The following is a 62955-nucleotide window of genomic DNA, read 5'->3' as shown; positions in this document are numbered from 1 at the left end:
TATAATCTGACCTAATGCTTCATCTCAGATCTAAATATTTCAAGTTTTCCTCCGAAATGTAAAGAAATAAATGTAAAAAATGTAAATGTTATACAGTAATACCTCGCTATATCGCGCTTCGACTTTCGCAGCGTCACTCTATCGCAGATTTTATATGTAAGCATATCTAAATATATATCACGGATTTTTCGCTGGTATGCAGATTTCTGCGGACAGTGGATCTTTTTATTTCTGGTACATGCTTCCTCAGTTGGTTTGCCCAGTTGATTTCATACAAGGGACGCTATTGGCGGATGGCTGAGAAGCTACCCAAACAGAGCACGTGGTTAAGTTCCTGGGTGCTGATTGGCTCAGCAACGGAGAGCAGCATTCGATTCTGCTTTGCGTTAGCCAGCATCTCGTCTCGCTCATTCAGCATCAATGTGTTTCGCTGTTGGTGAGTACCCATAACTAATTTTCTACATACTTAGTACATGTATGTACGTTTAGTGTAACTGTACACACATTTTATACAATTTTTCTTGCATTGTACGTATTTATTGCTGGTGACCTGTCTATCGTAATGGCTGTAGCATATGTGATATCGGAGATGCTTGATATCTAATATAACTGGGTAAGTAAAACGAGTGCATTACTGTATATATAGTAAATATAAAATTATTTTTGTTAAAATATGTATTACAATGTGTTTTAAACTGTATTATGTATTAAATAAAATGATATACGATACATATGTTTGTGCGTAGTATATAAACAGTGTGTTTACATACATAATTTCAACTAATCTTACCTAATATCTAAGAGAATATAAAGGGTTTATGCTGTATAACTGTGTGGGAAATGTTTATAAGAGTGTGGGAGAGTTTATAAGGGCTTAAAATATATCAAAATAACCATATAAACATATGGTTTTTACTTTGCGGATTTTCACCTTTCGCGAGGGGTTCTGGAACGCAACCCCCGCGATCGAGGAGGGATCACTGTATATCTTTATATGGAATTTGTAAGACAGTGATTTGGTTTTGATTATAATAACTGTGAATTTTGTAATAATATTGAAACAACCAATCATTTATTTTTCTTTTCTACTTACTCCAACAGTTCTGGTATGATTTGCATAAATGATTATACGAGGGGGAATCAAGCTAAAGTTAGAAAATGGAGCAACCCTTCACAAAACTGACAATGTCATTTCTCAACGTCATCTCCACCCTTCTCAATGCACTTGTACCACTTGCCTGGATTCCAGCAGAATAAAAGGTTTTGTCTCGTCCTCTCCGCCACTCGTGCACCCGAGTTTTTGTCGAACACTATATGCCGAGGGGTACTACACTCACTAGTGCAAGTTACTGGGACTTGCTGGAGACCAGTGTGAAGCCTGCTATTCGATCCAAGCAGCGGGAACTGCTGTCTGAAGGAGTTGCTGCCAGACGATGTCCGCCTGCCCACACACCCCCCGCTAAGAACACCGAGACTTGTCTGGAGAAACTGAAAGCTTGAGGTATTGCCACAACCTCTTTATTCGCCAGAATTATTCCACCTTTTTGGACCGCTAAAAAAACATCTGGGTGGTCGTCGATCCAAGATGAAGATGAAGAAAGTGGTGCACAAGTGGTGGTGAGGACGAGATAAAACCTTTTATTCTGCTGGAATCGGGGCACTTACAGGCAGTTGGCGTGAGTGCATTGAGAAGGGTGAAGACAACATTGAGAAATGACATCATCAGTTTTGTGAAGGTTCATTCCATTTTCTAATAAATCCCATTTTCTAACTTTAGCTTGACTCCCCCTCGTACCAAAAATTTTGTACCATGACAGTTTCTCTGGAGAGTATTTTCCTTTTGGTTTTATGTTAACCAAAAAAACCTGATGACCTTTCATTACTGTTCTTATTATATCACGCACTAAGGCAGGTTGCTGTTGTACAGCAGACTACACCTCTGTTGTTAGTCATTATCACTAAAACAAGTAACACGATAGTTAGAATTTGTTACTAACCTTCACCTATTCTGTTTCTCTTCTTGGTACTCAAATGTGGCACTTGGTGCCACGGCCCACCTGCCAAGTTGTTTTGCCTGCCTAAGGTAAAGTCATCCCTGATGGACGATCACAGGAATCATTGGGTAGAGGGGTCCCTTCATCGGATTGGCTGTCTCAGCTGTGGAATGGCCAATTGGGGGAGACAGCTTGATGGCTGAGGTCTCCAGGACTCTAAACAAATCCAAATCCTATTATGGGATATCAACTACTGTTAAATTCTGCTCCATAATTGTAATATTTTTATTTTTATACTGTATTGAGTATTACTTGTGTTTTGTTCTGTGTATTTATTGTATTGTATTGACCCCCTTTCTTTTTGACACCCACTGCACACCCAGTCTACCTGGAAAGGGGTCTCTCTTTGAACTGCCTTTCCTAAGGTTTCTTCCATTTTTTCCTTACAAGGGTTTTTTTTTGGGGAGTTTGTCTTCTTAGAGTCAGGCCGTCAAGAGGCAGGGCCTGTTAAAGCCCATTGCGGCACTTCCTGCGTGATTTTGGGCTATACAAAAATAAATTGTATTGTATTGTATGAATAAAAGAAAAACAACCAAGCAAATGAAGAAAGAGAAATAAATGAGTTTCTAATTATAGTTAAAACAATTACTTAAAAGAAATAAATTATACATACTTATGTCTAGCGCTGAAGGAATACATTTTCCAATATTAGGCATTGTATCATACAAAAAAATCAATACAGTTATATTATAAAGAAACTGAATTATGAGGCGAAATGAACATTTGTGTAACACCAAAGTTTAAAATCCTAAAATAATGGCTGAAGATGAGGAGGGAATTAATTCCCTGAAATGTGTAGGCTTTGTACCCATTGCCTTCACCCCTTTTATCTTTTGATTAATAATACATTTGCAAACCTTTCTGAAAATATGTTTTCACATTGTGGATTATTGAGTACATAGTAGCTTGATAGGCAAAAATGACAAATTTATCCATTTGAAATGAAATCTACAATACAATAAAGTGTGCAGAAAGTGAAGGGGTCTGAATACTTTTTGAATTCACTCTTGTGAAATATGGCCGCAATAACCCCAAGCCGCCAGGTGGAGCTCTCCCTGCAGCGTGGAGGTGCCCCGAAGGCCAGCAGGGAATCCTGGACAATGGGGTTTTTATCCACAGCCCTGCTGGATACCATGGGGGCCGCTAGAGGACGTTGCAGGGAGGCCCAAGGATTATTACGCGCCCTACGCCCCGGAAGTATGTCTTAGTCACAGCGACAGGAGGAATGACGTGCTTCCGGGATGAAGAAGAAGAGAACTTTTTATCTGACCCGGAAGTGATGGAAAGTCACATGGACTGGGGGGTTGTAAACACTTCCGGGTCATGGACTATAAAAGGACCATGGGAAATCCCAGACGGCGAGCTGAGTTGGGAGGCAGGGTGGCTAAGCGTCTGGGAGTGGAGGATTGTTTATTTGATTATTGATATATTGGAGTATAGTGGAGTGGAGGGTGCTTTGTGCACATTTATTATAATAAATAACATTTTGGATTTTTATCTGGTGTCTGACATTTGGTCTGAGGGTTCAAGGGGTCATGGGGACCCTTAAACTGTCACACTCTATATGTTAATGCACATGAAGAGTGTCTAAAGATCACAGTGAGAATCCATAAGACCTGGGGATGCTTGCTTACCGGTGTATAATCTGAGTTTTTCTCGTGTAACAGGTCATTTTATTTTTAAAACGTGCAATGTGTTCTCTGCACACGTGACACACATTTAAATGATGTCACACACGCGCACATGGGAGGCAGCTAAAGGGCCTAAATGAGAATAATTCCATGCCAGACCAGGGGGTGGCGGAGTGCACCGACTCTTTTTCTCACTTTCCTGCAGAATGTTCATGGGAAATTCCGCCTGGCACCCATGACGTCACTTCTGGTTCCAGGCCCTTGGATGGTGTCACTTCCGGTTCCAGCCACAATGACTTCACTTCTGGTTCTGGCCCCTAGGATAACGTCACATCCGGTATAGAATCCATGGAAGAAGAGCCTTCAGGTTTCGGCCCTTTTGATGACGTCATGTCTGGGTCCAAGCCCATGGAAGAGGACCCTTCTGCTTCCGGCTTTGATGACTTCATTTCCCTTTCTGGCCTTTAAAGCCGCCATGTTCAGACTAACTTAGCAGTTCGATCTTGGACTCTGATCTGTGCACATCAGTGCTATCTATTTGCCCATTTGCAGCCAGAGATATTATATGGGTGGCTGTCCCAAACCTCTTTATGACTTTTGTCTCTGATTTTTGTGACAATGTCTCCATCCATCCATCCATCCATCCTCTTCCGCTTATCCGAGATCGGGTTGTGGGGGCAGCAGTTTGAGCAGAGACACCCAGACTTCCCTCTCCCTGGCCACTTCTACTAGCTCATCCGGGGGATTCCCGTGGCGTTCCCAGGCCAGCCGAGAAACATAATCCCTCCAGTGTATCCTGGGTCTTCCCCGGGGCCTCCTCCCGGTTAGACGTGCCCAGAACACCTCACCAGGGAGGCGTCCAGGAGGCATCCTGATCAGATGCCCGAGCCACCTCATCTGAATCCTCTCGATGCGGAGGAGCAGTGGCTCTACTCTGAGCTCCTCCTGGATGATTATGACAATGTCTAATAGGACTTTTTTTAGGGGATTGTCAAATGTAGACAGCTCATCGTAAACAGAAGATTTCTGTCTATCGGACCAAGTTAAGGAGAGCACTTACAGTATGATCGCTGCAGCTCAAAATTGCCTAATTTGAACGGCACCTTCATGAGACATTGGATTGGTTTAGAAATGTGAAATGTGACTTAGTCAGCCGTCTAATTGTTCCCACCCAGTTTTAAGCAAAATTCACTCATTGTTGTCTTCAGATGTATACATTATACAACAGGCTTCAGCGAGTAATGAACAAATGAATACATTAATTTAAAAAAAAAAAACAAATACATTATTAAAATAAACAAATCATGCTTCCCAATGTTCTTTGCAAATTGATTTCATCATGCATGTAACTGAAGTTATGATCATTTAAATCTGCACAAGGACTATCTATTGATCCTGTATTACTACGAAAAGGATCTGGTCCCAGAGTGTGAGGTCTCATTAAACAGACCGTACATCACTAATCCACACAAAATGCATCAGGACGCTGTAAACTAGGCCGCCATAAAGGCAATCACATGATCATTTCATGTAACACTTAGCAAAGCTGACAAAACAGGCAAAGGCATGCAGCTTATGTTGCAATTTCTTATTTCTTACGGCCTCAGGCCAACAAGGGATCTGGAGGTTACTAACAATTTTTTCTTGTTGCCATCTGACCCCCCCCCCCCGACTCCTCTACCGCCTTTCCAGGTTTCACGAATATGAAAAAAAAAAACAGGAATTCCTACAGGCTTTGCCTTTTCCAGAGAACTCCACATTTTATTTCAGGCCCAGACAGGTCCAAATTCACAGGAATGCCTGGGACAAGGAACAGCAAGCAATCAGAGGTTATTTGGCAAGTGGGCACATTGGTAAATTCCACCAGTTCCTCAAAACTGACACGTGCTAATGTGCAAAGAATACTTCCTTATTGTGTCATGGGGCAGTGACTCAGTATTTCTAAGACAGTGAGGAGAATGAGTCGCACAGTGATTCCACTCAATGTTCAGATGTTCCAACTGACATGGCTTTTAGGAAAGAGAAAAGCAGGATTTGTACTCATTATGATTTGGCTTATCGGCTGCTGAATCGTTTGTTGTGCGGATTGCCAGCACAGTGATTCTCGCTGCTGCCTTATCTTTATATATACAGGTGCTGGTCATAAAATTAGAATATCATGACAAAGTTGATTTATTTCAGTAATTCCATTCAAAAAGTGAAACTTGTATATTAGATTCATTCATTACACACACACAGACTGATGTATTTCAAATGTTTATTTCTGTTAATGTTGATGATTATAACTGACAACTAATGAAAGTCCCAAATTCAGTATCTCGGAAAATTAGAATATCAATTAAGACCAATGCAAAGAAAGGATTTTTAGAAATGTTGGCTAACTGAAAGGTACGAACATGAAAAGTATGAGCATGTACAGCACTCAATATTTAGTTGGGGCTCCTTTGGCCTGGATTACTGCAGCAATGTGGCGTGGCATGGAGTCGATCAGTCTGTGGCATTGCTCAGGTGTTATGAGAGCCCATGTTGCTCTGATAGTGGCCTTCAGCTCTTCTGAATTGTTGGGTCTGGAGTATTGCATCTTCCTCTTCACAATACCCCATAGATTTTCTATGGGGTTAAGGTCAGGCGAGTTTGCTGGCCAATCAACAACAGGGATACCATGGTCCTTAAACCAGGTACTGGTAGCTTTGGCACTATGTGCAGGTGCCAGGTCCTGTTGGAAAATGAAATCTGCATCTCCATGAAGTTCGTCAGCAGCAGGAAGCATGAAGTGCTCTACAACTTCCTGGTAGACGGCTGCGTTGACCTTGGACCTCAGAAAACACAATGGACCAACACCAGCAGATGACATGTCACCCCAAACCATCACTGACTGTGGAAACTTTACACTGGACCTCACGCAACGTGGATTCTGTGCCTCTCCTCTCTTCCTCCAGACTCTGGGACCTTGATTTCCAAAGGAAATGCAAAATTTACTTTCATCAGAGAACATAACTTTGGACCACTCAGCAGCAGTCCAAAGGCGAGACGCTTCTGACGCTGTCTCTTGTTCAAGAGTGGCTTGACACAAGGAATGTGACAGCTGAAACCCATGTCTTGCATACGTCTGTGCCTGGTGGTTCTTGAAGCACTGACTCCAGCTGCAGTCCACTCTTTGTGAATCTCCCCCACATTTTTGAATGGGTTTTTGTTTCACAATCCTCTCCAGGGTGCGCTTATCCCTATTGCTTGTACACTTTTTTCTACCACATCTTGTCCTTCCCTTCACCTCTCTATTAATGTGCTTGGACACAGAGCTCTGTGAACAGCCAGCCTCTTTAGCAATGACCTTTTGTGTCTCGCCCTCCTTGTGCAAGGTGTCAATGGTCGTCTTTTGGACAACTGTCACGTCAGCAGTCTTCCCCATGATTGTGTAGCCTACAGAACTCGACTGAGAGACCATTTAAAGGCTTTTGCAGGTGTTTTGAGTTAATTAGCGGATTAGAGTGTGGCACCAGGTGTCTTCAATATTGAACCTTTTCACAATATTCTAATTTTCCAAGATACTGAATTTGGGACTTTCATTAGTTGTCAGTTATAATCCATCCATCCATCCATTTTCCAACCCGCTGAATCCGAACACAGGGTCACGGGGGTCTGCTGGAGCCAATCCCAGCCAACACAGGGCACAAGGCAGGGAACCAATCCAGGGCAGGGTGCCAACCCACCGCAGGACACACACAAACACACCCACACACCAAGCACACACTAGGGCCAATTTAGAATCATCAACATTAAAAGAAATAAACATTCTGTGTGTAATGAATGAATCTAATATACAAGTTTCACTTTTTGAATGGAATTACTGAAATAAATCAACTTTGTCATGATATTCTAATTTTATGACCAGCACCTGTAGTACGCCACCGTGGCTGTTTGTCTGTCCAGGATTTTAAGTCACTTGTAGCTTGCAAAACCGTTTGACCTATTGACCTGACATTTGGTACACATATACTACTTGACGTCTACTATCCACTTTCAGGGTGATGAGTGACCTCCAAGGTTATTCCTCTTTTTATTTTTATTTTATTTTATTGCAGAATAAACTCTCATCTGCGGCCAACATGGTGGCCGTGTGGTGCATGTGTACAGGCGCCATTCTCAATCCCTACCACCTTTGCCGTCACTTCCCCTACCTCATATCTTAAATCATTCTTGAGGCAGATTGAAGACTTAAGTGCCAGCTAGCTTCAGTGAAAAATTAAAGAAAATGTACTAAGTAATTGCAACACAAACACTGACTTAATCAGTTTTAATGTGAAAAGATGTCGACGAAAGAAGAGAAGAAGCGGGCTGCTAGGGTGGAGACCAGAAGAGCTGATCAGGAAGCAGCAGGCACATCAACCTCTGAGCAAACGAATGATAAACGTACAGAGAGAGGATGAAAACTAGGAATGTTCAAGTCAAGTGTATTCACTGCACGTTATCTTGTAGTGCGCCGTTACTGGTAGCTTATAATCCTTGCCCAGGCACTGTCTGCATAGAGTATTCATGAACGGGGAAATCAACAGTAAAGGTCTTGAGAGACACAAAATAAGTTTACAATCCGCAAACTCAGATACAAGATGGCCATCAAGATGACCTTTAAACCTCTCAACAACTTATGCCTCAAAGTGATGACCTTTGAATCGTCATGCCCCTGACGTCCGCATCACGATGACAGAATCCACAAAATGGTAACACCTAAGGAAAAGTAAAATGGTGTTGTGGCAAAATGCTAATAAATTATAAGTTTCTGAAAAATGCATTAAGTCTGAATTCAGACTCAGAATCCCTGAGCTTCAAAACCCCAAAAGAGACATATAATTAGCAAGAATCCATTCAGGACAAAGCATAAAAAAAAATAATGAAAAATACCAATCACTACAGAGGCAAGCACAGGTAAACAAAATGGCAATGGAATGATAAAAATAACAAATCTTTATATGTAAAACGCTACTGTGGCTGTTCATTTGTCTGTCCAGGATATTAAATCACCTGTAGCTTGGAAAACCGTTTGACCTATTGACCTGAAATTTGGTATACATATACCGTTTTTACTCGTGTACCACACGCCCTTGGGTAAGACACGCACCCTAATTTTTACAAAGAAAATCGTGAAAACCGTTTTGCCCCATGTACGACGCGCGTTGTGATTGTATAGAAAGCGTTTAGGGCACGTTTTCCGCGAAATGCCCTTCTGTTTTTGTTGCATGATGAAAGTTTTTCTTTCTTCTGTCACGCTCGTGAGCGAGAGAGAGAGTGCAAGCGAGCGAGCCCAAGCAGAAGAAGTAAACATTACAGAAAAAAATTTCCTCGTGTATGATGCGCACCCGATTTTCTAATGCTAATTTTCGGGAAAAAATGTGCGTGTAGTACACAGGTAAATACGGTACTACATGATGTCTACTATCCGCTTTCAGGGTGACGATTGACCTCCAAGGTTATTCCTCATTTTATTTTTATTTTATTGTAGAATCAACTCTCGGCAGCAGCCAGCAGGGCAACTGCATACCGACACCGTTCTCATCCCTACAACCTTCACCGTCACTTCCTCTACCTCTTCATATCTTAAATCATTCTTGAGGCAGATTGAAGACTTAAGTGCCAGCTTAAGTGAAAAATGAAAGAAAATGTACTGAGTTCATTGCTACACAAACACCGACTTAATCAGTTTTAACGCGAAAAGATGGTGACAAAAGAAGAGAAGAAGCGGGCCGCTAGATTGGAGAAAAGAAGAGCTGCTCTGGAAATAGCAAGCGCATCAACCTCTGAGCAAACGAATGCTAAACGTACAGAGAAAGAGAATGAAAACTAGGAATTCTCAAGTCAAGTGTATTCACTGCACATTATCTTGCAGTGCGTCGTTACTGGTATACAAATAATTGCAGCAGTGACAACCCAAAAACAGCATCTACTTATATAAAATTCTGTCTGTCACATTACTCAAGAACTACGGATACGTTCTGCCAATGCAACAAATTTGAAGTAGCAGCAATCTCATCAAAATGACTTGTGCTCATGGGCTTCTTAGGGTAAAGTACTAGGCAAATGAACTGACATGGTAGAAAGAAAAATGTGATGAAGAACACCACAATAGAAAGAAAAAGAAGAGAGAAAAGAGCAGTGCCATCTGCTCAGCATTAAGCAAATCTCAAAGGCTAATGACGTAATGAAGGACCATATTAGGGAGAAGAACAAGAATGAAACATTCCCCATGGTTGTCCCCTGTACAAATGGGGAACCTGTGCAAAATTTAGTAAAGATTGGTTAAATGGTGTGGATTTTCATACGGAACAAACACACACAGTGTCAAAGGAAGCCTATTTAGAGGCCTAGGTGGGGCTGACAGATATTGCCCCTCATTGTTTACAGCAGATTGACAGTATTATTAGTCTTTGCCAAAGGGGTGGGGGGGGTCCACCTCTGTGTGTCTGGAGTACACACCCATTCAAAAACACAAACAGACTGCTTTTGTTCAATACTTAAGACTATAAGAATTGCACGCTCCTTGGTGTACATAGCATGCTCAATTTTACTTTCATAAATGGCACTCATCAGAATATGATAACGGATTGGGTGCTGGAGGGGATACCACAGACATTATTGTCATAGTTCTACAACCCTGGGGGGGTATCCACCTGGTGTCCGGAGCATCCACACTTTAACTTTCATAAATTCTTCATACGGCAGAACTGGGAAATCAGAAGTCACAATTGCAACATGTGCAACCTCCGCGTGTTTGCAGTATTGATGGGCGATACCTATACCAGCCAATACTGATGATCTGTGTAAGAAAGGACAGAGCTGGTTATACTTCCTTAGAAGGCTGGCGTCCTTCAACATCTGCAATAAGATGCTGCAGATGTTCTATCAGACGGTTGTGGCGAGTGCCCTCTTCTACACGGTGGTGTGCTGGGATGGCAGCATAAAGAAGAAGGACGCCTCACACCTGGACAAACTGGTGAGGAAAGCAGGCTCTATTGTAGGCACGGAGCTGGACAGTTTGACATCTGTGGCAGAGCGACGGGCGCTGAGCAGACTCCTGTCAATCATGGAGAATCCACTGCATCCACTAAACAGGATCATCTCCAGACAGAGGAGCAGCTTCAGCGACAGACTGCTGTCACCGTCCTGCTCCACTGACAGACTGAGGAGATCGTTCTTCACCAAAACTATGCGACTCTTCAATTCCACCCGGGGGGGTAAACGTTAACATTATACAAAGTTATTGTCTGTTTTTACCTGCATTGTTATCAATCTTTAATTTAATATTGTTTTTTGTATGCATTGTTATCAATCTTTAATTTAATATTGTTTTTTGTATGCATTGTTATCAATCTTTAGTTTAATATTGTTTTTTGTATCAGTATGCTGCTGCTGGAGTATGTGAATTTCCCCTTGGGATTAATAAAGTATCTATCTATCTACCTGCTGATTCTCTTTTCAATCTAATACCAGGTGATACTGAGGCCAATATTGCTGATACCGATACCAATACTGATGCTGCCAAAGTGTCGTCTTGCAAGAATAGTTCTGTAAAAACTTACAGTATGTGTGGATATCAGATAATCCCATTTTAAAGACTTTGCGTTACTAGACTATTAAATATATTGACAAATATCTGACTACTTCGCTTGTTTGCTAACAGAAATTATGAAACATGTTCAGTTCTCACAAATGATCAGTGGAATGACAACAAATTAAATAATGGGAAGTGAAAGCTAACAAAGAAATTATTTTTTATTACAAATTGGACATACTAAATATAGAACGTTGTAAGCTTTGCTTGTTTATTAATAAACATTATTAAACATGTTTATTTCTTGCAAATGATCCATGGAACAACAACAAATTAAACTAATGGGATGCAAAGCTAATAGAGTTTTTTTTACAAAACGAACATAATAAATATAGAAAAAGTTTGATAATGTGTTATGTGTATGTTCATTCATCAAGCTATAAATGTAATACGTTCCTCCCTAAAAACAGACATTGATCATTTTCTATTCAAACAATTACAGTGACCTTATATCAGTTTACAGTACTAACGTTACCAGAGCACTGCCTGCCTTTCATGAAGGCTTCTTCAAAAGAGGAGACTGCTGCCCTTTGGCAACCGTGCCACGCTGTTTAGCCCGAGTGTCGGTGCTCTCTTCTGATCGATCGTCTCTGTTGTAACTCCTCGTGTTCAACAACGTGACTGACTTTCAGGTGTTATAACAGGTTTGAGGTGTTGCTACAATAACGTAGGTCTTCTGACACGTATCACATTTTTCTTCAATGGTGTTCAGCGGAGTAAAAGAACACCAAACAACGCTCCGCTTTCCTTGTGCCATTACCTCACGTACACAGTCACTCTGCTTTGGCTGGTGGACCGCAGCACTGCCAGTATGAAAGCAGGACGATGCAAAGCGCGGAAGGAAAAGCAGCCCCCGTTTTACAGAAAATGACACGTTTAATTGAATCATGTTCTCACCATCAAATGCTTTTTAAAAATAATGTCTACTAGACTTTAAAGATGTGTTGTATCGATATTTTTAATGTGAACATCGAATTCTAAAATAAAAAGTCAAAATCGGAAGCATCGGTACTTTAGTATTGATCCGCCCATCCCTAGTTCGCGCTCCCCAAATGGGCAAGTAATCATGGATGCCCATATGAAAGCTCATGATGGAAGAAGAATCCGGTGAGCAAAAAGGGTGCAATGTTGTCATGTCTAAAAACAATTTGTACGCTCATGGCAACGATAAAACTATTTCAGCTTGGAGGCTGCATTTTAAAAACTGCACAAAGAAACCCATGCGCGATGAATCGGTTAGTCAGCTACGATTCATCCTGGTAATGTTAACGTTTACCTTCTCGATATTCGCTATTATGGGTTGAGGTGATTCATTTAAAGTAAATTCTTCTAACAAGCCAATTAAACCGTTGAGGTGTTACTGCGCTTCCTGATCGATCAGACGAGCTCGTACTTGACACCAGGCCTGAGTTTAGGAGTGCGTTCGGGGCGGCGAGTTTTCTTTCTGTTTTGCAGAGGTTACGGGATCCGAGATTAATCATTTTTATATATATATATATATATATATATATATATATATATATATATATATATATATATATATATATATATATATATATATATATATATATATTCACGGCATTCGAAGTCTGTGTCACAATCTGATTGTATGGGTGGTTACCTACCAGGTAACACTTGTGGTTGGCCAGCGCCAGAGGCGATGCCCCTAACGTTACGCCACGGCGTGTGGTTCGTTTATTTGACAGCATGTAGACGTCCGAGGTTCGATTCCCGAGAGGGAGTGCAGTGGAGTTTGTACGCCTGATAATGAGGGCGAAACACGTGTCGCGTACTCTTTGCATTTATTTGACAGTAAACTATTTCAACATTCTATGATCTGCTCCTCACAAACTGAGGGCACCGTGGCAGATGTTAGCAGATTGCTGGCCAACCACAAGCGTTACCTGGTAGGTAACCAACCATACAATCAGATTGTGACACAGACTTCGAATGCCGTGAATGTAATTACCCCGATCTACATGCTGTCAAATAAACGAACCACACGCCGTGGCTCAACGTTAGGGGCATCGCCTCTGGCACTGACGTCCGAGGTTCGAATTCCGAGAGGGAATACGGTGGAGTTTGTACGCTTGATGAGCCCAGAATGAGGGCGAAACACGTGTCGCGTACTCTTTGCATTTATTTGACAATAAACTATTTCAACCATATAGATAATTCACAATGTGAATTAAAAATGTATATACATGTATTAGAAAAAGAGTTCCAAGTTTTAATATTTGATTGCAAATGCCCGTGCGTCCTTAGGGGGCGTGTCTCCCATCTGCGCGCACATGGATCACGGGGCGTGGTCATGTGATTTTTGGCGGCCTTATTATTCAAAAGGAAGCCTCAGCCACGCGCGCTTTGCAATTGGTTGTGAAGGTAAGACTTTTTTTTTGTTTGGTGGAGAAAACTGGCAACTTTATTATTTATTTTTTTTTAAGTCAGTGGCTTTAATTTTAATTATCTTGACTTACTCCAGTTAATTCAGATGCTTCACATCAGTCCTACACCAAACTGAGAAAGACAATGGCGGAGTCGCAGAGATACCGTGCAGGATGGAAATTCTGAATCTTAAAAGACAGATTGTTTGAAACAAAATGGGTAATCAACTTAATCCTAACGCCCCTAATCAAACTTCCCCACTCTTAAGAGAGAGTGGGGGACGCCATCAGACCGAAATACACCCAATTCCTAAAGTGGCAGCTGGGCTTGCGTTCTTCTCGCACGCGATGGCGACGACAGCGCACCCACAGTCACGTCACTCACTTCTGACGAGTCCTCAACGAACTTTCCAAGATGTGCACCCTCTCTTCCAATATTACATTACCGTTTTGTTACTCTCTGCTATTTCCATCCTCCCGTCTCTCGCAGGTGGTCCTTGCATACTGCCAGCTACCTGAAATAACACCCCCTCCCCGACAATCGTGGCGCTTCGATTTTTATTACGCACTGCTCTGGTAAACTCCTAATAGACGGGATTCCGTATAGAACAATAGTTTTCAAAGTGCAGCTTGGGGACACACCTGCCAGTCCTGGCTAGGTTGATGTTCTTTAAAAATACTAGGGGGCTCTGCCCCCTGCTCGCCTCGCTCGCCCGCCCCAGGGTTTGGTTAACCGGATATACAATTTTTAAAGAGATTCTTTTCATGGCAATTGTTACATATGCATTATTTTCACTTAAACTTTAAAACTTTAGTATAAACAATATTTCGAGTTAACTTTTCCCAACCTCGGTCCTAGGGACCCCCTGTGGCTACAGATGTTTGTTCCAACCAGCTTCTGTTTTTAATTGGACTCCTGGGCTAATTAAGTGATGCTGTTTGCCAAGTCCTGTGTTTTGGGAACAATATAGAAATTAGAAAAGTTTGGTTAATATATAATATACACAGTGCATCCAGAAAGTATTCACAGCACATCACTTTTTTCACATTTTGTTTTGTTGCAGCCTTATTCCAAAATGGATTAATTTTTTTCCCTCAGAACTCTACACACAACACCACATAAAGTTTACTTGAGGTTTTTGCAAATCTATTAAAAATAAAAAAAAATGAGAAAGCACATGTCCATAAGTATTCACAGCCTTTGCTCAATACTTTGTTGATGCACCTTTGGCAGTAATTACAGCCTCAAGTCTTGTTGAATATGATGCCACAAGCTTGGCACACCTATCCTTGGCCAGTTTGGCCCATTCCTCTTTGCAGCACCTCTCACACTCCATCAGGTTGGATTGGAAGCGTCGGTGCACAGCCATTTTAAGATCGGTCCAGAGATATTCAAGTCTGGGCTCTGACTGGGCCACTCAAGGACATTCACAGAGTTGTCCTGAAGCCACTCCTTTGATATCTTGGCTGTGTGCTTAGGGTCGTTGTCCTGCTGAAAGATGAACTGTCGCCCTAGTCTGAGGTCAAGAGTGCCCTGGAGCAGGTTTTCATCCAGGATGTCTCTGTACATTGCTGCAGTCATCTTTCCCTTTATCCTGACTAGTCCCCCAGTCCCTGCCGCTGAAAAACATCCCCACAGCATGATGCTGCCACCACCATGCTTCACTGTAGGGATGGTATTGGCCTGGTGATGAGCGGTGCCTGGTTTCCTCCAAACGTGACGCCTGGCATTCACACCAAAGAGTTCTATCTTTGTCTCATCAGACCAGAGAATTTTCTTTCTCAAGATCCGAGAGTCCTTCAGGTGCTGTTTGGCAAACTCCAGGCGGGCTAAGGAGTGGCTTCCGTCTGGCCACTCTACCATACAGGCCTGATTGGTGGATTGCTGCAGAGATGGTTGTCCTTCTGGAAGGTTCTCCTGTCTCCACAAAGGACCTCTGACAGAGTGACCATTGGGTTCTTGGTCACCTCCCTGACTAAGGCACTGCTCCCCGGATTGCTCAGTTTAGATGGCCGGCCAGCTCTAGGAAGAGTCCTGGTGGTTTTGAATTTCTTCCACTTACGGAAGATGGAGGCCACTGTGCTCATTGGGACCTTCAAAGCAGCAGAAATCTTTCTGTAACCTTCCCCAGATTTGTGCCTCAAGAAAATCCTGTCTCGGAGGTCTACAGACAATTCCTTTGACTTCATGGTTGGTTTGTACTCTGACATCAACTGTGGGACCTTATAGAGACAAGTGTGTGCCTTTCCAAATCATGTCCAATCAACTGAATTTACCACAGGTGGACTCCAATGAAGCTGCAGAAACATCTCAAGGATGACCAGGGGAAACAGGATGCACCTGAGCTCAATTTTGAGCTTCATGGCAAAGGCTGTGAATACTTATGTACATGTGCTTTCTCAATTTTTTTATTTTTAATAAATTTGCAAAAATCTCTAACTTTTTTCACGTTGTCATTATGGGGTGTTGTGTGTAGAATTCTGAGGAAAAAATGAATTTAATCCATTTTGGAATAAGGCTGTAACATAACAAAATGTGCAAAAAGTGATGCGCTGTGAATACTTTCTGGATACACTGTATATATATATGTATGTATGTATGTATCATTAATAAGATACCGCAAAGGGGAATAACTGCACAGAGAAAGGGCAAAATAGAATGAAATCAACAAAAGAGAGTTAAGTATTTTAAATCTATAGCACAAGCAGAAATTTCTAAATGTCTTATAAATGCCTTCTCCCAATATACTCAGCATCTCTTCTCTGCACATGTCCAAACAAGCATAATCTTGCTTTTCTGACTGTCTCCCAACCGTCCAACTTGAGCTGACCCTCTAATATACTCATTTCTAATCCTATCCATCCTCGTCACACCCATTGCAAATCTCAGCATCTTTAACTCTGCTACCTCCAGCTCTGTCTCCTGCTTTCTGGTCAGTCTCCACCGTCTCCAACCCATATAATGTAGCTGGTCTCACTACTGTCCTGTAGACCTTCCCTTTCACTCTTGCTGATACCCGTCTGTCACAAATCGCTCCTGACACTCTTCTCCACCCTGCCTGCACCCTCTTTTTCACTTCTCTTCCACAATCCCCATTACTCTGTGTTGTTGATCCCAAGTATTTAAACTCCTCCACCTTCGCCAGCTCTACTCCTCTCCTCCTCACCATTCCACTGACCTCCCTCTCATTTACACACATGTATTCTGTCTTGTTCCTACTGACCTTCACTCCTCTCCTCTCTAGAACATATCTCCACTTCTCCAGTGTCTCCTCAACCTGCTCCCTACTATCGCTACAGATCACGATGTCATCAGCAAACATCATAGTCCATGGAGACTCCTGTCTAATCTCGTCTGTCAACCTGTCCATCACCATTGCAAATAAGAAACGACTCAAGAGCTGATCCCTGATGTAATCCCACCTCCACCTTGAATGCATCTGTCAATCCTACTGCAGACTTTCCCACGGTCACACTTCCCTCGTGCATATCCTGTACAACTCTTACATACTTCTCTGCTGTACATACTGATTAGGAATCTGGTTTGAACAAAAACCTGCAGGCACGGGTGGGGGGGCACAGGGCCAAGGTTGGGAAACACTGGTCTAGAGCTAAAATAGCTGGCTGGAAAAATACCAAACTTGAAACATAAGCCTGTTTATGAGACGATGTGCTGATTAGTTTTTGAGCCAAATCGTGCAATAAAGAGAGGCACTCTAGAGGAACCCTCAGATATTGTGATTCTGCAATAAATTATGATCTCTTCTCGTCAATTGCTATTGTAATGACATACAGGGGGAGGATTCAAAAGTAATGAGCCTCATTTTGTTCTGACGCGAACGTACCTCGCCGCGCGCCCCACTTGCCAGTGACGGCGACGGTGGGTGTTGGCTTCACAACACAACGGAGCTCCTACCACTCCAAGCTTTTGGAGCGGTAGGATCGGCCTTGATGGGAACCCCTGTGCGGTAGTGTGTTACACGGTGGAATGGAAAGTTCGTTAGAGCAATGGTACACGTTGAAGACGAAGACCATGCTAATTGCCTTCTTCGGAGTGAAGGGGATCATCCACTACGAGTTTGTCCCGTAAGGACAGACCGTGAATGCTGCTTACTACTTGGAAGTCCTGAAAAGGCTGAAAAGAAGTGTCGCGCGCAAGCGAAGGGACATCAAGGACAGCTGGAAGCTTCACCACGATAACGCGCCCAGCCACACCGTCTTCATCGTGAGCGCCTACCTGGCCCGGGTGAACGTTCCGGTGGTCCCCCAGCCTCCCTACAGTCCGGACCTGTCGCTTTCTGACTTCTTCTTGTTTCCGCGCTTAAAATCAGCGCTGAAAGGAAAACGCTTCGACTCGATCGAGGACATCCAAGCAAATGTCAAGGCAGCCCTTGCAGCCATCCCGGAACAGGCCTACGTGGATGCCTTCGAGTCATGGAAAAGCCGCCTACAAAAGTGTATTGATGCAGAAGATGCTTATTTTGAAGACTATTAATTAGTTGTACCGATTTGCTCAATAAATTTGCCCCATTACTTTTGAATCCTACCCTGTATGTTATGATCAGAAAGATCAGCATCAGAGCGGTGAATAATTACTGAAATGTTCTAGAATAGTCCAGGTAACTTGGTTCCTTGGGCGCTTAGCCTACTGACACACATGTCCGAATTATTTTAATCAGAAGTTGTATGTAACTTGTTTTATATTCTTTTCCTTTGGACCTGGAATTTTATGTAACTTTATACTTTTTGTAAATGTAAAGGGCTGAAAGGCTTTTTTCATTTCATATCAAATATATGAATAAGAAAATACAGTTTTTACATTTAAAATTCATTAAATCATCTGGTGTATATAGTACATAGAATAATAAAAAAAGTGCAGTCTCTTCCCCCCATCTGTCAGTAATCCTTTGTTAAAAATGTTGAAAAGTAATATGAAGAAAGGAGGAAATTAAAGAAATATCACCTTTAGTTGTGCTTTGTACGAGTTCAGTACTTGCACATTTAAAACATTTCAATAGCAGGAGGTGTTACACCAAGGGAAAAAGTTGAGTACCCTGCCTGGAGCTATTATGTACTATTTGATGACACATACTGCTATACTTGAGCATTTGCTTTGAAAGGTGGGCCTGCTGTTAGCAGAAACCAAAATCTAAGATAATGCCTTGCTTCATAGCATTAGCTTTATATTAGCAGGGGGCCCTGACCTGGTGGTTTGACATTTTTGGGGGCCTTGGATTAAAAAAAACAGTCTATGTATAGTATATATTCAAGCATTATGGGCTCAGTTGCCATATCTGGTTTCTGTCTACTGCACGTTCTTTCTTCATTATTTTGTGAAAGGTGCTGTTCCACTTTCAACATCTTAGTGCTTGGATCCTAATGTAAGGAAGCATCCCCCCCCCCCACCCTTTTTTTTTTTTTTTTTCGATTGAATGTCAATAAATCACACCATGCAAACTTTCATAGTGAATTGCTGTTCGATCAAATGTATTTGTATTGCACCGTGCTGTTTCATGTATGGAACCAAAAAAAAAACCCTTAGCCCAACTTTGATCAATTGTCACTGTTCCACTCCACTGTTTCTCAGTATGCCAGTTTTCGACTTGCATGCCAATAAGTTGTCATTTATGTTGATTGGTCCCTGTGTGAATGGTGTACAGCATGTGTGTGCCCAGAGCTGTCAGGAAAGGCATTGCCCCCCAGCACTGGAAGAAGCTAGTATGCAAATGTATGTAAATACTTAGCGTATTCCAGAACAGAAGATGTGTGAACTGCAGTAAATAAACCCCAATCTACTGTACAAAATATCAGGTTTCTCTGTGTCTATTGGTAAACAAGTTGTTTTAAAGACTGGCATCATAAAATGTCTATTTACTGTAGAAATACAGAAAGTCTTAAAACTTAATTTTTTGTGTATTTTATTTAGTTGATATTGGTGTGAAACAGGTTTTTGTTCATATAGATAATATATTTAAAAAATTTTGGAGTATTATACTGTTACACTACTTTTACTTTATACTATTATTTGGTCATTTGAAGCTGTTTTATTACATACGCAAAATTAGAGCTGTTCGTTTTTGGGATGTGTAATTTAGGCACAAAAGTACTTTAAAAAACTGAGACTGTAATTAATATGAATAATTGTCCTTTTAATTGTTCTTTTTTTTTTAAGAACCAGATACACAAGGAAAGCACTATATATAGGATTGATAGATATGAAAGGGGGGCGGCACGGTGGCGCAGTGGGTAGCGCTGCTGCCTCGCAGTTGGGAGACCTGGGGACCCGGGTTCGATTCCCGGGTCCTCCCTGCGTGGAGTTTGCATGTTCTCCCCGTGTCTGCGTGGGTTTCCTCCGGGCGCTCCGGTTTCCTCCCACAGTCCAAAGACATGCAGGTCAGGTGGATTGGCGATTCTAAATTGGCCCTAGTGTGTGCTTGGTGTGTGGGTGTGTTTGTGTGTGTCCTGCGGTGGGTTGGCACCCTGCCTGGGATTGTTTCCTGCCTTGTGCCCTGTGTTGGCTGGGATTGGCTCCAGCAGACCCCCGTGACCCTGTGTTCGGATTCAGCGGGTTGGAAAATGGATGGATAGATATGAAAGGTACTATATAACAGAACTGGGCAGGCACTATATAATAGATGTAGAATGCACTTTATAATAGGTAGACGGAGTAGGTGATACATTGGATAGGGAAGGCACTATATCTGAGGTACTCGGTTACAGCCCTGGAGATGTGCAGTGGCTGCAGCTTTTCACTTTAACCAGTTTTCATAATTTGAACCCGTTTTACTAAATGCATTTTTTCCAGATTTTACAATTCAGAACCATTAACAGCATATTTTAGTTTTAAAATGCTGCATTTTGGTTTTCAGCGTTGCATGTTTTCCTTAACCAGCCATCCGTTAATAATGAGGTGCAAATTATCTGTTAGGCTTAGCTTCTAATCATGCAACAGGTTGGAATGAAAACCTGCAGCCACTTTGGACCACTGGGATCATGATTGTGTACTCCTGCACTATATTGATACATAGACAGATAGGGCACAGCATAATAGATGGACAGGGAAGGCATTGTGTAATAGATGGGTATAAAAACAAATGGGGGGGGGGGGCAGGAATGACACTGTATAATGCATGGTTATAAAAACAGAACAGGGAAGGCACTATATAATAGATAAATGTGGAAGGTACTTTTATAGATAGGTGGATATATTACTCCATTGGGCTCTTGGGCAAGGCCCTTAACCTGATTTCTGACCCCCGAAATCGAAAAAGGCAATTTCTCCTCTGGGATTAATAAACAATATCAAAAAACTAAATAAATTAACAGTATCAGTACTGTATTTTCGAGTGTGAATTAAAGAATTATGTATAAAATTCTTTAATTTGCATATATATATAATATTTTTTTTACCTTAGTTGTTTAAAAAAAAAAAAACAAAAAACGGTTTAGCCTATTTATTTTCCCCCCATAGAAGCTCTGCTCCATTGATGTCAGGCTGAGAGTGTGAAAGCCGCAGAACAGCGCCCTCTAAAAGAAGTGGCCAAAAATATATTACGTCGGTAGTGGTTTAGCACTGCGATAGAGATCGAAGTGAAAGCGAGTTCCATTCCCGGCCAATGCAATTAATGTTTTAAAACTGCGATCACTCGCCATCTCATAAATGTTGGGACCTTGCTTTTCACTCTTGACTGTTTGGATAGCCACTGCCGCCATAGCCCTCATTTACATCAGGAACAAATGCTTTGAGCAATCAGTTCGCGAAACAGAGATGAATGCAGTCTTTTCGTATGTTAAGTGGCAACTGAATAGTCGGTGATCAACTGATTACAATTACATAAATGATCACTTTGTGATTTATGTAAAGTAAATTGATAATCGCTGCGAAGTTTATGAATAGGATACCAGAGGCACATTAGAATCCGGAAAATAGCGCCCCCAAAGAAGAAGTGGTGGAAAATATATTGCATCGGTAGTGGTTTTGGGAATTCGTCTCGCATTGGTGGTTCAGTGGTAGAATTCTCGCCTGCCACGCGGGAGGCCCGGGTTCGATTCCCGGCCAATGCAGCCCTCATTTTAAAACTCATTTTTAAAACCTTCCCCCTTATGTCCGGACCTCGCCTTGCACACTATATACGGATTGGATACTTTGCGGTTGTAGCCCACTCTTGAATGAAGAACAAATATTACAGCCGTCCAATTTGCAAAGCATACATACCTGTAGTGTCTTGCAGCTTCGGTAGCTGTAACAGGGTTAAATTTATGCATTTATTTATATATATTGTTTCCCCAAAGTTGTTGTGTACCCCATTTTGTTCAATGTTTATTTAACATGGGTTGGAACTTTTATTGGGAGAGTGATTGTTTCCTGCTCAGGAGGCAATTATGTGGACTCCTCCCGTCCTCAGTAGGCAGGAATTTGGCTTGCTGGAGGAAAATTAGAAATAGGAGCACTCACTCCAGAAAGCGCGGAGGAGCCTCCGTTACATTTTATTTCTTTTTACTCTCCAAAATGCCAAGGGAAAAAAAAACGAAGTTCGAGGCAACTTTTTTTCGGTTACGTGACGCCAAAAAGGTTAGAGCAGCTTTCCGGAAGGTTGCACGGCTGCAAAGTCAACTTGTAATCAGCATACAGTATAACTTAAACCAGCGGCAACATACCTGCATAACACCTCAATGCTACTGGAGCTGCTAAGTCAGAAATTTCCTTTCCCTTTAGTCATTCTGCTGTATATATACTTTAGTTCTTTATTGTGCTAATATAAAAAGCCAAATTCCTTCTTGGGGAAGTTTATCTATTCTATCATATCGTGCTTTTAATTTATATCTTTCCAGATTTAGATATATAGCTATATGTCGATAGATAGTTGTGACAGGAGCTATATGCATAGAGAGAGACAGATCGATCTAACAGTATTATCTGTATGTTTCAGGATTGAGTTTGAACATGAATTATAACATTATGTATTTTAAACGTGTCGATTTACACAAAGAAACGAATATCTTTCCAGCCTGTTTATGGACCGAGACGCTGCAGACAGGCAGAGCAGCGAAAACCGCAGAACAGCGCCCCCCGAAACGGAAGTGGCAAAAAATTGATTGCATCGGTACTGGTTTAGCACTACCATAGAGAATGAATGAGAAACGGTTTAGAGAGTTTTAGCTAAAGAGTCCGCAACCACCGGGCGTGATATTCGAGTTCAATTCCCGGCCAGTGCAGCCGACATATTAAAATTTCGATGTATGAGCGTCTGTAACATGTACGGATCCCGCATCGCACTCAGTGCTGTTTGTATAGCCACTGCCGCCGTATAACTGCGCCGTAACTGCGGAAAGAAGTAAACCGTGAAAGCACCGACATCAATGGATAGTAGTACCATGGAGCTACTGAAAAATAAGTGGGCAGCAGATTACACATTCGTGGATCAGAATCCAACGCAGGTAAAATCGTGATGTTCATTCAGCTATCAAAATATAACTACGGCCACTGCGTTACAAACTTTATTGAGAATAGCATCCCAATACAGCCTGTGGTCAAAAAGTATATTGCATCGGTAGTGGTTTTGGGCATTTGTCTCGCATTGGTGGTTCAGTGGTAGAATTCTCGCCTGCCACGCGGGAGGCCCGGGTTCGATTCCCGGCCAATGCAGATCACATTTTAAAACTGACGTCCACTGCCTTCCCTTATATGTCCGGACCTCGCCTTGCACACCATATACGGATTGGATACTCTGCGGCCGTAGCCCACCCTTGAATGAAGAACAGATATTACTGCCGTCCAATCTGCAAAGCATACATACCTATAGTGTCTTGCAACTGCGGCAGCTGTAACAGGGTTAAATTGATGCATTTATTTATATATACTGTTTCCCCAAAGTTGTTGTGCCCCATTTTGTTCGTTTATTTAACATGGGTAGGAACTTTTATTGGGAGAGCGAGTGTTTCAGGCTCCTGCTCTGGACGCAATTATGTGGACTGCCCCGGTCCTCAGTAGGCTGGAATTTGGCTTGCTGGAGGAAAATTAGAAATAGGAGCACTCTCCAGAAAGCGCGCAGGAGCCTCCGTTACATTTTATTTATTTTTACTCTCCAAAATGCCAAGGAAAAAAAAAACGAAGTTCGAGGCAACGTTTTTTTTTTGTTTTGTTTTTTTTTTTTCGGTTACGTGACGCCAAAAAGGTTAGAGCAGCGTGCCGGAAAGTTGCACGGCTGCAGTAATCACTGCAAAGTCAACTTGTAATCAGCATACAGTATAACTTAAACCAGCGGCAATATACCTGCATAACACCTCAATGCTACTGGAGCTGCTAAGTCAGAAAGTTCCTTTCCCTTTAGTCATTCTGCTGTATATATACTTTAGTTCTTTATTGTGCTAATATAAAAAGCCAAATTCCTTCTTGGGGAAGTTTATCTATCATATAGTGCCTTTAATTTATATCTATCCAGATTTAGATATCTACCTCTATGTAGGTAGACAGATGTGAAAGGAGCTATATGCATAGAGAGAGAGATCGATCTAACAGTATTATCTGTGTGTTTCTGAATTAACTTTGAACATGAATTATAACTTCTATATTTTAAACATGTCGATTTACACAAAGAAACGAAAATCTCTCCAGCCTGTTTTATGGACCGAGACGCTGCAGGCCGGCAGAACAGCGCCCCCCGAAACAGAAGTGGCAAAAAATAGATTGCATCGGTACTGGTTTAGCACTACCATACAGAATGAATGAGAAACGGATTAGAGAGTTTTAGCTAAAGAGTCCGCAACGGCCGGACGTGATATCAGAGTTTGATTCCCGGCCAGTGCAGCCGACATATTAAAATTTCGATCTATGAGCGTCTCAAACATGTATGGACCCCGCCCCGCCTCGCACTCAGTGCTGTTTGGATAGCCACAGCCAATTAGCCACATGTGCTGTAAAAAGTCAACCGTGAAGCACCGACATCAATGGCTAGTAGTACCATGGAGCTACTGAAAAATAAGTGGGCAGCAGATCAGAATCCAACGCGGGTAAAATCGTGATATTCATTCCGCTAACAAAATATAACTGCGGCCACTGCGTTACAAACTACTGTATATTGAGAATAGCGCCCCAATTCAGCCTGTGGTTAAAAAGTATATTGCATCGGTAGTGGTTTAGGGTTTTCGTCTCGCATTGGTGGTTCAGTGGTAGAATTCTCGCCTGCCACGCGGGAGGCCCGGGTTCGATTCCCGGCCAATGCAGCCCACATTTTAAAACTGACGCTCATGGCTGTCCCTTATATCTCCGGACCTCGCCTTGCACTTCATATGTGGATTAGATAGGCTTCGTCTGTAGTCCACATTTGAATGAAGAACAAATATTACAACCATCCAATCCAAAAAAGCACATACTGTAAACCAATAGTGTCTCGAAATTGCTGCAGCTGTAATAAGTTTAAATCGATGCATTCTTATGTATATTTTATTTATATTTCCCCAAAATTTTGTGCCCCATTTTGTTCAATGTTAATGTAACATGGGTAGGAACTTGTATTGGGAGAGCAAGTGTTTCAGGCTCCTGCTCAGGATATAATTATGTGGACTCCTCCCGTCCTCAGTAGGCAAGAATTTGGCTTGCAAATAAAGTAAAAAGTAGCGTGCCGGAAGGTTGTACAGCTGCAATAATAACTGCAAAGTCAACTTGTAATCAGCATACAGTATAACTTAAACCAGTGGCAATACACCTGCATAACACTTCAATGCTACTGGAGCTGCTAAGTCAGAAATTTTGTTTCCCTTTAGTCATTCTCATGTATATATACTGTAGTTCTTTACTGTGCTAATGTAAAAAGCCAAATTCCCTCTGGGGAAATCTATCTGTCTACTAGCTGATTACCCACTGGCTTCGCTCACGGAGTGTATGGGGGGAAAAAAAACTAAAATGTAGTATTTATAAAATAAGTTTAATTACCAATGTTATTTTTGAACAAATAAAGAGCAGTCACAATAACATAGAAATTATAGAAATATTAATTAAGTAGTAAAACCTTTTGGTAAAAGAATTTGATGAAGATATAAGAAGCGTATAAATTATTAAACAGTCAAACATTAACATATAAAAAGTAAAGATACATTAAGTACTACTGTAGTGGTTTCAGGCAAAGTACCTGCTTGACAACCTTGCACTATGTGCCTGTGATTTAAGAGAAAAATTATTCTGAGAAATGTGGACGCTGCCTTTCCGTGCTTAACGGGCAGAAGGTCCAAACAATTCCCAAGTCCAATACTTAACATGAAGAGGTCGGTACATCTTTTTAGATGTAAACCTTCCATCTTATTAAAAGAATTAATTACAAAAGAAACCTTGAATGTTGCAGGGTTTTAGTGACCCGAATTCATCTTAAGGGACAGTAAGTAGCCGTACACCGCAATTTACCAAGAGAGTCCCACTTCGATAGCGCTAATTACACTTTTTCGCAAAGATTTCCACTATCCCAGGAGCCGACAGGGCACTTGAACTATGACAAACAGTGCGAGAAGAGAGGACGCTGCCCGAAACTGCGATGCTCTTGACCCGGAGGAAAAGCCCGATATTCCGCGCCTCCTAGCATCCACTTTGTTCTAACGACCCCTCGCCGCCAAAGGCGGTCTTGTCTTCACATAGTTCACAGCTCGGCGCAGTTAAAAAGTAGAAAGATGCAAAGCTGTTTTGTTCATCTCTTCTACTATCAAGTACTGCGAATTAAAAAAAAGTTACAATGTGGCAGTTTTCTCTGTGAGAACGTGCCTGGCGGCGGACGGCTCAGCGCTGGAGTCCAGAGAGGAGGGCTGGGAGAGGGCGACGCGGGGCGCACTTGTATGGGATAGATCAGCGTGTTTGTGTTTACCACTTTTACGTAATTTCCATATCGCGTGGTCATACGTCATTTCCGTTTCAAACGCGAGAAGAATTTTATATATATATATATATATATATATAGATTATATAGTGCCTTTAATATAAATCTATCTAGATTTAGATATCTAGGTGTATCTGTTAGATACATATGAAAGGGACTATATGCATAGAGAGAGATCGGTGTAACAGTCTTATCTGTATGTTTCAGGACTGAGTTTGAACATGAATTATAACATTCTATATTTTAAATGTGTCAATTTACACAAAGAAACGAAAATCTCTGCAGCCTGTTTATGGACCGAGACGCTGCAGGCAGACAGAGCAGTGAAAACCACAGAACAGCACACCCCGAAACAGAAGTGGCAAAAAATAAATAAATAGATAGATAGATAGATAGATAGATAGATACTTTATTAATCCCAAGGGGAAATTCACATACTCCAGCAGCACCTTACTGATACAAAAAACAATATTAAAGATTGATAATAATGCAGGTAAAAACAGACAATAACTTTATATAATGTTAACGTTTACCCCCCCGGGTGGAATTGAAGAGTCGCACAGTTTGGGGGAGGAAAGATCTTCTCAGTCTGTCAGTGGAGCAGGACAGTTTGCATCGGTACTGGTTTAGCACTACAGCTAATAGAGAATTAATGAGAAATGGTTAAGGGAGTTTTAGCTAAATAGTCCGCAACCTCCGGATGTGAGACCCGAGTTTGATTCCCGGCCAGTGCAGCCCACATTTTAAAACTGACGTCTACAGTCGTCCCCTACATCTCCGGACCTCGCCTTGCACTCCAATGTGGATTGGACACACTCTGTTGCCGTAGCCCACAAGTACCATCGTGTAAACATTGAATCTGCAAAACGCAGATGTGAATGATGTCTAATATTAGATGTGTATTCTCCTGTCAATATATGTTTAAAAATCAAGAAAAATAAAGGAGACAAATATTATTTGTGCAGTAAGTGCTTCATTGGCAATTGGTTTGTAACACAACTCTGCAGCAATTACGGCCTGCAAGAAACAACGTTGTCCAACACTGGTTTCCAGCATTTGTTCTTCATGCACGTGAGGGTTAAGATGACCAGGACTACACAGTCGGCAAGGCGGCGTCCTTGCATGTTGGGGACGCCCATGGATGTCAGTTTTAAAATGTGGGATGCGCTGGCCAGGTATCGAACCAATGCCTCCCCGTGCGGATTCTTCAGCGTAGAGCTAAACCGCTGCTGATGGGATCTCTTTTCCGTTTTGGGGACGCTGTTGTGTAGTTTTCGCTAATCCGCCTGCAGCGTCTAGTTGACGAGTAAACGATTTTCATTTATTTATTTATTTATTTAACATAAATAAATCTATCAGGACACTTAATGTTAAATAGTCTCAATTTTCAAAAATTATAATTTAATTTACGTTTGATTGGGAAAACAGAGAAAAAAATGTTTTGATGTTCCTGTTTTTTTCCCCTAATGTTCGATCAATTGAAATGGCATCTTGTCTCTATAATAGTCTGTAGCTTTGGATATTTATTATTTTAAGTCTGCTTGGCAACAGATGGTCAAATACTGAAAGTCTAAAATTTAAACTAATAATGAAATGCGATGCCTAGTAAAAAATTTCATCTGAAACTGGTCATGATATTGATATTTACTGCACAACTCAAAGTTTAAACAACAAGTTAAGTCAGGATATCGGCCTTCTATTCTTCTTGACTGGGATAAACACAGGAAGAAAACAGAAAACAGTCTTCTGTCCAGACACTTCCTTTGCCACCAGCTTCCACCGGGTCATCTGTCTTGTTCCAGTTACTTACATGAAACGGGAAGTGCCACTTTGCACAGATGCTGGAACCGTTCCAGAAACAGGTATTCATCACATAGACCATAAGAGACTGACTATACCTATTTGTGCAAGTTTATGAACATTAATTCTCCTCTTTGTTTCAGAAAAACCCAGCACCCCATCTCTTCCTTTGCTGTCATCACCAGCAAATCCTCGCACTGGACCAATGAAAATTGGTGGGAAGGTGTTTGTTTTTGACCAGACGCTGGACATCTCCAATGAAGGATGCCATTGACAGACAGCCTTATCAATACTGTGTTTGCCAGGCTGTCCTGGAAATCCCACGTGCACACGAGGGGCTGTTGATGCTGTTTGAGCTGCAAATGGCAAAATTGATACATGATGGGCATTTTACATTTCTGCTGTTCTTTCTCTTCAACTCTTTTCCTTGTTGTGTCTGGTTCCCGCTGAAAGAGCTGTGTTTCTGCAAAATCTTTAAATTCCATTTTGGCATCTGTCAGTACCTCCAGTTTTTCCACATTTTAAAAACGTTTGTGTGTAACAATAGAAATAATGGATGGGGACGAAGACCCATCATTTTCATATCATGATTTAGGATGGCCACATGAAAGACAAGATTTTGTTCTTTTATTGTGTGTTTGGGGCTGTTGCTTCTGCTGCTGCTGTTTCTCTGATTCCCTGATCAATTCTTTCAATTGAATCTTGCGATAGTTGTGTGACAGGAGAAGGTGAAAGGGGAGTTGACAACAGCAGAGGATATACAATAGGCACAACTGGCACACTGGCAGTATGACTACCTTCAATCAAACTGGACCACAATCTTTGTATCTCTATTAGTTTTTCTGGGTTAGTGTTCAAAGAAGAGCATATGTTCTTCATTTTGGACGTTTACTTCACGCATCTTTCAATATGGACTCTTGTAGGATGACGAATGCTGTTTGGGTCTGTACAAGACTTCTGAACCATGGCAACATAATCATAGTCCACAAGTTTTGAGCATTTCCTTCTGGCTGTGACACTTACTGTACGTTTACTGCCCAGCCAAGGTCTTCTAACTTTATAAGGAGATGGGAAGGGGGATGACTTGGTAAGCACTCCAATCATCAGCTTTTAATGAAACAAAGGAGGAAGAGGGGAAATTAAAAAGAAATAGTGTAAAACTAGAGCCAACATTGAATAACTGTGAAAAGATGCTTACTTTCTTTGTTATGCTTCTGTTTGTGTTCTCTTGAGTCTCTCTCTACTGTATAATCAACATTAACATTTAATGGGATTGTGTTTGAGCAAACGACTGTAAATCACAGAGCACTGCAGCCATCGTGAAATCAAAATGTTTGTAAATGACTGCAGTGAGGCAATTCAGTTCAATCGTTTTCTAGTTCACAAGTGTTGCACCAATTTTATGAACCTGTTACTCTGACTCCTGCTTAATAATCTGTCTATTATAAAAAAAAAAAATCTTGGGAGGGAGACGAGACGTGATCTTCTTGGAAGACAATTTGACGTCACGCGAGAGACATTTTAACATCACACGAGACAAGGCAGTGAGACAACATTTAAAACAAGTTCACGGACATCTAACCAAGCAGTTGGAATGGTTTTGGCAGACAGACAACATGTGCTCCCAGCTGTTAAAAAAACAAGTGACAAGCAGATGATCCGACCGCTTCTCCTTAACATGCGTTCAGCCAACCATACCCCCCCCCCCCCCCTTCACAACACAAGAATCAGAAATGTGAAGTGGCATAAGGACAGCTGCTGTACAGGCTTTGAAATGATCGACAAGCAGAATATGCAGCTCGCCAGCAGCAACAAGCCAGCAGATGATCCGTCCGCTTCTCCTTAGTGTGCGTTCAGCCAACCCCCCTTCACAACAGGAGCAGCATTATACATCCTGCGAGAAAGAGATGTAACCACGCCTGGGGCTGGAACTAAAGGACAAGTATTGTTTTTACAGAAGTTTTAAAGTAAAAGTGAAAATAATGCATATGTAACAATTCCCATGAAAATAATCTCTTTAAATTGTATATTGGTAAACCAAACACGGGGGCGGGTGAGCAGGGGGCAGAGCCCCCTAGTACTTCTGTAATTATGTACCTATGTTTTGTGGTGTAGAAAATATTTAGTTTAACTTTATTGTGTTATACATTTTTTCGTTATTAAAGTAAAACCATTTTTATGGTTCAAAAAATGTTTTATGTGTGTCTCTGGTGGGATTTTGTCCCAATCTTAAGCATGTTACACAGTAAACAATTTAATGATAAAAAAAATTATTGGACAGGAAGGAATTCCTGTACTTTGAACAAGTGTAACAATGCTACATTTCTATTGACAGTTAATGCATGCAAATGTTACATCATGCATGAATTGCCCTATATTAGCAATAGCCATTTAAAAGTAACTGTATTGTCGTTTGCCAGAACTCAAAGTGTACTATTCATGGATGTACTTGCATCAAGTATTTAATCAATATGTTGGATTAAATAAGAAAAAAAAAAATGTTATTGCAGGGAATCCAAAACTCAGCTCCTGGGGACCCCCTGTGGCTGCAGGCTTTTGTTCCAAACCAGCTTCTGTTTTTTAATTGGACTCCTGGGCTAATTACTGTAAGTGAACTGTTATTTCCCAGATTCGGTGTTTTGGGGAACAAATATAGAAATTAGAAAAATAAGTTTGGCTAAAAAAAAAAAAAAGTACTAAGCCAGGGGTACTCAGTCGGTCCTGGGGGCCCACTGTGGCTTCAGGTTTTTGCTTTCAACCAGATTCGTAATCGGTGACAACACCTGATAACACTGATCTCAATTAGCTGCTATTTGTTTTCTCTTATTCTACGTTAAAGCACAGCAGCATGATTTTTACATTTATAAGTCATTTAGAAATATTTTGATTTTTGCTATAGATTTAAATGCTTAACTCACTTGTGTTGCTTTCATTATTTTACCCTTTCTCTGTGCAGTTTGCTCCCTTCCTTGTAACTTAATGACAATTAAAAACGAGGCAGAGCAGGACAGCCAGGCAAACACTGAATCATGTCAGGCTGCAACTACTTTAATGTTAGACCCCAATAATTAGAAAATAATAGATTCATTAAACAATTAGAACACCTGGAAAAATAGAATAAAAATCAAGATGAAAATATTGTTAAAAAGAAAAAGATTACATTATTCTCATATAACTGCTTAGTACATTTTATTTATTTTTTTTAAAGCAAACACTTAATTAGCCCAGGAGTCCAATTAAAAACAGAAGCTGGTTGGAACAAAAACCTGCAGCCACAGGGGGGGTCCCAGGACCGAGTGTGGGAAACATTGTATTATTGCATTTTATAAAAGAAAAATGCGGTCGCCCCGCTGGGGATTGAACTTGGCTCTGTGTGGCACGGCAGGCCCGCTGTGTTCTGATTGGTTGAGCAGTCTGTGTTAACTATTCGTGCTTGCTAAAACGCCCCTCCTCGTGGTGGGCCTCAATTCTATCGCTGTACCGCCAACATGAGACGAAAGTCTTAAACTCTCATGGATTAATATACTTTTGGACATAGGTTTTCTACTTTCAATAAGACCCCACAAGATAAAAGCTGCAGGTCACTGCTGATGTAACATTATTTCAGACACTTTGTCTTTGGGGGGTGCTGTTCTGTTTTTATATATATATATATATATATATATATATATATATATATATATATATATATATATATATATATATATATATATAAGCAAATTGCCAGAGAATTTATGCTTAACATAATTTAAAAAGATACTAATGTCAAATATCTGTAAAAATTATACGCAAGCCTTGAATTAACTAGAAATCTGTAGAACTTTTGTGGCTTTTTTATTTACAGAGAATATAATATTTTCATAAATACATTTCACATTGTGGACAAACAGTAAATAGGTTTCTTTTTGGAAAATGTACACTTGTGTACATATGATCTAGCCAATAGTATATTAGGTTAGCAGTATATGTATGCTTTTCCATACTTCTGTCGTAATTACATAGACAGAACTTTGTTTCTCTTCAGGGGTAAGTTTGGCTTTTTACTGCCATTTATTTCTTTCCATTTTAAGTTCTGTGTACAATCCTATGTGTTCATTTGTGAAAGTACTTTTTTTTCTTCCCATTAAGATGATTAGATGAAGCGGACATTAAAACAAATCGGAATGGGCTCTATGCATGGTGTAACCATAAGGGGGTGCCACAGAGCCCCAAACGTCACACAAAGTAATGCCCAATGTGATTCTGGTTCTAAATAAAAGATATTTATTTCTCCACCCCACCATTTCAATTAAAAAAACCCGTGCAAAGATCAATAAACAATTCAGAATTCCAATAATTTCTTCCACCTTCCAAGACTGTTGCCCGTTCCCTTCCGATCACACAGTCCCTGATGTGAGGCAGTGGGCTTCTTATCAACATGTCCCCATGTTGCTGGTTGGTTCACATGGAACCCCCCCCCCCCCCATACCTTCTGGTGATACCCAAGACCCCCAACAGACTTGCACTTCCAATTCCCCATACAACTCTGTGGGTGTCCTGATTGGGATCATCCTTGGGGAACACTGCCACCTTCTGTTTGAGGACTGTTTCCTGAAATCCACATTGAGCCAGTCCGTCCATTATAAACCAACTAGGGGGCTCTGCCCCCTGCTCGCTTCACTCGCCAACCCCTGGCGTTGGGACATGAGAAAGAGTCAGATGTATGAATTAGATATAGAATAGTGTGCAGCTTTGGATGATGCCCATAGAAATAACAAATAGAGTGTTTGTCATATATTAATGTTTTATTGTAATATTTCTTTGTATACAACATTAGTAGTAAAGATGGTGTCTTGTCCTTGAATGAGTCTTCCTTGGCATGGATTATTTATAATTTTAACTTTAACGTCAGATGAATGGCGAACACGTGAGAAGGCAACATAAAGTTGTCCATGTCCAAAAACGGGTTCAGAGAGGTAGATGCCAACCTTGTCCATGGTTTGTCCTTGTGATTTGTTGATGGTCATGGCAAATGCAGGTTTAATGGGGAACTGTTGGCGTTTCAATGTAAAAGGTAATTCTAGCTCAGAACTTGTAAGGTCAATTCTAGGAATGAGAACAGTATTGTTAGCATGTGATCCTGTAAGAACTGTCGCTTGAATAACATTGCGTGTCATGGTGTTGACCGACTAACCGTGTGCCATTGCATAAACCCTGTTTTGTGTTAAGGTTTCTTAATAGCATGATTATTGTTCCGTTTTTAAGGGCAAGGTCGTGTTGTGGTAATCCGGCAGGGTTAATAGTGTTCAAATATTCTAAGGGGAAATTTATATGTTCATTGTCGTCATCAGAGTCAACTTTGTCTGAGCTTAGAAAGATCTGTGTCTCTTCAGGAAGTAATGAAATGACTTGGTTATTAATGTGATTAACATTAATATTTTTTGGACATAATATAGTGCGTTGTGTTAACAGGGGTATTTGGTCTAATGTGATTGCTGTTCCAAATATCTCTTTTACTAAGTCGTCTGAGATAAAGGATTGTGGAATGGAAATAATATCTGGGTGAAGTCCATCTGTATTTGTGAGTGTACCATTTCCCAGTTGTATTAGCCAACTGTTATATTCTGGATCTGGACATCGCATGTTTTGTACCAACTGTATTGTTTTAAAGCAATGCCAATTGTCTGCGTATTTTAAGGTGGACTGAACAATAGCAGAGCGCATGGCATGTGGAACAATAGCTAAGCATTGTCTAAAATCTCCTCCTAATAAAAGAACTTTTCCTCCAAAGGGAATATTATTATTCATCAACGTTTGTAGAAGTTTATCAATGGTGTTGAGTAAGTGACTGGATGCCATTGTACATTCATCAATAATTATCAGTTTTGCAAGACGGATGTCTCGGGCATTGCTACTGTGAATGTTCATAGTGGATACTGATGTCTCTGTGATTGGGACCCGGTATTTTGAATATTGAGTGACATGTACGACCATTTATTAACAGATTTGCTGCCACTCCGGAGGATCGCAGTCACTGTTAATATGTTTCCTTTTCTGCAGTTGAACGGTTAATAGTGCTTTATTGTAAGGAGATCCACCTATGCTGACACCTATGCTGTCTAGTGTGAAGGTGTTGACGTTCACTTTAGAATATGTGGCTTTGGGTGTCACTTCTTATGGATGTGTGTGTGTGTGGGGGGGGGGGGGGGTGGGTGAGGATTGTTGTTGCCGCGAGCGTCTTCTTTCTTTTTGTGTTCCTGTGTCTTGTTTGAATCCCCCTCTTTGTGTGTGTCCCGTCCGTTGCTTGTAGGGTCTGTGGGGGTGGGCTTCGCTCGCCAACCCCATGGTGTTGGGAATGACAAAGAGCGTGATGTATGAATGAGATATAGAATAGTGTGACGGTGTAGATGATGCAAATAGAAATCAAACAATAAAGTGTGTGGCACAGTGTAAAGGTTTATTTGAAAATTTCTTTGTACACGCCGTTTAAGTGTAAAAGGTAATTCCAGCTCAGAACTTGTAAGGTCATTTAAAATGGTTATTGTTGTGATCAGAGGTCAAGTTTGTCAGAGCTTAGAAAGAGTTGTGTCTCTCCAGGAAAGTAATGGAATGACGTGGGTATTTATGTTTCCACATTAATATTTTTTGGACATAATATAGTACGTTGTGTTAAAAGGAGGCATTTGGTCTAATGAGATTGCTGTTCCAAATGTCTCTGTAACTAAGTCGTCGCAGATAAAGGCTTGAGGAATTGTAATAATATGTGGCTGAAGTCCATCTGTATTGGTGAGTGTACCATCTCTCAGTTGTAATAAGCAATTGTTATGATCTGGTTCTGGACATCGTATCTTTTTTACTAACTGTATCTTTTGAAAGCAATGCCAATTGTCTGCGTATTTTAAGGTGCACTGAACAATAGCTGAGTGCATGGCATCTGGAAGAATAGCTAATCACTGTCTAAAATCTCCTCCTCATAAAAGTACCTTTCCTCCAAATCGAATATTATTATTCATAAATGTTTGTAGAAGTTTATGATGGTGTTGAGTAAGTGACTTCATGTCATTGAACATTCATCATAAACAACATTTTTTCAAGACGGATGTCACGTGCAGTGCCACCGTTAATGTTCATAGTGGATACCGATTGTAGGATCTAATGTAGTTGATAAAGATTTAACTTTCAGTGTACATCGTCAGTTATAAGCTTCTGTAGATATTCAGTATATGAATGTAAAGAAGGCAGTCTAATTTGACCCTTTTGACAACAACGTGTAAATGTATAACTTGTATTGCCAGTTGTTTCTTCAGGGAAGTGAACTGAATGACAATGATTGCAAATGACATTCATTAATCCGAATGAATTTTCCTGGTGTATGTTTTCCTTGTGCCGTTTGAGAGGCGCGTTGTTGCATGTGTAGTATTTGGGACGTGTTGTTTGGGAGCTGTAATCGATTTGCCTGTGCTGTGTGAGAAGCCCGTTGTAGCCTTCCTTGCCGTTATCGTATGTCTGAGACGGGAGGTGTTTCGTTTTGAATCCGTGTCTGTTGCGATGCAGCACTTTGATTGATAGATTGCGTCATGTGGATCTAGGATGTAGATTTGTGCATATTTGCGTTGTTGATTTGTTTCAGGGTGCACTGTTCCAATGCGATGCAGTATTTGTGCACATATGCGAAAGCAGTAATGGGCCATTGCCTTTTGGTGGCCTGATATATACTCCGGTAGATGCAAAAGCAAATGAACTATTGTAGGATCTAATTCAGTTCATAAAGTTTTTACTGTTAGGTACATCGTTAGTTAGAAGCTTTAGTTGAGCTTTGCGTTTTTGGAGTCGAGACATTTTGTCTTATGGATGTGTGTGGGGGGATCGTTGTTGCGGCGCGACGCGTTTTGTTTCTTTTTGTGTTCCTGTGTCTTGTTTGAATCCCCCTCTTTGTGTGTGTCCGTCCCTTAGCTTGTAGGGTCTGTGGGTGGTTTTGTGTTCTTTTTTTTGGTCTTCCATGGGCTTGTTGAATCCCCCTCTTGGGTGTGTGTCCCGTCCCGTCCATTCCCGTGCCTGTGTAGGGTGGGGGGGGGGGGGGGTATGGTCGTGCCTTGCTATTGTGGCGCTCGTCTGTTCTTTTTTTTTTGGTGTGTTTAGTTTCGTGTGCAATGTGTTTCGTGCTTTCCCCTCGTTTGAGTACTCTTTAATGTTTTTTTTCCTTATTTTGGTGCTTGTTGAGCCTCATTTTTGTGACTCTTTTCTGTGCTCTTGTCGGACTCTTTTTGCGCCTGCTTCTCTCGCCCTCTTTTGTCCGCCTTTCTCGGGTCCTCAGCCGACTCTCGTGGACTGTTTGTTGCGCCGGCGCAGTACGTCTTTTTGCAGCTACGGCCCATGGCCGGATGTGTGAGCCTCATTTTTGTGACTCCTTTCTGTATGTGCTCACTCCTGTTTTCTGTGCTCTTGTCGGACTCTTTTTGCGCCTGCGTCTCTCGCGGACCCTCATCCGCTTCTCTCTCCCTCTTTTGTCCGCCTTTCTCGGGTCCTCAGCCGACTCTCGCGGACTGTTTGTTGCGCCGGCGCAGTACGTCTTTTTGCAGCTACGGCCCATGGCCGGATGTGCCTGCGTCCATCATCCGGTTTAGCATTCTCGGTTAGTAATATGGATCCCAGCCAGGCCGAAGATTATGGGGCTTTCCTTATCGGTGGGTTGTATTTCCATTCCAGCAGTCCTTCCATTAAGGCATCCAGTCTGGACAAGAGATTATCCTTCATCTCGGTTTGGATGTCTAACCTTCCTTCCAGGCACTAACAGTGAATATACACGCTACACATGTATCCTGGTTTGGGACATTGAAAATCTGGTCACTGGCCCAATAATTTACCATCATGGTGTATATCACGTGATATCCATAATGGGCACTCGCTGTAATAAAGTTTGCCCTTCACTTCTGTTAATTCCTAACATTTGTCAAAACTGAATGGGATAGCAAGTCCCATTTCATGAAAATTACTACATCCTAACATACCCAAGCACAGAAGGAAATAATTTAAAAAGGTTTGTTTATTTAGGTTATGTTAATTATCAACTGCAGACTGTCACTGTGTGTGAGATTGCTCCCTGTGATGGACTAGCCTGTCCAGGCCAGCTTTCTCCAAATAAATAACGGATTGAGAAGGTCCTAGAACCTCAGAATATCTTTATTATCATTTGTAGTACTAGGGTGTTGTACCGTGTTAGCCGTTATGAATGTAGAGAAAAGCCAAGAAAAATGACACCTTTTATTGGCTAACTAAAAAGATGACAATATGCAAGCTTTGGTGTCATTTTGCTTGGCTTTTCTCTTTATTATCATTGTAACAAATACAACGAAATAATTAGGTGCAGTCCCTGCGGTGTCAAAATATAAATAATATAATTACAAAAGGATAAGAAGAAAAAAGGTAGTACACAAACATTCAACATAAGACGTTAATTGCACATGAACACTATTGCACAAGATGTCAAGGTGATTAGGTGGCATTCAGTGCCCTGATTCAGTCTTATTAGTCTTTGTTTTGATGCTCCTTTATCTTTTGCCTGATTATTAAACACGCATCATTAAGGACTACAAAGCCCGCAGAGCCCTCGAATACACCTGAACGGTACGCCGTGTCTACATTTTCTAACTTCTTGTTTACTGTTCGTCTTTAAAAAAAAAAAAACAAACTCCACGGTAACGCTACTACTTTAATCGCGGTAGACCTTCTCAATATGAACGCCAAGTCCATCCAGGCGAGAATTTACTTCCGGTTAAATGACGCCACTTCCTGTCGGTAGCTTCTGGAGGTCAGGCAGGTTGGCTGACTGGCCGGGCAGGCGAGCGAGAGTTTGTCATTATAAAGGCCCGATTAGCGGAGTTGGTGAGTATACAGAAATGGGGTGGGTAGCACAGTTCAGAATGTGTCTAGTTAAGAAGAGCAACCTGGATTGTGGAACCCGTGACGGCTGTTGTTAGGAGACGTTAAAGCCCCAGTAGGTGTCGCGGTACGGCCCTGGAGTAGCAGAGGATGTGTCCTCGTTGACTTTGAGCGGCGGCCCCAGCCATGGCAGCTTGGGAGCCTCGGCTAAAGGATGGCTTAACAGACGGCGCTTGTGCTCGGTGCTTTATTGACTGGGATGTATTTTTCAGCAGCACACCAAATGATAGCGGGTTCACCTGAAGCAGTAAACGCTGTTCGCAGACAGCGTTGCTTGGGGGAGCCGTTGTAGTATTGCATTACTTTCACAGCAGTACGTGTTTGTTCAGACCAGGCTGACTTGTGTTGCGTTTGCACGTTACTCTCGCGTGTGCATGGGTTTTCCACAGAGGATTTTTCTCTCGCATGCAAAGGATTTGTATGACAAGTTAATGGACAACTCACAACTAACCGATGTGAGTGGGCTCTCTGCCTTGGACTCCTATTCTGTCATCGGTGGGTCACTGCCCTACACATAAAGTGGACACCAACTCCCCATGACAGCCTGCAGGTTAAGAAGGTTTGAAAATCGATAGATAGAACTTTGTCCCCAGGGAAAGTTACACTTCTTACAGGATACTATTAAGTAGATTATTTCAGTACATAAATAGTTATTTATTTATTTATGTATATATATATATATATATATATATATATATATATAATACACACACACTACGGTCTGAACACAATGACTGAAGTAGAAAAAAATTAAAAAGAACAAAACACTTTTCACTTGGTAGTTCAAATCACAGTGAGGCACTATACAGGCATGTTGTCGTTGATATAAAGAAGGGTTTCTCAACCTTTTTCCAACTGTGGCCCCCCTTTCAACCTCGTTTCCTTCCTGTAGCTCCCCTGTCTTACCGGTAGAAAGGTAGCAATTTAAACGTTTTGTTTGTAAATAGAACATGTTTTATTATAACATAATACAATGCAAATTGCATACAATAATTTCGTAATTTATAAAATACAAAAAATTTATACTTTTAAGTATTTCTCAATCAATGTGACCCTTGTGCTTGATAACCAGAAACAAGTTTGTTTTTTTTTAAATCTGTTTCTATTGCTGTGAGGAATAACCGAAGATCACCTCTGTCCATTATGTCAAGGACAATTCCGCGTGTGGCTCTGTAAATAATCCACACTACTGAAGTCTGATTCTGTATTACTACGACACTGGTACGAATTTTGCATAAACGAATGCAGGTAATTTCATTTCAGACATTGGGGGGGGGTGCAGATTGACTGGAAAAGGTACATCCCTAATTTCAAGATAAACTCTCAAATTGGAAATAAGTTAAGTGCTTTCAACAGCAATTGTGAAAGGAATGGCAGAAACAAGAGGCTAAAATATCTGCATTATTCGTAGGAAGAAACCACACTAACACTGCTGCAGCCACGCACCTTTCCTGTGACACATCAGATACTGAAATCACCCCAGGTTCCACATGGAGGGGGGGGTGGAGGATAGAAGTGGAAGTGACGTTGGCACCACAGAGCGTGCTTGGCAATTCATCCACTGGGAAGCAGTGTCACTTCGGTTTTCTTTTTTCATGTCCCACTTCTCTCTGTGGCCCCCCTTTTATGTAATTTTCACCTGTGGCCCCCAGGTTGAGAACCCTTAATGTAAAGGACCCTCTATAGCTTTTCATGACACACTTTTGATGAATGATTTGTTGACTGAAAGTCCTCAGTGTCAGTGAGTCAGAAAGAGGATGTGCAGCATTCTTCATAATGGCACTCGGTTTTTAATTCTGTCCTTCTCTGTGACCTGCAGGATGTTAAGAGCACGTCCTATAACTGAGTTTGCCCGTTTAATTAGCTTGTGATTTGTTGGGGCCTGTCTTAAAGTGATGCTATCATCCCAGCACACCACAGTGTAGAAAATTGCACTGGCCATCACAGAGTTGTAGAAGAGGTACTTGTGTACTAAACAGACGACAGTGAAACCTCCCCCATGGAGCCCCAACGCCACAATGAGTAGGGGGGAAAACTTATGCAACCTCCTAGCTAGGACATTGGCCTCAAAATTGAAATGTAATAATAAGTTCCACTTGTATATATGTATTTCTATAATATTCCAATTTCTGTAAGTTTCTCAATTTTTTTTTATCCCAATAAATAGGTTATGAATTTGTCAAAACACTTCTGTTTTCCTTTGTCATGCCGTCCGTTTAGTACACAAGTACCAGAAGATGATGTGTAGGATGTCACTTTCCCACATTAAGGGAGTGCAATCTCCTGAGAAAAAAAAGAGCCTGCTTTGCCGTTTGTTCTGTAGTTCCTGTGTGTTCTGAGACCAGTCCAGTCTGCCATAGATTGGGACCCCAAAATATTTGTAGGAGAGCACCACCTCTATATCCCCCCCCTGGATAGTGACTAAGAGTAGAGGCTCGTTGCTGCTCGTGAAAGTCAATAAACGGGTCCTTGCTTTTTGTTGAGTTGCAGGCAATTCTCTTTGTGCCAAGAAGCAAAGTTCTCCCCCTGACTCCTCTCCCTCTGTCTCATCCCTTTATCAATGCACCTCATTAGTGCAGAATCATCTGAGAATCTCTGCAAGTGACGTAACCTGCAGTTATATTTGTAGTTAAAGGTGTAGAGAGTGAAGAGTAAAGCAGACAGGTCTGTTCCTTGGTGCTCCAGTGTTGCTCACACAGTCCTTGAGTCTCACAAACTGTGGTCTTTCTGTCAGATAATCCATCATCCAGGACCGTTAAGTAGTTCTCTTGTGAAAAGCAGACAGACAGACAGTGGATTTTATATTTTATATATATATGAGATAGATAGATAAAATGAGGGAGAGATATAGATGAGTATGTCTTTTCTCGTAATTTAAGGAATGAATATATATATATATATATATATATATATATATATATATATATACAGTAATACCTCGGATAACGACCACAATCCGTTCCGAAAAGTGGGTCGTTATCCGAAATGGTTGCTATCCGAAACAATTTTCTCCATAAGGAATAAAGGAAATAGAAATAATTGGTTCCTAGCCCCTGTTGACTCGCTAATATATGAAAGTTACAGGCTATATAGGTATGTTTTTTTAAATGGGAACAGTTATAATACAGTACAAATGATGTTAAAATAAAAATAAAAACATTAAAGAAAGCATTTAAACATAAGAAAACATAGGAAAACTTATCGTTTTGACTGGAGTGCCCTCTCAGGGTTGGTAGCGAGATCCTGCCCCAAGTGGAGGAGTTCAAGTATCTCGGGGTCTTGTTCACGGAGTGAGGGAAGAATGGAGCGTGAGATCGACAGGCGGATCGGTGCGGCATCCGCAGTAATGCGGGCTCTGCATCGGTCTGTCGTGGTGAAAAAGGAGCTGAGCCGCAAGGCGAAGCTCTCAATTTACCAGTCGATCTATGTTCCTACCCTCACCTATGGTCATGAGCTATGGGTAGTGACCGAAAAGAACGAGATCGCGAATACAAGCGGCTGAAATGAGTTTCCTCCACAGGGTGTCTGGGCTTTCCCTTAAAGATAGGGTGAGAAGCTCAGTCATCCGGGAGGGGCTCAGAGTAGAGCCGCTGCTCCTCCGCATCGAGAGGAGTCAGATGAGGGTGGCTCGGGCATCTGATCAGGATGCCTCCTGGACGCCTCCCTGGTGAGGTGTTCCGGGCACGTCCAACCGGGAGGAGGCCCCGGGGAAGACCCAGGACACGCTGAGGCGATTACGACAGCAAAGGGAGGGTCACGGCAGAGGAGGGGGGGCATATGACAGATACGCTACGTATGGCAGAAAACAATAGCACTATGAATAAGCACATAACATAATTCTGTAACTAAAAACTAAAGAAATGACACTACAGCATGGAATAAAAAAAAAAAAAGTGGAATCTTACCTTTCTAGTGAGGCGATTACGACAGCAAAGGGAGGGGTCAACGCAGAGGAGGGAGGGCATATGACAGATACGCTACGTATGGCAGAAAACAATAGCACTGGGTAACTTTAATACGTAAACACATTTTACTGTTTACTGTACATAACTTTATTTTACGAAACTAATTTACAAAACACTTTTTTTTTATTTTTATGCTTTTTTTTTTATGGAGGTGTGGGGAGGAAGGGGGTGGAATTACTGCTTAGAGGGGAATCCCCCTCCATGAGAACATCGGGGGATGTCCTCTGTCGCTTTGAGGTTGAAGAAAAAAACTTGTCCAGTGTCTGTTGCTTCTGCCTTTTTTGTAGCACTTTTCGATAATACGACATCACATTATCATTGAACATGTTCAGGCTCCTACTGCCTTACCGCACTGTTTGGGGAAAGATTTTCTACAAACAATTGCAATTCCCCCCACTTAGCACACATTTCTTTAATCACTGAACTTGGGACTTCCTCCTTCCCTTCCTCTTCCCCCTCCGAAGACATATCCTCAGCCAAATTCTTTTCTTGCTCAGCCTGAAGGTGCTGCAACTCTTCAGTAGTGAGTTCATTACTGTGCTCCTCCACAAGTTCTTCAACATCGTTATTATCCACCTCCAACCCCATGCTTTGGCCCAGGGAAACAATTTCATCAACAATTTCTGGTTCGAATCCTTCAAAATCTCGCTCTGGAAACACAGTCTGGGCCAGAGTTTCCTCCATCCTGCATTCATATTACGGTAGGTCACTTGGTTCACATGCATTATCAATAAGATGAACACAATTCAAAATGTTGAAATTGATTCTTCCAAAATTCCTCAGAGTTAAGTTGGTATCGTTCGTTATACTCGAAGCACTTTCTGAATAAGGCTTTCGTGTACAATTTCTTGAAGTTTGAAATGACCTGTTGATCCATGGGCTGCAGCAAAGGGGTTGTGTTCGGTGGCAGATAACGAACTTGAATAAAGTCGAACTCTTCTTCTAAGTACTCGTCGATGTTTGGAGGATGTGCTGGAGCATTATCCAGCAGGAGAAGGCATTTGAGGGGAAGGATGTTCTTCTCTAGGTATTCTTTCACAGCCGGGGCAAAAACTTCGCGTCACCCACTCGACAAAAAATTGGCGGGTCACCCAAGCTTTAGAATTAGACCTCACATAACAGGCCATTTCTGTTTTATTACATTATGCTTCTTAAATACTCTTGGATTGTCCGAATGGTAGCTAACAGCGCTTCAGCTTAAAATCCCCACTGGCGTACCGCACAATAGAAGAGTTAGCCTATCTTTCATAGGCTTGTGCCCTGGCAATGCTTTCTCTTCCTTCGTTATGTACGTTTTATTCGGCATCTTCTTCCAAAACAGGCCTGTTTCATCGCATTAATACCTGTTGCGGGACGTAACTTTCTTCTTCTATGATTTTTTTGAATTCTAGGATGAACTTCCTCGGCCCTGTCCCCCCTTGTCGGAACTAGCTGCTTCCCCATTGCCTTATGACGCTGTGGATGCCTGTTCTGGTGCTTAAATTTTTCAAACCAGCCTCGACTGGCTTTGAAAACAAAATCACTCAAAGCACTTGTCTGTGGGGTTTTCTTCTTCAAATCTTCGTAGATTGCAGCGCCTTCTCACTAATGAATGCCTCACTGATGCTAGCACCTTCTAACTGTTTTTCATTTATATACACAAGCAACAACTTTTCTACTTCGTCTATTATTTGAGGCCTTTGCTTTGTTATAATAGTCATTCCTTTTGACACATTAGCTTCTTTAACCTGCTCCTTTTTCTTTAAAATCGTCGAGATTGTCGACTTTGACATGCCGTATTCTCTTGCGATATCCGACACCACGCATGCCTCGTTCATACTTGGCAATATTTCTTTTTTTCAATTCAATTGTTGGCCGCTGCCTTATTTACTGCACTGCTACCTAGCTTTCTTAATCTTCTTTGGAGCCATGATTGAGGGCTATATATTATTAAATAATGCAACAAAATCACTAAATAAAGAAGGATGCACACCGATAAAGATAATGAACGTCTGTTCGTAACCGTGTCTCGAGCGCAAAGGAAGATGGGAAGCTGGCCGCTGTCCGCTGGTCGCGTGTGCGTCGCTATCCGAAATTTTGTTCGCTATCGGAGGCAAATTTTTTGTGAAATTATTGGTCGTTATCCGAATTGTTCGTTATCAAAGGCGTTCTCTAACCGAGGTTCTACTGTATATATATAATGTAAATTTTTTTTTACTTTTTTTTTTTCTTGTTTCTGTGTTGCTCGTTCACCAACTAATGCATATCAAAACGTCATTGAAGATTGTGTGATTGGTGGTGTTTTTTTTTTTTCAGGCCAAGATGTCATCCTTGAGATTGCTGTATCGAGCGACACGGCCAGGTAAGTTTGTGGTGTCCTGCTGCCCTTTGTCTTTAATAATTTAATGTTTTTTTTGTTTTTTTTTTTTACTTAGTTGGCTCATTTTCCTCCATCATTCATCAATAAAGCAGTAAAGACTGACAAAACATTATTTCTGCTATGTTTTATACTATTTCTGTTCTCCAGATATATATTTTGGACTTTTTCAAGATAAATAATGATCATCTTGATAGTGCTGAAAGACAACTTGTTTGTTAATGGGATTTCAATTTCTTTATTTACCTGTAATAATATTTTTAATTGAAATCAAGGAAAGAAACAATAACAATGGGAAAAAAAAAAAACAACTCAACATTTAAATTAGATACCAAAGTCAGCCTTGCCCCATGGTGCCATTGACCCCACTCCTATTAAAGAAAACAAAAATTGCCCACAAAAGATCTAAGACAAGTATTGCTAGTGGAGTCCGAGGACAGAGACCTCTGCAGTTGTGGAAGTTCCTCTGGAGAAGGAAAATAAATCCTAAAAAAGGTCACATCAGTAATGATCAGGGTGCAAATCACTTTTGAGAAATTCTTTTCAGTGTTTTAACGTTGTCAATTTTTTATTTTAGAGGACTTTAGTTTTCAGTCTATCCAACCATCCATCCATTTTTTCCAACCCGCTGAATCTGAACACCAGGGTCACGGGGGTCTGCTGGAGCCAATCCCAGCCAACACAGGGCACACAGGCAGGGAACCAACCACCGCGACACAGGACACACACAAACACACCCACACACGAAGCACACACTAGGGACAAATTTAGAATCGCCAATCCACCTAACCTGCATGTCTTTGGACTGTGGGGAGGAAAACCCACACAGACACGGGAGAACATGCAAACTCCACAGAAGGGAGGACCCGGGAAGCGAACCCAGGTCCCCAGATCTCCCAACATGTGAGGCAAGTCCAGCGCTAACCCACTGTGCCGCCGTTTTCAGTCTATTTAAAGGAAAAGTTTGGGTATTTTCACACCAGAGTTATTTCTTCACACACATGCTATATGTGAAAATTGTGTTCTAAAGTTAATTGCCTTATTTAAATTAAAAATACATTTCTTGCCCACACTGGTGCTTTACACTGGAGGCTATGGGGTATGGACAAAAAGTTTAAAAACTTACCGCATACATCCATTTTTCAAGCCAAGACAGTCTTGTGAATGCACACATTGCAAAATGGTTTATACATTTCATTTCTTATAGAGTAAAACGCAAATATTATGAGATTCAGACATTTTTAAAGAGAGACCACCCATGCGCAGTCTTCCTGCGCAGTAACTTTTCATCTTTTCCTCGTCAGGATGTGGTTTCTTCCCGACTTCTGACCAAATCACAGTAGAGCTTTTTGTGCTACGTGGTTGATTTAGTTTAATTCTGTATTTACGTGTGAATTCACACAGGCAAATAGAAAACATATCCTTACTATGAGAAAAATAGCACCAGGAATATGCAATAAAACGGGTATTTCCAGATCCCTTTTGTTGTCACAAACACACATCAGAAACACGGATGGTGTGGATCAATCCTTGACAGCTGTCTTAGCTTGAAAAAAGGATGTATTTGGTAAGTGTTTAGTTTTTTCCTCCATTATAAAGCGCCAGAGCGTGAAAGATATTTTTAAAAATTTTCTCCCCCCTGTGTCTGACACTCGCGTTGTGAAGAGGGGGGCTGCTGAACGTACCCCAAAGAGACGCAGTCACTCCTCTTGACACTCCAAAATGGTGATACAATATGAAACATAGTTTTTTTTTTTTTAAATATAACACCTCCTCTTTGCTCGATCAGCTGCTGGCTTGCTGCTGCTGCCATGCTGTGTGATCTGCATCTTGCACAGCACACTTCTGTCAGATCACCTATGTCCATATATTCAATCTCTTTTCGCTTTTAGCTTCTTGTCAATATCGCATTGAATTTTGATTCCATGTTTGGAATTACATTGTGACAATGCCACGTATAACTGCCCGTGAGTGAATATCGTTTCTTTCTCTCTACAAGAAATGTGTCTGACAATAGCATTCACACAAATGAGAAATGATTTCTCTTGCGAGATTTCACTTTCACCAAACAACAGATCTTTTAATTCTCGCGGAAATGCCTCTTCATTGGAAAGAAACTGAGTCTCCGACTTAGTTTAAATCCGAACAATATATTTGATCTTTTTTCGCTGTTCTGTTATTTCACCGAGTAATAATTTCCATTTGTTTGTGCTAATGCGATCTTTGCTATCCTTTTATTGAGACTTTTGAATTTTCGTAATTCCATTAACTCTAACCTGCTCTGCATGCGTATCGCGCCAACGCTTTTGAATTCTTTACGACATTCTACTTTGTCATCTACTCTTTGTTTTATTTCTGGCCCCAGGCATGGTTAAATCTCTTGGCACTAAGTCTCGTCTTGCAGGACGTGAAAGTGTCTCTCTGAGAAAATAACGTCTCGTCTCCTTTCAACATTCCAAGATTTTTTTTTTAATAGAGATAATAGAGAAGTGTTTAAATAACATTAGAACACAATTTTGCACGGCAAATGCATATATAGCATGCTTGTGAAGAAATAACTTCACATTAAAAAAATACCAAACCTGTCATTTTAAGAGAACACGGAAAAGTTCTTCAATGCATTTAAAAAATCATTACATATACAGTATGTTAGGCTGAGGAGAAATTATGACCTATGCAATGGAGCATGATTACCACATAAAGTATTATATAATTGCTGTACAAAAGCATGTTTTTTTTTTCACTTCTAAACAAATGTAAAGGGATCAGAGGCTTTTGTTATTATAGAATGACGCAAACTAATATGTGCAGTCTGCAGGAAGGAGCCACACTTGAAGCTTCTTTCACACAATCGCTAAAATCCACTTGTAGCGATCTGGTGCCGCTAAGATTCACACAGTCGAGAAGACAGTGATTTATTTATTTTTATTGGTGGAGATTCCAGGGACACATCCAGCCTTGGCCCGACCCGCACATACTCACAGAGACAAAAACAAAGCAAACTGGTAATCAAACAGCAAATAAAGAATGTAATGAACACAAATGCAATAAATGTATATAACGATACCTTCCCTGTTCCCCTTATGGCGATTATACATTAAATACACAAAGCACAAACAAAACACACACGGTAAAGTCCATGAAAAACGGTAATGTAATCATCAAATGTAATGATGAAAATAGTCCAGAGATCTGCACATTGAATAGGAATGTAAAGATAGTCCTACCGGTAGATCCTGAAATGGTGAAGACGGCTGGACGGGTTCAGAAGCGCTCCTTTGTTCACAGGATGGTCATGAATCCACTTACAGTCCTCATGTACACAGGCAGACAATCCAGACCCCAACCATAATAATAATAATAATTCATTACATTTATATAGCGCTTTTCTCAGTACTCAAAGCACTATCCACACAGGGAGGAACCGGGAAGCGAACCCACAATCTTCCACAGTCTCCTTACTGCAAAGCAGCAGCACTACCACTGCGCCACCTGTGAGGACCATGAAATGATCCAGAACAAAACGAATAAATACAGGTAACCCAACAGAAGGCAGACAGACAGGAACTTGAAACACAAAAAACCCTTTCTCCTTTTGGTCACCGGCCCCCTGTTTAAAAGCCGCGCTGACCTCCTTTGACCCCAACAGCCCCTGCACCCTCAGCAGAAGACCAATCAGAGCTACTGCATGGACTGCTGGAAGTTGCAGTTTCAAATTCTAGTAGTACCGCTACACACTGGCAACAAACTAAAGCTCATTTCACAATAAACCTACTTGCAGTGTAGTTACGTTTTGTCCCATTAAAGCCTGGCACTGCTCAGAGACAAGTTTTCAAACCACTGTGCAGGGCTACCAAAGATAGTTACTTGCAAGCTACCTTTAACTTTGTCCGTTTTCATTACCTTTTTTTTTTTTCTCCACTTCAGGATTGTGCAGTTTCAAAACGTACACAACCTGCCGTAGACATCCCAGTTTACAGCTTCCAGGCAGCTTCACTTACGTTGTCTGTGGGGGCAAACTACAGTGAAGTGTCATTCGTTTGTAAGCTCCTCCGGATACTTTGTTTTGCTCCTGTTATGACTGATGGGAAAAGAAAAAAAAAAACACTAATATCCAAAAAAAAAAAAAGGGAAGGGGGCATGTATGAAGTATCGCAGGATTTGTGTCCACACACCATTATAAATTAAAAGTAAACTTTTATTAGTAATGATTGTAGTTTTAGTAATGATTCTTGCAGCAACATTTTAAATTAACTGAGTGTTGCATGCTGAATGGTTTTAGATAGATAGATAGATACTTTATTAATCCCAATACAGCCTGTGAATAATATTCTGCAGTTGGTAATCCTACTATAAGTAAATACAAGAATTAGATATACTTAGAAACATTTTCCCCACTATTTTAAGGCTGGAAACATCAGATCTTACATGTTCTCGTAATACAGTATGTGTTGCAGTAGATGTCTCATGACCAGGAAAACTTGTACAGCTGTTAACAGAATGGCAGGTGAAAGACTTTTTTTTTTAAACCTGCTCATGGGCAATGCCACCTTTAGCACTGCACAGGAGCCAACATTCAGTGTGGTGCCTTCTCCTGTTTCTCAATATCAACTGTACATCGCTGACATTCAATCCTGGCTTGTCAATGACAAAGTGGCATCAGTCAGGAAGAAGTAACATCGTCAGCTTCATAAGAAGATCAGAAATGTGACAAACAAGAGGAGACCATTCAGTCCATCAAGCCTGTTTGTTTAGTTGTTCCAGTATCCCATCCAGAGCCCTCTTAAAGGTTGTCAAGGTTTCTGCTTCAACTTCATGTCTCTGTAGTTTATTTCAGATTTGTGTAACTTTTTACATGACTTGATTCTTTTAAGTGCACTTCCCTTTAATTTCCACTGATGTCCTTGAGTATGTGATTCACCCTTAAACTGAGAGAACTCTGCTGGATCTACTTTATCACTGCCTTTGACTCTGACATGGCTGCAGTTGCACGCTTTTATTACAGAGGTCCGTCAGCGTGAAAGCCTTCTGCAGCAAGCTGGAACTTGTGGCATTTGGCCAGCCACTGGGACTTGGTAGGAAAGTGTGGTGCTTGCTCATTTATTTCCTGTGGTGGCTGGTTTGCCCTTCTTTACAATTTCAGCATTAAAGATTAATGATACGAAGAGAACCCTTCTGAATTGTGGGTGTTTGGGTTACTTTTATGGATCTGTTTGTGTTACGCTGATTTATAATAGAATCAGTGGAACACACTTTTAAGCCACTGGTTTTATACTTTGTCATAAGGTGAAGTTCTGCTTGAATAAGAATATGCTTTGCTGAGTAAAACTGGAAAGGCAGGAAGTAGCTTAGGTCTTTAGTTTTTGGTTATGTCCACCTCATTCTGGTTTTTGAGTGTGAAGTACAGTAGATCACTGCTTTTGTAAAACTTTACATCTGTTGCAAAGAAACTTGTGCTTTGTTTTAATAATTGTTTTTATTCCTTCAGGTACAACGGCCGTGTTGCTGCGTACGTTAACTGTTTCAGCACAGAGGCATAGTTATAGTGAGTATTCATTATCTTTTTATCTCCATCATGCATTCCTGCACACCTCAGCTATTTAGCATTTACTGTGTGTAGTTAAGCCCCACACTAGTCGTGTCACAAAACCTTCATCGGGGAAGGGTGTAAGCAGTGCTAGAAATGTATGTTTTTCATGAAGAACACAATCTTGGAGCACTTTAAAGACAGAGTATTACCTTTGATTAGAAATTTAGTTATTTTTACAAGTTGAGGACCAATTCATATGGTGAATCAGAGGCAGAAGTGCAGTCTGCTGCCTTGTGGTTTATTAGGAAACACTGTAGTCAAAGTAACATGGATTTGGATATAACTAAGGTAGTCCACATTGCCATCCAGAGTCAGATCACCACATAGTTTCTTTAATTACTGAAACTAAGGCTGGTTTATTTTTACCCTTCTCAATTGTTTTTTTTTTTTTTATACAATGTTTCAATACAGCTACATGTGTTATTATAAGGTACACTTTAAAATGCTATTCTGTCCAAGTCAAAGAACTAATATGGTATAACATATCCAAATAATTAAAAAAATAAAGTGTATGACAGTCTTTATTCTCTGTTTTAAGTCTGCATATGCCCAATACAGTATACATTTTAAGCCTGACCTCAACATGACTCATATTTTCCTTCATTCGTTCATTTTCCAGTCCTGCCTACTTAATTAAAGCTTTGCTGGAACACCTGAATACTGTCCTGGTAACAACTGTGAAAGGCAAGAGCCAACCCTGGATGAATACTAGTGTATGTCAGGGTACACTTGGCTCACACACCCACATTTGCTCGTCATTTTCTAGTTTTTTGTCAGCCAACCTTTCATATACACCACATGAGATGTGATGAGTCCACTGTTGCTCCTGTCTATGTCCAGACAGTTTACGGAAGCAGTCAAGAAGGCTAATAGGATGTTTGGTTATACTGTATATCATGATGTGTGGACTACAAGTCAAAAGAAGTCATGCTTAAGTTATATAATGCACTGCTGAGGCTTCAGCTAGAGTAGTGTGTACCGTTTTGGTCTCCATATCTCTCTATTATATTAAAAAAAAAAAAAATACTTGGGACGAGACTTTTTGGGTGGCAAGACGTCATCTTTTGAAGAGAGACAGAGAGGCACTTCAGAAAGACACTTTCACGTCCTGCGACATGGTCAAGTCAAATCATTCAGACATCCACGTCAGACAGATTTGAAGTGAGACAGAGAGACACTTTTATCCCGAAGGAACATCAACAGAGCAAATGAGTACATGGGCAATCCTAGCAGCGAGAAACGATGAAGTCAAATGAAGTAATGCAAAAATAGTCGATTGGTTACACAGCACATTGGTTAAATGCGTATCAATAGACTATTCTGAAACATTTGGTGATGATAGTGTGGAAGATGAAACATCAATTTACAAAATCCCACAGAATATCTACAAACGTTAACACCGTCCGGTCTCCCACTGGCCAAATTACTGTTGAAAGAAGGATGTATCGACAAGATTACTTGTACTGAAAATTGGTAGAACAATTCTAACATGTAAAATTTTAACAGGCGACAACAAAGGTAATGTAGTACATATTCCGCGAATAACATTAGACACAAAAGGAGATGTTGATATGCCATTTGTATCTAAACGTTTACAGCTTCCCTTTAGAATAGCTTTTGCAATGACAATTAACAGATCCCAAGGACAAACATTCGGAAAAAGTCGGTTTATTTATAAGAGAGAAGAAAGAAATGATATTCACTCACGTCCAGTTATACGTTGCATTATCACGATGTAAGACCAAACAAGGAATCAAAATTCAATGCAGTCTTGAAGAAAAGTTAATTACAAATATTGTTTTTACTGAAGCTTTAAAGTAAAAGTGAACATAATGCATAGGTAACAATTACCAAGAAAAAAAAAAAAATCTCTTTAAAATGTATTTTAGGTTAACCAAAACCGGGGGTTGGTGAGCGAAGCCCCCTAGTTATTTTAAAAACTTGCAATGAGGCGTAATCGTTGGAAGAAAGATCTTTTGAAGAGTGACAGAGACACTTTCATGTCCCACGAGACGGTCAAGTCACGTCATACTTACAACCTTTGGAAGCAAGTCCCGTGATACACATGCAGGGTAGGTTAGAGATAATGGAAGTAGGAAATTCGAAAGTCTCAAAAACAAGAGAGTAAAGATTGCATTAGCGTAAACAAATGTAAAATATTACTCCGTGAAATAACGGAACAGCGAAAAGAGATAGAATAGTGTTTGAGGATGTCTGAGGGAGAAGAAAGACGAAATGCAGATCACACAGCAGCAATCCAGCAGCTGACCGAGCAAAGAGGAGGTAAAAAAAAAAAAAAAAAAACAACTGTTATTTGTTTCCCATTGTATCACCGTTTTAGATGGGTTTCGGAGGAGCGACTGTGTCTCCTTGGGGTGCGTTCAGCCCCCCTCTTCACAATGGAGTTTAGCGCTGGTGGTGGGGGGTAAGAGGTTGGCGAGCGAAGCACCCTAGTTACAAAAAAGACAAAGCAGCGCAAGATAAAGTCCATAGGAGAGGAATGAGGAGAGATTGAAGGAGATGAATCTTTTCAGTTTAAGCAAACAGATTCAGAGGTGACATTGGTAAATTGTTTTAAACTATAAAAAATACTAATTCAGTGAATCCAGGCTCTTACTTTAAAATAAATTCTGCAACAAGAACACAGAGACATGGTTGGATACTTAGATTTCACACAAATGTTCGAAAGGTTTTTTTTTCCCCACAGAAAGTACTGTAGACGCCTGGAATAAATTACCAAGTACTTTGGTGAAGAGTAGGACTTTAGGGACCTTCAGATCTCGACTTGATGTTATTTTGTACAGTCTAGGTGAATGGGGTGGATGAGCTTGTTTGTCTGAATGGCCTGTTTTTTTGTCACATGTTTTCTAATGCCTTTAGTTTTTTTCCACACATCAGAGTTCTAGAGAAATTCCCCATGGGCATTGTGAAAATGGGAAAACTCCATACATGCAGTGCTTGGTATTTCAGAAAAGTGGATGTTGAGGCAGCAGAGCTAACGACTGCTCCACTTTGCCATACTTATGGAAAGTTCAAAATGAAGGCCTTCACATTTAGGCAGATTAGGTGTCTAGCGTCTCCCTGTCAGTTTTCATTGCACAGGCGAGAGTGGATGAGGAACTTGACTGAAATTGGTATCAGTATTATTACATTATGTGAGGGAACATGGCTAATACTGTTAAAGGATAAGTTCTGTATTTTTCAGGTTGAACTTATGTCTTCACAATCATGGTATATATTAATTTGTCACATACATTTGTGTTCTAAAGTGAATCTTGTTTTATCAGTTTTGAAAATTCCTTGTCAGTTCTTGCAGCTTATAACAGTGCTAATGGATACTGTGAGAAGAATGAGTCATAGACATCATAAAGATTTGGGGCAGCCACCTGTATATTGTTTTCCCGGCTGCACAAGTTGATTTGAAGTAGCACAATGTGCGTAGAACAGAGTCCAGAACAGAAATGACTGCATTGAGACAAGATGGCTGTTTTAACAGAAAGAAAGGGAAAGGATGTCATCGGGGCCGGAACCGAAAAGTGACGTCATCGTCAACCCCAGAACCGGAAAGTGGCGTCATTGTCGGCGCAGGAACCAAGCGGGATTTCCCGAGTAAGGTCTGCAGGAGGCTGAGAGAGGCAGTCCGCACACTTCGCCGCCCCCTGATCTGGTGTAGAATTACTATTATTTAGGCCCTTTAGCTGTTTTCCCATGCGCACGTGTGTCACAATACAGTGTTTCAAAGGTGAACGGAAAAGCCTTAAAACCTGTCGATAACGTCCCTTTGCCATGCCAAAAATGTTATTAAGTCTTGACCTAGGACTTGGAATTGCACACATATTGCAAAATAGTGTATCTGTGACTCTTTAAGAAGGGAAAAATCTGTGCACTGTACTCCACAGCTCGTCTTTTTCCATCTTTCATTAATGTGGGCTTAAATTTACCTCAGCAAGTCAAGCATTGTGATTTGTCACTAAATGTTGATGCCCTTTTGTGATTTGCTGTCTCTGGTGTGTGGACAACCTCTATGCCACACTTCACCCCAGTTCTTTGCCAGTGGCTAGACATCAGGAGCACAGTCTCTGTCAGGATTATTCTACCAAACATGCAAACTGTACGAGTAATATGAAAAAGTCTCCAAACAAGGTGATGGTTTACAGGCTTGGCAAGTGCTGTGTGTGCAGGCCCTCGGCGCTGCTACTGCTGCCACCTGCAGAGCTCATTTTATGCCCACTTCTCCCAGCAGCACGGAGTTGTCATTCCTGACTCTGTCTCAGGGTTTGATATGTCCTCCCTGTGTATTTAAGAATTTATTGATGATATTGTATGTCAAACACGTTGGTCTCTGCTCCTTTATTACCATATGCTCAGCAAGAGCGACTCCGTTTCTGCTGCCCATTAACTTTTTTCTTTCATTTTAATCAACTTATTTTTAAGATTCAGTCTCTTTTGCCTTAAACAGCACCCTGAATTGTTTCATTTTTCCTTAATTAGCAACCAAACAATGGTGAGACACAAAATGAGCCAACACACGACCAGCTAACTTTTGTCACACAATATCTTCTTATGTAATATGCTGCCGTGGCTGCCCGTTTGTCTGTCCAGGATTTGAACTCACCTGTAGTTTGCAGACCGCTTGACCTGTTGACCTGAAATGTGGTACACATACACTACATGACATCTACTGTCTGATTTCTGGTGATGATTTTTATTACTCTTTATTTTTTACTTTATTTTATTGTAGAATCAACTTTCCGCAGCTGCCAGCAGGGCGGCGCATGCGTTCAGGCGCCGTTCTCATTCCCTACCACCTTCGCCGTCACTTCCCCTACCTCTTCATATCTTAAATCATTCTTGAGGCAGATTGAAGACTTAAGTGCCAGTTTAAGTGAAAAATTAAAGAAAACATACTAAGTAATTGCAACACAAACACTGACTTAATCAGTTTTAAGGTGAAAAGATGCCGACGAGAGAAGAGAAGAAGCGGGCCACTAGGGTGGAGAGAAGAACAGCTTCTCAGAAAGCAGTAAGCGCATCAACTTCTGAGCAAACGAATGATAAATGTACAGAGAATGAGAAGTAGGAATGATCAAGTCAAATGTATCCACTGCACGTTATTGTGTAGTACGCCATTACTGGTCTGAAAATAAATAAATAATGGTGAAAGTCTCACGAGGTAAGGTTGATCTGCTCAGGTCCACAAAACATTTTGATGGTCTTTTTAGAAAAAGAAAACGGACACTTTGGGAAATGTCTGCTGTGGCAGAATAAGAGCACCAGCAAGCTATGGAATTAAATAATGGGTTTAATTGACAACAAGAATCGGCTTCTCATTAAGTAATTGGTTGGAGCGGAACTGGTTGAAGTCTGAAGTCCCAATTTAGCTGGTCTTTTGTTGGCTTGCTTCACATCTCATTTCTGTTTGGCTGCCATTTAATAAAGAAAAGAATCAATTCAGAGGACCGAATCCTTAAAAACAGGGCTATTAAAATGAAGGGGAAAGAAGTTAATTAGCAGTGAAAACTGGTCACTGATTAGGAAAAGGGTTTAGAATGAAGACCTGCAGCCACTGCGGCCCACCAGGACTGGAGTTGGAGAGCACTGGTTTACAGTTAGAGTTTTGTGGACAGCCTTGTTACAAAATCCATCCATCCATTATCCAACCCGCTATATCCTAACTACAGGGTCACGTGGGTCTGCTGGAGCCAATCCCAGCCAACACAGGGCGCAAGGCAGGCAACAAACCCCGGGCAGGGCACCAGCCCACTGCAGTGTTACAAAATTACATTCCTTAATATTTCTGAAGACCTGGATGGCAGACTTGAGTGTTTTGTAACTGACACACAGATTAGTAAATTAGACACAGTGTAAACCTGCACATCGACTTGTTCTTTTCAGAGATTAGTGGGAGAATTGTTTTGATAAGGAAGAAGGTGCCAGTGTTGAGAAGCTCAGTTCTTCTGTGGTCACTGCATTTTTGTTCATGTCCCAGTGGCTTCAGTGGGCTTTACATGTTTTAGCCTCTTGGCAAGGTGGGCAGAAAAAACAACTCGCCTAGACATGCTGTTGCTACTGTAATTAACGTATTTGTCTGAGATCTACTGGGATATTTAGAGGTTTTGCACTCAAGAAAACAAGTGTAAGTAGACCGTGACATTGCGTTTAGCTGTAAAAGATGTCAGGAATCTCTAATAAGACGGTGAGAAGATCTAACTGCATGTACCCTGTGCTGTGTGGGGACATGAGGACAGAAGGTGACTTTGACAATAAAAAGAAACGGTAGTTAAAAATAAATAACACCATTTTCTGTTTTTTTTTTTAGAATATGTAAATGCCAAGGAGATACCTGATGATTTCACAGCCATAACAGACCGAGCTGCCCAGACGCTTCTGTGGACGGAGCTCTTTAGAGGTGCGTGTAGCATTTCAAATTAAAAAAACAAAATCCAGTGACTGACGTAAAAACTATGGTTTTTGACAAAAGCCTTTTAAATGGCGGGAGTGCTAATAGGGCACGGGGTCATTTTGTTGTGCTTTATAAATATCAATCTTTGGGATTTCCTTCTGTCTTTGGACTGGCAAGTGGCAGCTGATGTTAGTGTTGTTACTGGCAGGTTTGGGGATGACCTTGAGCTACTTCTTCCGAGAACCAGCTACCATTAATTACCCCTTTGAGAAGGGGCCTCTTAGTCCACGTTTCAGAGGTGAGCATGCCTTACGTCGCTATCCTTCAGGAGAAGAGAGATGCATTGCCTGCAAGCTGTGTGAAGCCATCTGCCCTGCCCAGGTATTTCTCGTTTATCCCAGCTGCATTCCTGTTAAGTCTTCTGTAAACCATCTTAATTTTTGTTTCAAGGTTGTTTGCTTACATGTTCCCCTTTTTAATACAGAGTTCACTTTAACCTGTTTCAGGCAATCACTATCGAAGCTGAGTCACGTGCCGATGGGAGTCGCAGGACTACACGATATGACATTGACATGACCAAGTGTATTTATTGTGGCTTCTGTCAAGAGGCCTGTCCAGTTGATGCCATTGTAGAGGTGAGAAATACTCCAGCTTGTCATTCACATCTGGCTGCTCTTCATGATAGGAAAGTGGGAAGGGTGGGTTCATCTGTAGATGCCATGGATTTACAAAGGTCTGGTTCTTAATCAAGAAGAAATGCCAACTTCAAACATATGGTTGGCTGATAAAGAGTGTGTAAGGTTAGAAATTAAACTACCTAAAAAACAAAGAAACCTGGAAGAAACGTATCTGTGAAGAGAGTCTATAGTGGATTTAGATGGTTTCGCTTTCTGCACGTGTCATTGTGTTGTAAATTTGGTAAATTGATAAATTTGCCATTTTTGTCCATCTGTCTACACTCGGTAACCCATAAGGACACAGTGGAAACAAGTTTTCAGAAAGGCTTGCAAATTATTTTAAACACAAAAAGTGAAATCGCTCATTTATATAAGTATTCAGACTCTTTGCTATGGGACTCCAAATTGTGCTCAGGCGTATCTTGTTGGCTTTAATTGTGAAATGAAAATTTATTGTCATTGCACAACAGTATACAAATGAAATTAACATGCCCATTCCCCAAGATGCTACCAGACAAATAAATACTCATGAATAAAGAATCAAGTATTAGAAGTAGAAAGAAAAGAATACAGATAGGAAATAAAGAATAAAATACTAGAGCTAAAAACATTGTCAGTATTGCACATGGTCAGTGGTGGTTGTGATCATGGCACATGTTATTATTTTGCATTGCCAGCTTGGCACATTGTGCTGCTACCACGGCCTGTGTTAATATTATTAACTAGTTTTGGTACATTCCTAATCCCCCGCCGCTTTAATTTGATATATATTGATATGTCCCTAGCTCCCGCTTTGCTACTGGTGCTGCTTTAGTTGTAGATTTATATCCCGCCATATTCTATTTTAGGTTAAAGAAATTATCGTCTTTTTACCTTCAAGTTATCAAAGGTTTTCACGTCCTGATAACTTTGACTTTTTGCCAGAAACGTACATTAAAGTATACGGATTCTCAGCCTTGACTTTCTTGGTGAGTAAAGCTATCTGTCCACGTCCAGCGGGGCGCCGCACACTCCATACAGACTGGGTCTTAGGAGAGAAGCCTCGCTAATACGCCGTTTGGGGACGGAATACATGGTTAGTATTTTGGCCTGACCAGCCAAGACATCGATGGAGTGACTTTGAGACAAATCTCTAGTGTCCTTCAGTGGCCCAGACGTAAACTCTATAGGACCTCTGTGGAAAGACCTGAAGATGGCGGTTTACAGACCCTACCTGTCTAGGTGTTAACAGCGATTGAGAACATCTGCCTGGAAGAATAAGGGGTGAACCTCCCAAATCCATGTGTGAAGCTTGTAGAAACCCACCCAGGAAGACTCATGGCTGTAATTGCTGCCAAAAGTGACTTTTATATAAATAAAATATATGTATATTGAATTAAGGGTCTGTATACTTACATGAATGAGAGATTTTAGTTTTTGATTTTTAATTGATTTTAAAATCTTTCTGAAAACATGTACACTTTACCATGGGCTACTGAGTGTAGATTGATGGGAAAATATTGAAAATGTATCCATTTAAAATGAAATCTACAACACAATGAAGGACATAAAGACAAGGAGTCTGAATACTTCCTGAATCCACTGTGTATCTGACTGATAGCTATGAGCAAATGTAAAGCATTTGGTGTATGGAAAACCAAAAATTGAAAAGTTTTGAGGAGGCTCTGTAAATGAGGATAGGACTTAAAGTAAGTAGCTCATGAGTATCTGACAAGGCAGCTTGGACGGATATTTTTGGTTCACGTCCTTGTCCAGTTTGAGAGGCAGAAAAAAATTAACACTCTTAAGTAAATAAACTTTATAATTTCAAATGTTTGGGCCCTGTCCCTTGTTCTAGCTGAAGATTTCATGCGTTGTCAGACAGATGGGAGGTACTTCTGACTGAGAAACGTGTATCATGTGAACAACCTGTGAATTGAGAGCTCCCAGTCGGACGATTCAGAACAAGCACTGCCACCCCAGTTTGTGATGGAATGCTTCATCTGCAGTCGATAATTTAAATCAAAAATAGATAACCTGGTCAGCCAGAAGTGAGATCTATCATGACAGCTGGAAAAAATGTCATTCATGACTTAACATGTGAAAGAACTGATTTTTGACAGTACCCCCCCTGTTTACGGTACAGGTCTCGACACTGTTGGCTATAATTAAAGCCAAAGGAGGGAGAACGCCACAAAAATATAGACATAGAAAATAAGTTATTCTGTTTATGTTGGGCTCGCACTACATGACTTTCAACAGCTCAAAGTCTCTGAACTGCTCACTGTTACACTGTGTACATTTGCAGAAAGTGGCATGAAAAAGGCTTAAAAGATCATAAATAGGACCAGGCGGAGAGTGAGGAAATATCTGAGGTGGAAACCAGGGAGGCAAGAGGACTTGCAACCATTCAGAAATGCAAGGCTTTAAAATGGAGCCAAAGTTCAAAATCCAGAAACTGTTTAGTGTTGTGTATGCTGCACTCGTGTGCTGCCAGACAGACGGGGAAATATTTGGGAATCTAATCTGGGAAAAATGTTCCAGTTGGGAATATCATATGAGCAAATTGTGAATTGAGAATTCCCAGTTGGACATTTCTACAAACTGCTACAAGAATTTGTGAAGTCATGTTGGCCTTTCACTGCAGTCAGTATTACAAAATAAAAATAGAAAACCTGAAATTATTAGTAGCATTTTATTTGGAATGATGTGATACACCTATAGATAGATAGATAGATAGATAGATACTTTATTAATCCCAAGGGGAAATTCCCATACTCCAGCAGCAGCATACTGATACAAAAACAATATTAAATTAAAGAGTGATAACAATGCCGATAACAATGCAGGTATAACAGTCAATAACTTTGTATAATGGTAACGTTTACTCCCCCGGGTGGAATTGAAGAGTTGCATAGTGTGGCGGAGGAACGATCTCCTCAGTCTGTCAGTGAAGCAGGATGGTGGCAGCAGTCTGTCGCTGAAGCTGCTCCTCTGTCTGGAGATGATCCTGTTCAGTGGATTCTCCATGATTGACAGGAGTCTGCTCAGCGCCCATTGTTCCGCCACAGATGTCAGACTGTCCAGCTCCGTGCCTACAATAGAGCCTGCCTTCCTCACCAGTTTGTCCAGGCGTGAGGTGTCCCTCTTCTTTATGCTGCCTCCCCAGCACACCACTGCGTAGAAGAGGGCGCTCGCCACAACCGTCTGATAGAACATCTGCAGCATCTTATTGCAGATGTTGAAGGATGCCAGCCTTCTAAGGAAGTATAGTCGGCTCTGTCCTTTCTTACACAGAGCATCAGTATTGGCAGTCCAGTCTAATTTATCATCCAGCTGCACTCCCAGGTATTTATAGGTCTGCACCCTCTGCACACAGTCACCTCTGATGATCACGGGGTCCATGAGGGGCCTGGTCCTCCTAAAATCCATCACCAGCTCCTTGGTTTTGCTGGTGTTCAGTTGTAAGTGGTTTGAGTCACACTATTTAACAAAGTCCTTGATTAGGTTCCTATACTCCTCCTCCTGCCCACTCCTGATGCAGCCCACGATAGCAGTGTCGTCAGTGACCTTTTGCACGTGGCAGGACTCTGAGTTGTATTTGAAGTCCGATGTATATAGGCTGAACAGGACCGGAGAAAGTACAGTCCCCTGTGGTGCTCCTGTGCTGACTACAATGTCAGACCTGCAGTTTCTGAGACGCACATACTGAGGTCTGTCTGTAAGATAGTCCACGATCCATGCCACCAGGTATGAATCTACTCCCATCTCTTGTCAGCTTGTCCCTAAGGAGCAGAAGTTGGATGGTGTTGAAAGCGTATATGTAACCTCTTATTACTTTTTGTGCAAATCGACGGCGACCTTGCTTATCTCCTAGAAATCTGACTGTAAATTCATATGAATGTAGTGAAGTAGAAAAGTGAATAAGTAGAAATTCCAAAAGCTCCCAGCGCACGTAAACACAGCTTAATGTTAGCGCAGTGCAGTTGACACATTTGTTTTGTCTTTCACCGCTTACTTAAAATTACGAAAAGAATGAGTCCAGTGGATCCAGGCTGTTACTTTAAAATGAGGTCAACAAGAACACGGGGAACATGGTTGGAAACTTCTTAAGGGTGAATTTTGCAGAAACGTTAAAAAGGTTTTCTTCACACAGAGGACCACAGACAGATGGAATAAATGGCCAAGTAAGAGAGCAGGACTTTAGAGGCCTTGGAAAAGATCGGTGGATAGGATTGGCGAATGTTAGTTGGGCCATTTGCTAGTATCAAAGTGTTTCTAATGTTCTTCTACTGCATGTGGCACAAGTAGGCAGTCGTTCGTGTGGACAAAGAGTGATGGGATTGGGGAAATTAAAGCATATGTGTGTTTTGTTGTTACCAGGGTCCAAATTTTGAGTTCTCAACAGAAACGCACGAGGAGCTGCTATACAATAAGGAGAAACTCTTGAACAATGGTGACAAGTGGGAAGCAGAAATCGCAGCTAACATCCAGGCCGATTACCTTTATCGATGACCCTGAGACTCTCTGTTCTTCTTCCCTTCCTACCCACCACCTCAATTCTGTCCATTTCATCGTTTTGTTTTAGCATTGGCCTGTCAGACACAAAATGTATGCACCACTACACTTTGAACTTACCTGTGGACATTTTCTCCAAAATCTAAAAAACCACCGAGTGTTCTCATATCATTTACTACCAAGAGATGAGCGTTTTGTGGAACTGGGGGCCATTGGTGTTTTGGTGTGGTAGAGTGGGGAGACGTCTGTAGTCGGGGCAGGGGCACTTAATTTCATCCTTCCCTAGTACATGGAGTTGGAATTGTGTTTTTTGTGAATAAATTTATTTTATGAGAATGCCAGCTTTGGGAGAGATTCTTTTGAGACCCGTGGGTCACCAATGTGCAGCCAGCAGTGTTATTTATCATTCTACCTCATTCTGGGGGAGATTCCTGCAAACCACAAGCTCGATAATTGAAATATTTTGTTCTTTCATTTCTGCAGACAGATCCACCATGCAGTGGTCTGTAGCTGAAACGTTGATGCAAATAAAGTGTTTTCAATGTTGGCTGTCTCTGGAAATGTGTTGTTAATAGAAAGCCATGTCTCTTTCTTTTGGTGACCCCACATCATTTTATTTTGCTGTACAGTTGGTCAAATCTTCTAGCAAAAGTCAAAATTGAGATTGAAGTTGTCCCAAGAAGACAATTTGAAAGCTGAATGTATTAGGAACATGAACTCCCTGGGGTTTTCACTCATAACGATGTCACTTTATCGAAACAGACTTTTAGTGAATGTGGTAAGGCCGACATGACTTATGCAGAGCAACAGGTGAGCTGTGGTCAGCCAAGTAGAAAGAGTCTGATGACCGAATTTCACTTGGCCCCAAAACACAAGGTGCATCACAGTGGACTTGAGGAACATCAACAGTATTAGGAGAAAGGAAAGACATTGCCTGGTCTAAGTGGTCCCATCAAGGTGGTCAGAGGAGGGTGCTTGGGCAGAAACACTCCCGAATCTGTGGATTCAGCCTTCAGGTGTTGACTTTGCTGATGGCACTGTCCTTCATCCATTCTTAATCCAGTTACGAGAGTCGGAGTCTGTCCAGCAGCATTAGGCCCAGAGTCGTTGGTTATAAGACACACCGGTAGATTCAGTCAGTCACAGTTGTTGGGTATGGAGGCTTTGTTACACACTAGGGAGGCCTCACCTGGAGTGGTGTGTTTTACAAAGCAGCA

At 41.2% G+C, this 62955-nt stretch overlaps 1 protein-coding gene and 3 non-coding genes across 4 annotated transcripts; all 4 read left to right on the top strand.

The window, feature by feature from the left end:
- Positions 1–21665: 21665 nt before the first annotated feature.
- On the top strand, positions 21666–21736 carry trnag-gcc (transfer RNA glycine (anticodon GCC)). Its single transcript has one exon. It is a non-coding gene; the product is annotated as a tRNA-Gly (tRNA).
- Positions 21737–23247: 1511 nt separating this feature from the next.
- Positions 23248–23318, top strand: trnag-gcc (transfer RNA glycine (anticodon GCC)). Its single transcript has one exon. It is a non-coding gene; the product is annotated as a tRNA-Gly (tRNA).
- Positions 23319–24824: 1506 nt separating this feature from the next.
- Positions 24825–24895, top strand: trnag-gcc (transfer RNA glycine (anticodon GCC)). Its single transcript has one exon. It is a non-coding gene; the product is annotated as a tRNA-Gly (tRNA).
- Positions 24896–38092: 13197 nt separating this feature from the next.
- On the top strand, positions 38093–62285 carry LOC114659675 (NADH dehydrogenase [ubiquinone] iron-sulfur protein 8, mitochondrial-like). Its single transcript, XM_028812279.2, has 7 exons — positions 38093–38193; positions 44511–44556; positions 50060–50116; positions 56481–56570; positions 56773–56945; positions 57071–57199; positions 61604–62285. The coding sequence occupies exons 2-7, from the start codon at positions 44517–44519 to the stop codon at positions 61733–61735; spliced, it is 621 nt and encodes a 206-aa protein (XP_028668112.2). The 5' UTR covers positions 38093–38193; positions 44511–44516; the 3' UTR covers positions 61736–62285.
- Positions 62286–62955: the final 670 nt, after the last annotated feature.

The sequence above is a fragment of the Erpetoichthys calabaricus genome, chromosome 10, assembly GCF_900747795.2.
Source record: "Erpetoichthys calabaricus chromosome 10, fErpCal1.3, whole genome shotgun sequence".
Taxonomy (NCBI): Eukaryota; Metazoa; Chordata; class Cladistia; order Polypteriformes; family Polypteridae; genus Erpetoichthys; species Erpetoichthys calabaricus.
The sequence above is the reverse complement of the archived record's forward strand: the minus strand, read 5'-3'. Positions and strand labels throughout refer to the sequence as shown.

Excerpts from the sequence above, each read along its gene's own strand:
- LOC114659675 (XM_028812279.2), top strand. The coding sequence starts at position 44,517 with ATGTCATCCTTGAGATTGCTGTATCGAGCGACACGGCCAG. Across the intron at positions 56,571-56,772 it reads GTGGACGGAGCTCTTTAGAG|GTTTGGGGATGACCTTGAGC; the intron begins GTGCGTGTAGCA and ends TGTTACTGGCAG. Across the intron at positions 56,946-57,070 it reads AAGCCATCTGCCCTGCCCAG|GCAATCACTATCGAAGCTGA; the intron begins GTATTTCTCGTT and ends AACCTGTTTCAG.